This window comes from Helianthus annuus, chromosome 17 (assembly GCF_002127325.2).
Source record: "Helianthus annuus cultivar XRQ/B chromosome 17, HanXRQr2.0-SUNRISE, whole genome shotgun sequence".
In the NCBI taxonomy this organism is placed as follows: domain Eukaryota; kingdom Viridiplantae; phylum Streptophyta; class Magnoliopsida; order Asterales; family Asteraceae; genus Helianthus; species Helianthus annuus.
In genome coordinates, this window is record NC_035449.2 from 50,902,416 (window position 1) to 50,974,504 (window position 72,089).

At 35.8% G+C, this 72,089-nt stretch overlaps 2 protein-coding genes and 3 long non-coding RNA genes across 7 annotated transcripts; 3 read left to right on the forward strand and 2 right to left on the reverse strand.

The window, feature by feature from the left end:
- Nucleotides 1-9,812: 9,812 nt before the first annotated feature.
- LOC110921526 (protein arginine N-methyltransferase 7) lies at nt 9,813-13,511 on the reverse strand. Its single transcript, XM_022165864.2, has 13 exons — nt 13,158-13,511; nt 12,718-12,946; nt 12,333-12,623; nt 12,135-12,253; nt 11,951-12,054; nt 11,591-11,850; nt 11,275-11,511; nt 11,055-11,128; nt 10,894-10,987; nt 10,658-10,798; nt 10,489-10,563; nt 10,294-10,390; nt 9,813-10,200 (listed from the first exon to the last, which is right to left on the reverse strand). Exons 1-13 carry the CDS (start codon nt 13,475-13,477, stop codon nt 10,070-10,072), a joined length of 2,172 nt encoding a protein of 723 aa, XP_022021556.1. The 5' UTR covers nt 13,478-13,511; the 3' UTR covers nt 9,813-10,069.
- A 1,810-nt stretch (nt 13,512-15,321) lies between these two features.
- LOC110923032 lies at nt 15,322-33,808 on the forward strand. 3 transcript variants are annotated; one of them, XR_002583655.2, is made up of 3 exons: nt 15,322-15,486; nt 15,576-15,622; nt 33,560-33,808. It is a non-coding gene; the product is annotated as an uncharacterized LOC110923032 (long non-coding RNA). The 3 variants fall into 3 exon arrangements; XR_002583656.2 differs by lacking the exon at nt 33,560-33,808 and adding an exon at nt 26,495-26,743; XR_002583654.2 differs by lacking the exon at nt 33,560-33,808 and having other exon boundaries at nt 15,576-15,864.
- Nucleotides 33,809-44,529: 10,721 nt separating this feature from the next.
- Nucleotides 44,530-45,279, forward strand: LOC118489286. The gene is made up of 3 exons (XR_004887020.1): nt 44,530-44,578; nt 44,939-44,977; nt 45,053-45,279. It is a non-coding gene; the product is annotated as an uncharacterized LOC118489286 (long non-coding RNA).
- A 12,604-nt stretch (nt 45,280-57,883) lies between these two features.
- LOC110920755 lies at nt 57,884-58,671 on the forward strand. Its single transcript, XR_002581881.1, has 4 exons — nt 57,884-57,962; nt 58,303-58,383; nt 58,474-58,538; nt 58,636-58,671. It is a non-coding gene; the product is annotated as an uncharacterized LOC110920755 (long non-coding RNA).
- Nucleotides 58,672-63,672: 5,001 nt separating this feature from the next.
- On the reverse strand, nt 63,673-64,260 carry LOC110924209. Its single transcript, XM_022168244.1, has one exon. It carries the CDS (start codon nt 64,258-64,260, stop codon nt 63,673-63,675), a length of 588 nt encoding a protein of 195 aa, XP_022023936.1.
- Nucleotides 64,261-72,089: the final 7,829 nt, after the last annotated feature.

The window sequence follows — 72,089 nt, forward strand, 5'->3', positions numbered from 1 at the left end:
TTATTTGTGAAAGTGTTGGTATTATTTTGGAGTCGTTACTTTTCAGTGTATTCCAGTAATATTATTTTTACTCTAAAAATAATATGTACGTAGTTCACAAAATAATCATAAATCGCACAAGCGTCTTACTATGAAATATATATTTTAAATATATATTCAACAAGTTTTATTTACAAAAATCCACCTCCGACACTTGGAAATTTTATGATAAAAATCATGGCGAATTTTATTTGGAAAAACAAGTTAAAAATATATTCATAACACTTGTCACAAAATATTTCTAAGTGTTATTTTCTGGAAAAATTTCGCCAGAGTTTCCCTTGTAACTGGAGGTGGCCACGCTTACAAGCGTATCATTTTCTTTTCAAAATTCAATCAACAATTTTCCAATCACCAATATACAATATTCAAGCATCCAACTTCAAACTAGTAAAAAATAAGCATAAATCGCAAACACATGAACTTGTAAGTTGTGTAAAAGTATGTAGTAACTTTATAACATATTTCGTAGATCTTTCCATCTTTAAAAATAAAATTAGTTTCTTGGAAATTTATTTTTAAAGAAAATGTAACTTTACAACTTCTTAGTCAAAAATTACGAAAATATTTCTTTGTTAAATCCTTTTGTCACACAAGTGTTCACACACTTGTTTGTTCACAAAAATGCTTTTAGTTCATGAAAGATCCTTCTTTTAAACATGATTTGCATCTTACACTTGGTTCTTCGAAAATACCACGTGTAGATCTTTAGATCTACTAGTTTGGAACTCCATTTTACAAGAAAAATCATTTTTACACAAGTTCATGTTTATGTGTGGAAAGGTTCATCATCTTGTATTTTTCATACTTAACATATTGCTAGTTCATGTTCCATGAACATGATCTAGCGTGGTTAGATGACGATCCGTTCCACTACTAGCCACTAACAACATAAAATAATCACAACAAAACAAGATTCATAGGATTTACACCATTAGTTTCTTTTTATCCATCAAGTTTATCATTCTTTCAAGTCCTTTAGCTTTGATCTTTAGTGTTCTTGATTTTTATCCGTTGAACCTCTTATTAACCACTTTAAACATGAACAAGAGAGTGTTTAGAAGCACTTACTACTAGCTAAAGGCTAGGGAAGAATCAAAGCGAAAACAAGGTGGATAAAAGCAACGTAGCGAGGTTCTTGAGATTCCGAAAGCACCGGGTCTCCTCGTATGTCACCTTGCACACTTGTATGTATGTGGAATGTCTTGATCAAAGCTTGATGATGGTGAGATGGTTGGCTATGGTTTTGGCCGAACTCAAAGAGAGGGAAAGAGAGAGATGCAATTTTGTTAAGTGTTGATGTGTATGCAAGTGTGGTCTCTTGGTCTTATTTATAAACCATCCAACTTAATTAACCATGGTGTAATATGTAATCTTGATATGGGACAAACTTGATTAAAATAATCAAAAGGGTTTGTGGAGGGTGTCCCACATGGGGACCGATCGGTTGGGGGGGGGGTTATATGGTTAGGTTTTAACCAAATGGTTAAGTGATAGTTATGTTTAGTTGGGGACTTAAGTTAGTTATTAGTGTGTTATGTAATATAACGGGGGTTAGGGTGTTCGGGGACCCTAACTAGCTCAGAAAAGGAAAAACAATGTCATTGACATTATTTTTATGTTCCAGGTAAAGTCCGGTTGTTCGGTTGGACATTGATCCGTTAAAGTGCTAAATAAGCATTTAGAGTGTCTTTAATATTATTTTTAGTGACACAAAGAATTCCCGACACTTTGGAAAGTGCCTAGTATTATTTTCCCATGTTTTTGCACTTTACTAGTTAACTTAAATGCTGAATTTTGTAATAAAGTGCAGAATTTTGTAGTTAGAGCATGTTTTAGGCACATCCGGTCACTATAACTATCACCTAGTGACGCAGTTTTACAATCCTCACCTCCCTACACTCCCTACTAGTGTAGTAATCTATTCCTGGCTCATACTGGCCTTAGAGACAGTGTCTGTCTAGTGCTGGCTATGTCAGCATGTTACTGGGTTATCTGTTCTTGTGCTACTGTGCTTTTGTGCATCAAGTTTGTCACTATAATTCTGTGTGTAATAAATGGAGTGACAGCAATAAAGTATGATGCATGTATGTGTATGTATCAGAAATCAAGTAGCAGTTTAATCACAATTGTAAGCAAGCACAAAAATTAAGCATTAAGTAAATATTAATTAATTCGTACGGATACATGTTTTGGTGAGGGTTGTCACACCAAAGTCAACAGATGTATCAACCACTGTGCTATTTTCAAACATCTGTTCACAATAACAGAGCTTTGATCATTTAAACAGACCTTTGCCAATATTACAAGCTTTTACACTCTCAAACCTAAATATTCATTTAGTTAATTTAAATAACAAACATGGTTAATAATTTTAACACAACTAATTATATAAAAACTACAAGTGTCAAACAGAGGTAACTATATAATAAACAAAGTCTAAAACAGCAAACAACATTCAGTAAAATACAGCATACTAATTTCTAATCAATGGGCGAAACAGTAGTCTCGATAAATAAATCTCCTTTCAGATCACTGTAGTTGTCAACATGTTGGAGGTATTTCAAAACTTCATTGCTCAAATCAAATTCAACCATATCTCCCCAACTTCAACTTCAACCTTAAATACTTAAAGTTTAGAATATAAAAAATACAAAAATATACAATTTATTAATCTTTTATAAACAAAATAACGTTTGCATTCAAGCATGTTCCTTCTCCAAAAAACAATATTTTAACCCAACAGTCGTTTCAATCACCTTCAACCTCCACAAAACACTATTTTAACCCAATAGTGGTTTTAAACCACCGTTTTAACCAACCAGCGGTTTCAACCACAGTTTTCTCCACAACACTTTGCTTTATCCCAACAGTGGTTCCAAACATCTGTTTTCATCCATCTGTTGACCAAAGTCAACAGATGTATCAACCACTGTTTTGTTTTCAAACGTCTATTCACAATAACAGAGCTTTGATCATTTAAACAGACCTTTGCCAATATTACAAGCTTTTACACTCTCAAACCAAAATATTCATTTAATTAATTTAAATAACAAACATGGTTAATAATTTTAACACAACTAATTATATAAAAATTACAAGTGTCAAACAGAGGTAACTATATAATAAACAAAGTTCAAAACAGCAAACAACATTCAGTAAAATACAGCATACTAATTTCTAATCAATGGGCGAAACAGTAGTCTCGATAAATAAAGCTCCTTTCGGATCACTGTAGTTGTCAACATGTTGGAGGTATTTCAAAACTTCATTGCTCAAATCAAATTCAACCATATCTCCCCAACTTCAACTTCAACCTTAAATACTTAAAGTTTAGAGTATAAAAAATACAAAAATATACAATTTATTAATCTTTTGTAAACAAAATAACATTTGCATTCAAGCATGTTCCTTCTCCAAAAAAAATATTTTAACCCAACAGCCGTTTCAATCCCCTTCAACCTCCACAAAACACTATTTTAACCCAACAGTGGTTTTAAACCACCGTTTTAACCAAACAGCGGCTTCAACCACATTATTCTCCACAACACTCTGCTTTATCCCAACAGTAGTTCCAAACATCTGTTTTCATCCATCTGTTGACCAAAGTCAACAGATGTATCAACCACTGTTTATATTTTCAAACATCTGTTCACAATAATAGAGCTTTGATCCTTTAAACAGACCTTTGCCAATATTACAAGCTTTTACACTCACAAACCTAAATATTCATTTACTTAATTTAAATAACAAACATGGTTAATAATTTTAACACAACTAATTATATAAAAACTACAAGTGTCAAATAGAGGTAGCTATATAATAAACAAAGTTCAAAACAGCAAACAACATTTAATAAAATACAGCATACTAATTCCTAATCAATGGGCGAAACAGTAGTCTCGAAAAATAAAGCTCCTTTCGGACCATTGTAGTTGTCAACATGTTGGAGGTATTTTAGAAGTTCGTTGCTCAGATCAACTTCAACCATATCCCCCCAGATGCTTATTATCAGCCACTTGTTGTTTTCAATTATATTAGCCCTTCGGCGCCTATCTACATAATCAACTACACGAGGATTATTGAAAACAAACACCTTCATCCAGCCTTCTTCTTCATATCTGAGCAAATCAACAGTTAGCTCAGCAGACTTTCCAATAACAATCAAATGCAGCCTCTTTGCGATGGTCAAAAAATGCCCTTGGCAAGGATTGACTACAATACTCTCTGAAAAACGAAGCATTTTGAAAGTCTCAAAAAAAACATCAAAAGCAACGATGTTCCTCTCACCTAGTGGATACCAATAATTTGAAACCATGAAATATATGGTTTTATCAGCATAAACTCCTGTAGACCATGAATAACCACTTGAACCATAATTTTTTACGCTACCAAAATTTATTGTTCTCCATGACTCACGACGTTGTGAGTAAACACGAGCAGTAGCTACATTACGGTAACATCTGATGTTCAGCACTTTCAGATCATTGAATTGATCAAAATAAATTCCACCAGTATCAGAGTTTCGATCATGATTGTAATTTAAGTAGTCGTCACACAAAACCTTATAGCGCCTGGTAGTTGGATTCCAAAGAATCAGCTCACAGCAAATCCCTTCATTGCAAACTAACAACAATCCATTAAATGACGATAGAATACATAAGAAGCTTGGGTGGACATTGTTAGGAAAACTTAAGGTTTTGCTTCTAACAACATCCAAATTACCAGCAACTACGTCGTCAACGACAATTGACATGTCTTTAAAGCAGAGTAGTTTAATTCTTTTGTAGTGAATCTCCACTTCGGAGACCATGCATCATCTGAAATCCATGACTTGACAGTTTCCTATAAAAATTCTTGGAAAGACATTTCAAACGACCAATATCTTCTGCAGAGAGCCTTATGAAAATTCCGTCAACAATCACTTGAAACCCAATGTTTTCCATTTTGCAGTGAACCAATGCGTCTTGAAAGTAAAAGAAATTGTAGTGATATTGATAAACAAAAACTTTTGAAGATGATTGAGTAGATGATGAAAACCTCTGCCCAATGTATTTTATATACCCAATGAAAGCGGTTATGACTAAATACATCGTCAGACGAAAGAATATGATGCGACACTCGTTAGGCTTTTAATGCATTTCCATGGGAAAAGTATAAATTAAACACGTTATTATAATTACAATTAACCTCTTCATTTACCATAAGACGCCTTTACCATAAGACAGAACTGAGTGAGTGACATGCATTAATTGCAAAGTACATATCCCCAGGCATTTTGAATTTGAAATTACCGGCAATTTCAAAACATCTGCTAAGATATATGTTTGCCAAAGGAAACATCTGCTAAGTTATACTTTCTTGGCGATGGGTAGTTGTTTGCCCTCTTGAATGTGGGCCAGACCTTTGACATTTGAATATAGAGCAGTGATTTGAAATTAAATGTATTTTAACTCAGATAAAAAATCGCTTCATTTGCAATCATCATTTAGTCATAACTCAGATAAAAAATCTATTCATTTAAAGACCAGCAATACTCTACATAGTAAACAAATGCTTCTGCAACTCCAGCAGACAGAGATATTGCGAACATCTGTTAGCCAACAACAGATATTGCCAACAGTAGCAAGTCAAACAACCGTTAGATTATCAAAAGATCACCACTAAACAAATGTTCTCTTTGGCAGACTTTACCTTTGACAGAGAGTTAAAGTAACAAATGCATCAGTATTTACAATTGAGATGAGGAAATTCTTCGAAAAGCTCTATTAGGCAACAACAGATCTTGGCAACAGTAGCAAGTCAAACTGCCGCTAGATAAGCAGATGATGATTTAGAGCAGATGTTCTCTTTTGGCAAACTTTAACTTTGACAGATCTATACACTAACAGAAATTGACACAACATCAACATAATCTAATTAAACTCAGAGACAATTTCACTTCTACATCAAAAGTACCGATCTGCAATAATCAGATGCTATTAAAAATTACATAATAATACTTATTCACCTTAAAATTAGTAAAAATAAAATGCTCCACAAACATTAATAGGATTAAAATTTAATTATGAGGATTAAAAGATCAACAATTACATCGAGGACTGAACAACGAAACTTTAAAATCTAACAACAACACCAAGAAATTTATGAATATAACAGCAAAAATTTAGTGCTTTTAGCTTCAACTCCATCGAGTACCGAACTTCTCAATGTATATCTTCGACAATCGCCATGAACTCCACGGAAGTACTGAACGCATCACCATCAGGTTTCTGGAAACCTGGTCTCTCGTGAACAGACCAAGATGCAGTACATGAAAACACTTCTTCAGATGTTGAAGAGTAGCCATATCCTCATATACTTAATCCTCAACTTGCTTCATAAAGAGCTGCTTTAAACCAAACTTTATGCTTCTTTTAATAAAAAAAGGCATGAAAGAACAAATCTCTAGTAAAATAAAATCTTATCTTACAGCAGTAGCAGATCCTTTCTTGCGTTTAGTAGGAACTACTGTGGGTTCTACATCATCATCTGCCCAAGTCATATACAATCATCATTTAGTCATAAGCAAAAATTATTTTAAATGTACATTTAATAATCTTTCATTGTGTTTAATTTAACTTTATGTTTCTTTTAATACAAACCTAAAATAACCCGCAGATGATTGTATGAATTTCAAACAACTGTGATTAGACTGAAATATAAAGCGAGAATTAGAGTATATCACTTCAAAATTAAAAATTAAAAATTTCAAAATTAAAGTAGCAAAAAAACATACTTTAAACGATGTTGGAACAATGATGCTGGAAACAACCGTAGAACAATCAAAACTGATTACAGACTCTTAAACCATAACTCGGTTTCTCTCTAGTATTGTTTCTCTTCTCTTGACTCTTATCTTAATAATGCCTATGCCTAACCCTACCTTGGTTTATATAGACTTACCCTAACTTGGTGACCAAGATATTACCATAAAACCCTAACTTGGTGACCAAGACATTACCAAATATAATTATAATGTAATTAAGAAACTTAACCAATTATAACCAACTTGTGAACATTGATCCCTCAAGTTCACCGACTTGTGACTTGAACTCCTTTGTTACCCTTTTACATCACCGACTTGTGGTGAGTCGGGAATTACCGCCAACACAATCACCATTTAGTCATAACTCAGATAAAAAAAAAACTTTAGTAAAAATCAAAAACCAAAACAAACATAATCATATATATCACATTACCATCATCAAGACAAACCACATATCCCCAAAATTTGTTGTGAAAGTGGGTCAGAGAGAGCTTCCGTTTTCTCTTATCCTTTATGAACAAATATCGAGTATTGAGAAAAAGGGATTTGAGGGAGAGATACATTAGAAATGTGGTTTGAAAATACAAAAGAGGAGAACACGAGAATGTAAATATGAAGAGTGAAATGAGAATATAAATCAGTTTATATAACAAGATGATTGACAGAAGTGAGTGAGTGACATGCATTAATTGCAAATTACATATCCCCATGCATTTTGAATTTGAAATTACCCGCAATTTCAAAACATTTGCTAAGGTATACGTTTACCAAAGGAACCATCTGCTAAGTTAGATGGGCAGTGCTTTGCCCTTTGGAATGTGGGTCAGACCTTTAACATTTGTATACACAAGGCAGTGCTTTGAAATTAAATTAAATTAAATGTATTTTAAAGTGATTAATATATTCCGGTTTATGATGTAGTAATGACATAAGAAAAGCCTTGTTGGACAGCCTATCTGGCTGACACATCAGCTTTTCCTATGTCACTCAGATTTCTTCTTTTATAGAAAGTATAGATAGATAGATTATCTAAATGTCTTGAAATATACAGATCTATACATTCATAGCAATAAAGTGTGTTAAATATTTCAGAGTATAGTGTATCATCTAAACACCGTTAGGGTTCTATTAGTCAGGGTCCATTGGTGGCCAATATGTTAATGGTTGAGACTGCCAGTGGTTATTTTTGAAGTTGAGATCGTTGGCGGCCAGTATTTCGTTTTATTTTTTTGAACGGCAAATTTGGATCACTGACGGACCACTGGAGTATCATCGTGCCACCAGCGGAACCACCCGATCATATCCATCTCCACTAGGCCTAATGCCTATACACCAATTCAGGAGGAAACCCAATAAATATGGGAAAACCCCCCTTGTGAGAATCGAACCCAGGACCTATTGGTTCAAAGTCTTATCTCACCCCCAAGATACCACTAGGCTATAAAGCCATGGGTAATATTTCGTTTTATTTTATATTAGCGTTATGCTAAGGTCAGTATCCTAACAATTATCTGGCCTGTTCGTTTAATTTACACTGTTTAATCATGCAAAACGGCAAAAAATTGAAAATGATTTTAAACATCCTCATCCTTTCCGAATTTGATTTATCTCAATAAACTGTAATTGAGCAATGAAAGTTATTACATTTTGATTGGACAAAGACGATAAGTTTTGTTTCAACGAGTGATAAGATTATTGGAATACTGACAATCTTTTGTTTGTCGATACCTAATAACCGATAATGTTCTTTATTGGTTGATTTTGACTAGTCATTATTTGGCTACACCTCATGGCTTATTCTGTTTCCTACAAGACATATATTACAGTACATATATGGATTTGCGTAACTTATCATGTCTACGTCTACGCATTGGGTATCTTGTGGTTAACCCTTGTTTTAATATATTGGGATATTACCAGAAATCTGATATTGAACTCATCTTTTAAGCATATTTGAAATATATTAAACACACTATTGATATTTTGTTTAAGATTACAAAATCTAATCTAAATATTAATAAAAGACTACAATTAATGCCACATGGCAATTTCTCCTTCAATTTCACAATTATATTTTTATTTTTATTTAAAAATTATTTTATTATCCTTATCCTTATTATTACTATTATTATTATCTATAAATCTCTTAATTTCATTTTTAATATTATATATAAAAAATATTTTATTATCCTTATCCTTATTATTATTATTATTATTATTATTATTATTATTATTATTAAATCTCTCAATTTTAATTTTAATAACATATAAGGGAATAGTATATTTTTTGTCTTTTTGTCTTCCTTCTTTTCTTTTCTTCTTTTTGGCATTATGATTTTTCATTTTGTAACAATGCTTTAGTTTTTATAATTTGTGTTACAAAGGTTAAATAATTTTAGTTTTTTTATTTTGTTTTACGTTTTTCTCGGATTTGTTCGTCGTTCGTTGCTATTTAGCACGGTGTTTGATGGTCACATTTGGCCCTTCAGGGTTTTTTTTTCATTCGTATTTGGTGGTCACATTTGGTCTTTTAAGTTTTTTACCGCCTCCACTTTCTAATACGCATCGTTATAAATTCAGACTCTTTCTACGTTTTACGTCACGTAAGTCACTTTGTGTTGGAAATTCGTGTTTTTTTACGCTTTACCCGGTTTTGGTCTTCGTTCGATGCTACTTAGCATGGTTTTACGTCCCCATCTTCTCAACGTTGGTAGCACGTTTTTATGCCCACTGACCCGCAACGCGGGTAGCTTAAGACTAGTACATTAATAAACTCAGGTAAACGTGTTCAGATAATCAGGTAGGTGTCACCTAATCCCAAATCCGTCTCAAACCCATAAAATAATTTAAATTAATATCATACACCGTCTCATACCCAAATACCAGTCCCAAATTGTGTTCGGATCCATCCCTATATATGGTCTATCCTTCCTGACTTTTCTTGTTTTAATACTTCACCCAAATATTTTGATTGTTAATTTGTCATTTATCTTAAGCATAAATCATTCTTATACGTATTCATACAAGAATTTCCAGCATACAATTCCAACTGCTCTCAGTTTTCACTAGCGATTTCCAGATTTTCCGTTCATAAGCTTTCTGCTGTATTTTACTTGTGTATCACCAACAGGGAGCTGAAGGAGGTATGAACCATGGACATGAAATTCCGGTGTGCCAGGTTGTTGTGAACCAGAGTGACGGTGAACAGTATCCTACGATAGTCTATCTGTTGTTGACAGAAAGCTCACCACTTGATGAATCAAAATGTGCTTCAATAACTGTTGAACATATTCCAGGTCCTATTTTTAACGGCTCTGCCAGAAGCTTCACACCTTGCTTCCAGTACCGTTGATCTAATCAAAACGCCACAAATCATATATAAAAATATGTTTTATATTTGCTAAACATTATTCATATTCATCAAAAGGATTGTTTAGTTGGACAACCTAGTCCCGTTGACATCACAATGTCGTTAGTTGAATCCATAACCCAATCAATCCAAAGCGCAAAACCATGACACACTCCTGCTTCAATGAACTCAACCTGTAATAACAATCTTTTCGTATTACAATTACAATCGTCAATGTTGATGTTGATGTTAATGTGCATGTGTCGAGAGCTAAATAGAGAGAATTTGCTACCTTGGCTTTCCCGTGACATGAACTCAACGGTTTCAAGAAGTCAAACTCCATAATGGTGTACGTATCACTGAGTTTCTGAAATATAATTCAACTCAAAAAAAGATGAAAGAATGATTGATTAAGTTTTAGGTATAAAAGTAGCATATGCTTAATGAAGAAGATGAATAACCTGAGTCTCTCCACATTGCCAAATAAAAAAGGGTAAACATGGGCTTTCACTTGACGGTCCGCACGCTCCTAAGGTAGTGTTGACCATCGTGTGGTCAAAGCCTTCAATATTCTCTAAGGCACAACGACTTCTCCAAAGATCCTATACTTTCACTTTCATCAAATAATGAAGCTCAAAAGTACAAATTATTTATAATTACTTTATAAAGATACGAACTACATTTTGTACTCGCTTACCGGGAGAGACATTGCACAAGCTTTTAAAATTCCTTTGCAAGGCATTATGCACACATCTTCCGCTAACATGGAATCAATCATTGTTCTTTTGCTCCTATAGCCATTTGAAAATAATGTTAAATCCTTTTAATATATAAGTACGTATAATATTAATCCATTACCAAAACTGCAGGCCTTGCCAAGGAAGCATCCCCTCGGCACCAAAGTAAAATGGCTCTGCTATCAACAGATCAACCTGTACATGAGACAAGATATAAAAAGGTACTGTTAAATTGTTCTTTGAAGAGTAAAGAAATACTAACAAGTGTAAACTATTGATGAGCTGGACGCTCAACAGAAGCACAATTTATGAAAGTGAAGAAGCAAAAGCAAAAAAGCAACCTTGTTTTGATGAGTATCATTCATGGTCAGTTGTTGTTTCCTTGTGTTTATAACTTGTATTCGATCCATAGAGTAACCATTTTCATCAGCGACAGCTTGCAAGTATTGGCGACCCTTATCCCCGAGACCAGGAAACATCGCTATTATGTGTGACGACTTAGATATATGAGCAACGGCAACTGATAAGAAAACACTATCATCTGCAATAACACACAAAGGAGACTCTTTCCCTTTCAACTGCAATGACATAAAATCTAATTAGCATACCCATGCGTACACACACAGACACATATATATATATAGAGAGAGAGAGTACAGCATAGTTTATGGCTTTTAACATGAATTGTCTCCAGTTGTTATCTCCATAGATTGCAATTCTTTCAGGAGAGAGAGTTAAGTGCGAGTCTTGACTGTGATCTACCTCCGACGTTTGTGACTGAGCGTTAAATTTATATGAGATGCTAATATCCGTGTGAGTAGCATCCATACGAACATCCTCATCTTTACGCACTGGTAAACCTTTTCCTTTTGTAAACCACACACACTGTTTCCAATGATCACACCAATCCCGGGTTCCTACAAAGGTACCACTACAACTAATATAGACTCCAAATATAGGAAAAAGATGATCTATTTGATTGTCGTGTACAATAATTTAAAAAATAAGTAAAGTTACCAGTATACATAGAGGATAATCCGTTATTTGTGGATGGACTATTTATCCATTTAGGGGACGTAGAATAAAAGATATTTCCTTCCTCATCAAGCTGAAGTACCCACCTAAAACATAATGATAAGTAAAAAAGAAAGAATAAAAAAGAGAACAAAGAAACAAGTGTCTACTCGCAAATTTAACATACCATGAGATAACAGCATGAACCGTACCATTATTAGTCGCCTTTGTATGTACTTGAGTTTCTCCATGACTGTCTGGACGTTTCCAGAAGTCAAATTCGAAAATTTTGAAAGGTTCTGAAAGCTGGATAAATAAACTACACTAAGCAGAGAAACAAACTTCACCGAAAAAAGTTAATGAAAAAAACATGTTTACAAGATACCAGTCGAAGTTCTTCACCCATCGCATCACAATGCATCGCAAACTGTTGTGGTTTGACTCGTAAAATACTCTCCTTTCCTTTTGGAACGAGATGAATCCCGTCTGCTACATTTGCTTCATTGCTGTATAGATCATGCAGCTCCCATAGATATGTGCTTTCCACTAACTGGCCATAAGTAGTCGCTCTGTAAGGAACCGTCTTGTAATTTTCGACCAGTAGCTTATCATGTGCATGCTGAAGACTAGGGATCAGACCTTCACCCAGTAATTCCGAATCCAGTATTTCGCTAACCTACATTTGAAATAAATTAATCAATTATTCTTACTTTCATTTACCAAACTAGAAGCAAGATTCTACTAAACTAGAGGCTACAAACTAAACTCACAAGAACATCAGCACGAGAAGCAACGTCAACGCCAACTTCTACTTCGTCTGATCTCTTATTTAACACACGTATCTTACTATTCATATCATTAGCACGCAAAACCTTCTTCATCAGTTTCACCATAGGCAGGTACGATTCACACGCTGTCACCACCCCTTTAGACGGTGATGAGTCGTCGTCAACGCCCATAGCCCTAGCCGCCATCATGGACAACAAACCAGTTCCAGCTCTACACAAACCAACTTAACTAACTATTAACAGCTAAACAAACTTTGTACACGTGGCATGTAATACTTAACAATGAATGCCTTATGATAAAATATCCTGTTCTGTTCTAAAATTTCACAAAACAGAACACTAAATTAGGGTTCACAAACAGATAGTGGCCATATATTATTATATAAAAGTGGTGTAATTTACAATCTAATGAGATTACGTACCCAATATCCAGCACATGACATTGTTTCGAAACAGTTTTATCAATTGCGGTACGATAAACTCTGTTTCTCGGTGAATCGTTGAGCATATCGAGGTAAGATGTGGTCGCTAACATTGGTTTAGGTGATGCGTCATCGAGTTCCTCTTCGATAACTATCCACTCGGAGTTACCGGTGATCGGATTGAGCTTGAGTTGGAACATAAGACCGGTAGAGTTGGAGCTCATTGTGCGAGTTATGGCTTTTGGTGACGGACGGAAGCCGCCGGTGAGTGTACGGACGACGGAGACGGTGCGAGTTAGGGTTTGGAGGTGACTGCGCATTCCTACCGGCGGGTTTTTTCTGCACCGAGGGTTTTACTAGTTTTGAACTCGGGTTTAGGGCGGGTTTATGGATCCGGGTTCATGCTGACCCGTTTTGTGGGTAAAGTTGGAAATTTGCATTTGACCCTTGAACCTTATGACTTTTTACACTTTAGAAAGTTTGAGCTTCCACAAATAGGGCTGTTCACGAGCCGAGCCGAACCGAGCGGACCTTTGCTCGTGCTTGGCTCGTTTACAAACCGAACCGAGCAGAGCGGCTCATTTAAAACCGAGCATCAAATCAAGCGAGCATTTTTCGAGCAGTAAAAATTCCGAGCGAGCGGCGAGCGAAGTTCGAGCGATTTGGCCAACCGTGTCGCCCAATTTAAATTTGCAGAGAGAGATAGTGACAATGTTGGGTCTTAGGTTTTTATGTCTTTAAAAACATGCACATTTCATTGCATAAGATTTTTCTTATGAATAACAATGTTGTGGCTGACGAGGCGATGATCATATTGCACGAACAATTACGTTGAGAGCAGGAGACAGTCGACTTTAGGTAACGACATGAAACATTGAGGCGATGAACAGATTGTCGTTTATCGGTTTAGGGTTTAACTTTTAGTTTTGATTTTAATTTTTTATTAGAGTGGTTGGGCTAGTACGTATAGATATAGTTGTAAATTTGTATATAGTTGACCAAAATCTAATAGATTGGTACATATAAAACTATAAATTTAATTTATATTTAACTATATATGTATGTGTAAGTGTGTCTATATATATATAGGTGTATGTGTGTATATATACGTATAATTTATATTTGTGTATATATATGTGTATATACATGTTTATAGATGTATGTGTATATGTATATGTATATGTATATATATATACTAATTAAAATAATAATTCGAGCCGAACCGATCCGAGCGGACCTTTGCTCATGCTTGGCTCGTTTACAAACCGAACCGAGCAGAGCGGCTCGTTTACAACCGAGCGTTAAATCGAACGAGCATTTTCCGAGCAATTTCCGAACGAACGTCGAGCGAGCGACGAGCGGCGAGCGATTTGAACGGCCCTATCCACAAATGGATGAATCTAATCTATTTTTATGTACTTTTTAGTTTTACACTATTATTTATTGTGGGATTTGAAGGAGTGACCCTTTTTACACAACTAAATAATGTTAGGCCAAATACCCTTTTAAGAATTGGACTGGATTGGACACTAATGATTAAACCATACAGTTTCTCGTTTTCTTATTTAAACCAAAAGACCGTATTTCATCTTAACTTTTTTATATTCTTTAATTTTTATTTATTTTATTACCTTAACAATTAAAATAGTAAACTCTAATACCACCTTGTTTATGTATCGTTCTCATTTCTTTCCTGATTTTTCACATCGACGAATACTATTGGCATCCTTTCCACGAGTATGGATTCAATTTCTAGCACTGCTTCCTCCATTTTCCACCTCTAGCCTCAGTCGCTTTCGCCAATTTTATTGGTGTTCGTGAACCGCTCATGAACACATTCATTTCATTAACGAACGAACACAAACATAAAATCTCGTTCAGTAACTGTTCATGAACACACTAAATCATGTATTTTTTTAATGTTTTAATTAAAATTTTTAAAAGAAAGAGTAATTTAGTCATTTTACACTCACTTAACTGAACAAACTAACATCGACCAGTCCAAGGACTATCCTTATAACAACTCTAAGCAAATCACAAGGAACAGACATAAAAAAAAAATTATGAGCTAATAGGTGAAATATTGACAAAATTATTCATTGGGAAAAAAAGTTGCTTTGAACGGTACAAGGTTAAAATTTGGTATATTTAAATTCATGGGGGGGTGATGTTGTACAAAGGTGATAGGAGGATCTGATTATTCGGTTATTCCGATCCGTGGGAAGAAGGAGTGGAGGGGAAGTGGCAGATTATGGCGGCAGCCTCCCCTTCTTCGTGCATCTTCTGTCAGATCGGTCGGTCTTCCACCACCACTACCCTCCTCCACACCGTCCGTCCTCTCTTAACTACCTCACAATTTTCAGTTTCGGAAATGCCCCCTATTTACTTCTACTTCTTCTTATTTAATTGATTTTGCAGGATGACAAGGTTGTTGCGTTTCGTGACATTAATCCTTCAGCCTTCAGGTACTCAACTCAATCCAATTCTAATTCTTCTCAATACTTTGAAATTTGATGTTGCTGATCAGATGATTCAAATCGCATGTTTGTTGCATTAATTTCTCAATTCTTTATATATTATTGTTAGCGATTTTGCTTCATTTGAAAGCTAGGTTTTGTAAGCACTTTTAATTTCTAACTACAGTACTGAGGTAAGGAGTTATGGTTATGAATGACTGACTGGCTATACTAAAGTTTCAGTTTTTTTTTTTTTTACTTTTAACAGCAATCTTGTAGTCATCTAGACTTTGAACTATGTTAGGCAGAACTTGATAGATAGATGCCCGCGCTTACGGTAACAAATAGGGTTTTTGAAATTAAATGAAACGGATAGGCAACGGTCAAATGGAATACAGAAAACCCACCCGAACGAATCTTTGAGCAAATTCCAAACTCAAATTGAGATACAGTTGCAACACTCAATCCAAATTTGTATTACTAAGAACACCATTCAAGCTTGCCACACTTGAACTAGCAATGGATAACAATCCAATGAGATAATTTAACCAAAATTTCATTCATAAACTCACTGCCCCTTTCCCATACATCCGAAACATAACAAGAGGATATTTCAAAGAAACAACCCAACCATTGCTAACATTTAGGAAAGTGGGAAAAACCAACTAAAAAGATGAAATAAATAAATAAAGATAGTAGTAGAAATAAATTTACACAAATAGATATAAAATGTGTTACATGTGTAGAACGTGGCTAGAAGTGTACGCTCATAGCCGGCCCTGAAGGTGGGCGGGGAGGACCACCGGCCAGGGCCCGATATTTCGAAGGGCACGTTATTTTTTAAAAAACTCCGATATGTATATGTAAAAATAAATAAATTAATAGGGATACTCATACAAACACCAACATAGGCCCATTTACAAAACTATTTTTATGGTTTTTTTAAGTGTAATTTTTTTTTACAAAGCAATGGCAGGTAGTCGGGCAACAAGTTGTGCCCGATTAGTTATTAGCCCATTGGCATTAGGATTAGACCTTTAGTGAGCCCAATACCCGATTTCGTAAAGGTCTAAGGGCACGTTTTTTCAAGCTCGAAGATGGTACATGAATTCTCAGGGCCGGCCCTGTGTACTCTCTTCAAGTCTGCATGGGATCCACTTGAATCAGCTATGGTCCGGCTATCAGAACTCTTCCAACATTAACTTCCTGTGATGTACCAGAGACCTTGTGATACTTTCGACTGACAGTGACAGGACTGAAAAGGTTGAGATGGAGTTTTGATTTGAACTTGGTATAAGTGTAAAGCATTAGACTGGTAAAAGCTCGTTGGCAGTTTGAATATATTTAGAAAGGGTGCTTTGATAGGACTTCAGTTAAACAATTACTTGTGAACCACTATGCATGAACCGGTCGTTGTGTCCGTTTTGCATGTCTCAACTGCTTTTCCCTCTGAAACAAAAGATGTGAGTTAGTTAAAGGTGTACATGTAAAGGGTAACTGACTTTTCGAGTAAGGTACTTCAATTAGTGTATATATATAGTGAAAGTGTAATGTACAATATGCCTTATCGTAGGGGGGGGGGGGGGGGTTATTGCACGGACCTCCCGGCCGCTGGAGTGATCCCACTCCACAAGCTAGCAACGTCCCAATGCTGCCTGGCGGTGAATACCCCATCCCGAGCTGAGTCCGTTTCCCTCTGGGAAGAAGGTGGCAGAATACCCCCTGCCTGGACTCGAACCCGGATCTCTGTAAAGAGTAGAGGTGGGACTGGCCAACTGGGACACCCCAGTTGGTTCAATATGCCTTATCGTATGAGCGTACGAGATTTGAAGTCCGCACGTTATAAACTCCAAAAAAAATCCCGCATGTTATAAAGTTCTAAATCCCGCAAGTTCAAAAAACAAACAAAAAAAAAACGCATGTTGAAAATGAAAAAAATCGCATGTTGTATAAAAAAATCGCATGTTATAAAAAAGCTGCATGTTATGAGCAAAAAGTCGCATGTTGTAACTCAATCTCGTACGCATCGTACGTTAACACAAATTGTACGTTAATCAACCCCTATATATATATATATATATATATATATATATATATATATATATATATGTATATATGATGTACATGGAAAGACAGAATGAATAACAGTTTTTGGAATCTTTTGCAGTTAAACTCACATACAAATATTACTTGGATATTCTCTGTGTTTTGCTCAAAGTTTGTGCCTACACTTGAATACTATTCCTTGAATCATCCCAAAGTTGAATTCTTGCAACCTAATGCAATAATGGGTCAAAATACTTGTTTTGGAAAGCGGACTTATACACAATTCAAGGAATTTATTCACAATTTTGTTGATTATCTTTACCATCTAATCCCAATTTCCTCAACACCTTGAACTTCGATGGTCATTCAGAATCAAATGAATCATTCTTTGTGAAAGTGGGTTAAGTTTTTTTTGAACGGCAAGAAGGTATTAAACACCACTTAACACATGATACAACGCACGACGAGGAGCTGGGACTCTGGGAGAAACCAAAGTAGAATACAAAATGATACAACCCCATAATCAAGCTAGAAACAAACTCAATCAAACTAGAATGGACCTGTTTAGATTAAAATTTAAATCGACCCCAAATACCCTAAAAGCCCATTGATGAGGAGCAGACAAGATCTGTGCCAAAAACAAACTCTTTCTCAGCAAGACTTTGAACCTGCTACTTTGATAAATTGAATCAAAACCAAAAGGAAGCACCCAATGAGCCATTATACCAATGCATGAGAAGGCAGTTATAAATGATGCCATGATATGAACTTCATCAGCTCTAGTCCTGCTTTAAGCCTGCCTGTGTGATCTATCATATACTATCACAAGAGAATATTAGAGAGCTGGCCCTGCAGAAGAGATGTGTCCCACCCCTGTGACTGTGATTCGGATAAACTGAGACTTGAATTAACGAGTACCAGATCTGAATGGAGCTGAGAGATGGCCTTTAAAGAACCAAGATACCCTATGCCTGATCAATGTGATTAGAGGGCGGAGAAAGGAGCCACGATTAGAAGCCTTTATGTTGTCTTAGAGCTTGATCATGAAGCCTAGCATACCAATTGAGCAGCAGAGAGTTGGCCTTTTTTATATAGAGAGATAAGATCCACTTATTCATGAAATTGTATGATAGCTGAATGGTAAGTGCGCCTCCTTCCAAGAGAAAGGTCACCAGTTCGACTCCTGTTGTTGGAGTTGTTTTTTGCGCAGTTTCTTTTAAATCTAAAAAAGGACTAGGGTTTTTTGAACTTTATACCCCCATACCCTTTTTGAAAATTGCTACTCTCCTGTTCACACATCAGACCCCAAATGCCCCCATTCTCTTTCTTTTGTGACTTCCAAATTCGAATCCCTTAGACCCTCACTAAATTTCATCCTAAATCCTTCATGAAACTCGCTGCTTGCACATTGGTTCTAAAACAAGGAGACAGTTTGACTTCAATTTCTAACCCTTCTTAAAGAATGAACGGTAAACTGATATTTCTTGCAATTTGTTTACTTTCTTTCGTTTTCTTGATAACTTTAATTGAATGTGATGTTAAATCTTAATATGTTGTTGACCCTGAATGATTATGTGAACTTAAATGATTTTGTGAAGATTCTTGAACTTGAATCAATGATTTTAAATTGTTGAACTTAAATGATTATGTGAATTTGAATGATTATGTGAAGATTATTGAGCTTGAATGATTTCAAATTGTTGAATTTGGATGCTTATGTGAAGATATGAATACGAATTAGACATTTAGTGATGTCGATTTGTAATTTGTTGAAACTTGAATTCGATATTTAAGTATGAAGAAAATTGACAAGTTTTTACAATGAAAACCATCAAACCTTGAATCAAATGATATTCAAGTAGTAAACCCTCGAAAATAAATTTAAATGATATTCTATTGGGATCCTTTCGAAAAAAAACCAAACTGTCGAACGAACCCGAATTTTACCCGACCCAAACTCTCGAACGGGCCCGAATTTTACCCGACCCAAACCGTCGAACGGGCCCGAATTTTACCCGACCCAAACCGTCGAACCGACCCAATTTTTTTTACATATGGTCCTATGACATTAGAGTATCTAAAAACAATGAACCCCCTGAAAAAATTTTCTGGATCCGCCACTGTCGGTTCCCCACTATTTCCCACTTTTTTAGTGTTCTCCAATGAACCTCACACTATTATACTATTGTATATATCATATTGCTAACCATATAAAATGCAATTTAGAAAAAGGATTGACGTATTGTATTTTGTGGTAGGTGAAGAATGATTAGGAGGAAGGTTGAGGATAGAAAAAAATATAGATTTAGAGAAGGGCGTGTATGTACCACCAAATGATTGACTAGTTCGGGTGGTTTTGCCAGCAGGGCATGAAAAGGATCGGTGTTAATGCATGGAGACCCCCCCCCCCCCCCCCCCCCCCCCCAACAACTTTCAGATATATGCCCCACCCCACCCCATTTTTTGGATTCAATCAATCCCTTACACCATACCAATCGAATTTTGATACCAATTCAATATCCATTTTTGGAATTTGTTGGGATCGGTACTCGGTATCGGTTTAGACCTTAGGGGTGTGTACGGTTCGATTCGGTTCAGTTTTTTGGCAAAATTAAAACTGAAACCGAAATGTCGGTTTTCGGTTTTTCAAAACCATTCGGTTTTGGTTTTTTTTGGTTTTTACATCCGTTCGGTTCGGTTTTTCGGTTATTTCGGTTTTTGAAACAAAAGTAAGTAAGATTCAAAAATAAAAAAAAAAAGTATAATTCAAAATTTAAGAATCTTTCTTATACGGTTATATTTAAGTTATTATACTTAATACTTTTAACTAAAAATGTTTACATAAACCTAACCTTTTAATCTATTTTTATGTTTCTTCAAAATTTTTATTAAGACTTTTTCTTTTATAATACTTTCAAGATTGTTTAATTTTTATATTAAATTTTGTTATTTGTTATAGGCAATAAATAAATTATCTATAAATAATAAACATCTTAATGTTTTTATTATAAGTATATACTTAATATTCAAGAATAAAATTAATAATTTCTAATAGCACGGGTTAAACTTAAACATAAAAATATATGTTTTTTTTTCATTTCAGTTCGGTTCGGTTTTTTTCGGTTATTGAAAATGGTTATCCGAAAACCGAACCGAAATTTTCGGTTATTAAAAATCTGAAAACCGAATCGTCGGTTTTTGTTTCGGTTCGGTTTTGTCGGTTATTTCGGTTACGATTCGGTTATTTCGGTTTTCTGCTCACCCCTAGGTTTGGTACTGTACGGTAGTTTACACATTTTTTACCTTCAGATACTGTACCGATAACGGTACCGTACCTTACCGAGCACTTTGGTACCAGTATCATTTTTGGACGATATTATCGGTACTTTCAGTACCGATTCAATACCAGGCTCATCCCTAACTGAAGCTTGAAGGATTTGAACCCTGCACCTGTTAGATGGAGGAGACACATTTTACTGGTGACTACACCATGTCCCTTAGGACTCTTAAAACTTATTTGGCATATAGTTACCAAAGCGTACATTAGAGGAGTTAAATGCATGTCGCTAAAAGCATTATTGATCAAGTTTTTGGGTGGAGCTTGTGAAAAAAGAAAGGCTTTCCCTCATTCAAGTGTGATCAACTTTTCCAATAGTTCATTGCATTCGTCTAAGTAGTATAGACATTAAATACCCATGGGATTATAGCTTAGTGGTATCTTGGGGTGAGATAAGCCTTATGACCATTTGCTCTTGGGTTCGATTCCGACAAAGGGGGTTTTTCCCAGATTTATTGGGTTTCCTCCTGAATTAGTGTATAGGCATTATTGCCTTGTGGAGATGGATATGATCGGGTGGTTCCGCTGGTGGCACGATGATATTCCAGTGGTCCGTCAGTGATCCAAATTTGCCGTTCAAAAAAAAAGTATAGACATTAAATGAAAGGATAGATTTTTCTTTAAAGGTAAATTTCATTAAAACACAAGCTACCTCAAACCGAGGCAACCGAAAGCAATATTACAAATTTACATCAATATGCCCAAGAAGTAGGCGTTCCTTTAGATCTAGATATGTACCACAAAAAAAAACCAATCTTTTTAACCTCACCGATGATTATAATCTAATTTAACCGTTTTATTCTTGAACCGAGACTCATTTCTTGTTCTCCAAATCGTCCAGCACCCGATCCTAATAAGGCCCTTTAGCACCTCTTTTGTCTGCCCATTCAAGCCCCACATGATCATGGACTTCAATGAGGTCTCTAAACGAGAACACCACCAAATTCTGACATTTGCACAAGTTACCGACGAATGACTAAGCATCGAAGCAAAGTAGCAGGACGTGAACATATGATCAACACTCTCCTCTCCTTCTTCACATAACCCGCATGTCGTGTTACCATCCCCAATGTTTCTTTTTTTAGCGCAACCAGAGTTGCAATCTTTCCCATTTCCGCCCTCCATATGAAAATATTACATTTGCTTGGAATCCACTTACACCCATCTGGAACATACACATCCGAACTGATCCTACTTTTGTCGAGAAGCCTCTTAATCACGTTCGTACTGAATTCTCTATCATATGCGCCAATCCACTTCCACTCGTCACAGTTTTGGTTCAAGTGAACCTGTAACAGCATCGTGCACATATTCACAAGTTCATTAATTTCCACTTCAGCCGATAGCGGCTTCATCCACCTCTAGTTATATCGATAATCGTTGTTCCGGTTGCTCAAGCGAACACTAACCCTACATCCTTTATCCTCCTCAAGTTTAAACAAGTTTGGAAAAATCTCTTTAAGAGGCCTGTTGCAGATCCACGGGTCCAACCAGAATGCAGTGTTCTCATTACTGCCAACCAAAGCTTTAAAAAAAATTCCTTAATTGAATCCCGCCAATCGTGGTTTTATTTAAAACTTGCACAATGCTGTACCAAACACCACCTAAGAGTCTTTTTTACTGGAATAAATTCCCCATGTTTCTATTAGTATGTAAAGCCTCGATCGTTTTATTCCACAACTTGTTTTTGTTCGTTAAAAATCTCCAACCCCACTTGGTCAGCAAAGAAGTATTAATGCTTTTTAACTTACTTAAACCGAGCCCTCCGTTTTTTTAAGAAGCGACACCCCCTCCCAAGCGACCCAATGGAGCTTTTTCACTGAACTGTCCCTACCCCATAAGAAATTCCTCATTTTCGCTTCCAATTCCTTAATCACTTAAGCCGGCGCCTTATATAAGGAGAAATAATAGTTGGGAGTCTTTCCAAAACAGCTTTGATTAACGTTATTCTACCACCGATTGATAGTAAAGTCACCTTCCATTTAGCAAGACGAGCATCGAATATATTGTACACCGGTTTCAAATTAATCACCCGATTCATGTTAGCCCCCACCATAAGACCAAGATATTTGAAGGGAAAACTATCTGCTTGACATCCAACATCCACAGCCATATTGGTAAGCTCAACCGATCGCACCCCAATAGCATAAATGTTAGACTTATCAATATTTATTTTAAGACCCGAACATATATGGAACACTCGGAGAATACGAACCACATTTTTAATATTAGAAGGAGACCATTCCCTAAGTATGAGGGCATCGTCCGCATACAATAGGTGAGACACACAGAGACCGTCCGGAATTTGTACTGCCGAAAAAGCATCAACGCTACTGGCTTTATCGATCATACACGAGAGCATCTCCATCACATGATAAAGAGGAATGGCGGGATGGGGTCCCCCTACCGAATACCTTTTTGGCACTGGAATTCAAAGGTCGGGGATAGATCATCATCATCATACTCAGTAAATCTCACCAATAGCTAAGCTAAGGTAGGGTCTGAGGAGGGTATATGTAGACAGTCTTACCTCTACCCCTTAGGAATAAAGAGACTGCTTCCGGTGAGACCCCGACTCGATTGTAGTTTTGTATCAAGCCTTTGACCTAAGGCACATAACAATCAGGACTGAGACCAATTGGCGCATCTACCCTCGTGTCGTTTAGCTATCAACGCTACAACATGATACATGATTAACCATCCACCGCTTTAAAACATTATTTTCACGAAATTAGCAAAATAACGTTAAAGTTAGTACCATTTCACTCCCCCCCACTCGAGTACCCACACATATGTACATTATATGTGCGCATATATATATACATTGCATAGATGACTATACAATATGTTAGAACTATTAAATGAAAGGATATACGACTGTAATTTAAGTTTTAGTTAAAAACTTGATATATTATATTTAAGAGGTTGTAAAAGAAAGAGGAAACATATTTTAAGAAAGAGCATATATATTATTACTAGTATTAAGCCACTGCATTGCAGCGTGTAACACCCCGTGTTACCGAATGTCAAAGTCAAAGTCAAAGTCAAGATTGACTTCTTTGACTATAGTTAGTCTATTCTATGTTGGTGTTTCTGTTAGTTTTATTATGTGGAGTAAGTGTTATTAATCAAAGTGATCGTATGTTCAAATCGATGTGAAACGCTAAACGACTATGAATGGTAGGAAGTAACAATGCGATAAAGTCAATCAATCAATAATCAAGCTAATCGAATCATCATCGAACTCGAAACTCGAATTACGCGAATTCTGGTGTTAGTATACGTGTGTGTGTGCCTTATGTGTTACTTGTGCATGTTTACTTTATGAGATGTGTGGTAATCAGTCGAAACTCGAATCGAAACTCGGAACTCAATCGAAATCGAACTATGATAAATGGTGGCGAAAAGATAGTGTGAAATATAGATGCTTGTATGTAGATATAGTGGTTGGGATTAAAAGTAATTTGAATAGGAAACTCTATCGTATTCGTATCATCTTCAATCGAAATCGAAATGTCAGAAATCGTCACACCGAACGCTCGAAATAGGCTGTTGATCGATCAGGCTCCTAGCTGATCGAACAGCCCAGCCGATCGGACGGACTGTCCGATCGAGCAGGCTGTCCGATCGGGATGCCTGGCCGATCGGCCAGCCCTTTCCTCTTTGGGAAGCCTATAAATAGCCCTGTCATTGTCATTCTTTCCACTTTTGGAAACTCTCTGACCGACCAGCTCGTGTTCTTCACTATTTCTCAGATTTCTCTCAATCCCGGTAAGATTTCATCCTGAATCTTGTACTTTCTTGATCAATGCACGCTCCTACACCTTTCTATCTTTCACATCTTGATTTCTAACCGTGAAATCATCAAGATCTAAGTGTTCTAGGATGATGTCATCATGGTGTTCTTGAAGAACTTCATGTTTTGGCCTCAATCCACCAAGAATCACTTGGATCTAACCGATTTCCACATAAACAAACAAAGATCTACTACAGATCTAAACATATTCACGGTGGAAAAGATTGAAAGATGGATTTTCCAACTTTCTTTCAACTCTTTTACACTCAATGCCTTCAAACCGGTAGAAACGGAGCTTGAACCCACTCACTAATCACTCTAGTAGTTGTGCGGTTTGAGATTCGGGATTCTATCCACGAGGTTCACCGATTTCGGGTTAAACGTCAAACTACCGTTCCGAACAGTTCATCGGCCGGACTTGGGTGATTCGTGTCTGAGCAGGGGAAACAAGTAAGAACGAAGGTTCCGTGGTTCAGCTCGTTGTCAAAATACCTCGACATAACGTCAAGCGATCAGAACAGCCAAGTGTTAGGTGAACAGGCCGACCAGGTCTGGATGCTGACCGATCGGACAGGCTGTTCGAACGAACAGCCCAACCGATCGGACATGTCAGCCGATCGATCAGGCCAGCCGATTGGCTAGCACATGGTCCCACACTTTAACAATTTCATGAAGGCTAGTATTGAACGAAGTGCTGTTCGATCGAACTACGGTTTGATTTTAAATAGTCTTTGGATCATGAGATACCATGTTTCAACACTTAATCGATTTTCAACTCGTTCAGCGTATAGGAGTGCCACCCGATCGAACATGCCGTCTGATCAGGTGACATCCTACTGAGGACTTATTACTGAAGTACCTAACCGATCGGTTAAGCCGACCGATCGAAAGGCGCGTTCGATCGATCGACCTGAAAGGTAAGGACACTTCAATGTTCTCGAATACTATAACGAAAACTTCAAAAAGACAAACCATCATACACAAACACATTCTACACAAAGGAAGAAACAATCTACTCGAACAGCCCAACCGATCGAGCCCACCGGCCGACCGAACAGGCTGTCCGAACGGACTGTCAAACCGAACGAATAACCCGTCCGATCGAACCTACCGTTCGATCGACCAGGCTGTTTGACCCATCAACACTTGTATTCGTTTTACGCGTTGCTTATCGTCATGCTATCGAACTATTCAGGCTAACCCTACTCAAGCGCTCCCTTCAATCCATCCATCGCTGTGAGTATACTCGATCCGTTTTTGCTTTTAGCACTTTTGGGTGTTACATACGTTACTTATACGAAATCACAACGAACACACTACTCAATCATTTCAAACGCTAACCGTTACCGCATGTATTACGTGACTAAATGAATGCTTGTTGTTATGTTTACATGTGGATTGCTGTCTACCTGCCTTAACGACGATAGTACTATAGTTTGGACTCAGCACCCGTTCACTCGGGGGTTGTTAAGGACAATTACTTGCATGGATTACGGTGGTAATCATGTATTACGAACTGCCTCGGGCAGTCAACCCGCAGTCATTGGTATCGATAGATCCATGTCGATAATTAACATGCTTCGTTTTCCTCTGTGTACGTGCTGGTTACGCGTAAACTATTTTCGAACTCTATATGCTATATTAAACTTGTATGCTCACCTTTACATTATATGTATTGACTTTATTTTAACGTATGTGGCAGGCAATTAGGATGCTTATTTGCTAGGAAGGCGAGCTTAGAATAAGCGTCTAGAGCATAGTTGTCTGTAGATCTTGCAGATCGAGTCTCTAGAAGCATTTGAACAATTTTTATATTTAAAATCTGAGTTGTTGGAACAGAATATTTGACTTGATGTTATCTGTAATAATTTGTTTGCTATTTGAGGTACGGTATGGGATGTATTATATAAATTGAATAGTGATAATAATTGTTATGGAAACTTCTAGACAATCTGTTTCGCTCAGTGCCATGCCCCGATGATTCCGCCATCGGTTGGGGTGTGACAGATTGGTATCAGAGCCGTAACTATAGGGAATTAGGCTAGAGACGACCTAGTCCGGGTCGCTGTCTTTGAGACTTAGACTATAGTTAGGAACCAACAGACCAAACTTATGTGCTATACCCAGCTATTTCTCGCTATCACTGCACTCGGATTTTCAAATAGAGTCAAGCGATTTAGTCGGGATTAGGTGTGTAAACCGCAAACTCTCGACTAAATTGCTTGGTCAATGCCGATTTTATCAATTTATCAATGATTTCCTCATTATTTTCAATAACGAACGAGGAGAATTATACCAAATCAGGAGTGAAATCCATATTTTGATGAATAATCTCCTCAATTTTGCTAAAGCAAGGAAAAAGTTACTAAGCTAGTGGTGAAACCCTAATCTTGACAACTTGCTCCGAATTTTTATATTATCTCACCAAAGCCTTGACGGACTCCAACGACCTGAACTCACTAGTATGACCTAGGGAATGCGTGCTGAATGCCCAAGAAACGAGGCAGAGACACGATCCTGAAAGTCAAAATGTGACGACAAGTCTATTGCGAATAGTCGAATCGCTTTGGGTAGTCAACGTCTAATAGCCGCAGACAATCTATTTCTCGATTTTGTGTGTTTCGATTCTGAGCCCGCAATTGCTTACTCTGATCATTCGTCGATTTTATATGTTTTATGTGTGTATATATCTGTTTATGTGTTAAAATTTTTGGAGAATTATTCGATTTTTGCTATCACTTCGATCGACACGCACGAGTTGCATTGTTCTTCTATCTCAATACGCTAACAAGTCGCTACAAATCTAAACAACATTATGCTACGATATACGCTTATACTATACTTGACTTGCTATACGATTATACTATACCACTCGATATGCTATACGCAATCACTATACACGAACGACACGCGAACTTGAATGATAGGTTTCTGTATTCTGACTGCCTCGGTGATCAAATAGGAATGTGCTTCTATGTTTATGTGTCTCTGTGCTCTATGTGCTTATGTGCTTCTGTGACTACATGAATCTGTGACTATGTGCTTACGTGTTTATGTGATACATGTTTCGACGAGTTCCTGAGCTTTAGTAAGTAGTAGACGTGTGAGGTGAGATTCGATTTTGATGTGTCTGAGACCTACGACGATGTCTGTTGCAGACCATGTCGTCATCCGGACACCGAACCCCACTTACCCGCCAAGAGAAGAGAGACACACGTCTTGCTGCTATCATCGCCAAGCGAGTGGCAAAAGCTGTGAGCGATGTCTATGTAAACGTCAGCAAATCTTCTGAGGAGTCGAGAACCGAAGCTCCTAAAGATGCTAACAAGACTGTTTTCAGCTTCAAACAGTTTAAGGCATGCGGACCAAAAGAATTCACCGGAGAAGATGGCCCAACGGCTATGTTTCAATGGTTCGATTCTATCGAAGTCACTCTGCGCCAAAGCGGCTGTCCTGCAAATCTCCGTACCCTAAATGCGACTGGCGTTTTCCAGTCCCGAGCTCTAGACTGGTGGACGGCCGAACGAAACAAACGCGGGAATGATGCAGCTTATGAGCTGACTTGGGAAGAGCTGAAAGCCATCATGATGGACGAATTCTGCCCTCTCCATGAACGCCAAAAGCTGGAGGACGAGTTTTGGAACATTGAGCAGAAGGATGGAGATAACGCTGCCCTGACTGCTCACTTTAAACAGCTCAGCATCATCTGTCCCGATCAAGTCAAGACGTCAGACATGGCCATCAAGAAGTACATTCGAGCTCTATCCGATTGCGTTGCCGATTTTGTTCACGCCGCGAAGACCTCATCGATCGAGGAAACTTGCTTGCTTGCCGCCGAGATCAATGACAAGCGAGTAAAAGCTGGTTTCTGGGATAAGCCCTCCAAGTCTCTGCATCAAGCCACCACTTCATCGACCGCCGACACCACTTCTGCTCAACCATCCAAGTCATCACGCCGCAAGAAGAAGCACAACAACAACAACAACAACAGCTCCAGCAACAAGAGCTGTGCTGTCACTACCACTGCTGCTCCTCTGCAAGCCGTACCGGCTCAACAGCAGTCTCATCCTCGACCAACACCAGTTACTCAAGCGCCGCCCGCAAAGCGTGCTTACACAGGTCCCCACCCGCTCTACCCGACATGCTCATATCATCATCCGGTGGGACTTGCCTGTCGTTTCTGTGCTCATTGCAACCTCTACGGTCATTTCACTACCAATTGTCGCTATGGTCCTCGTCAAGCCCCAGTTTAAGCCACTTCTCATCAAGCTCTACTCCCAGCCCCTCAAGGCCAACACGCAGCTCAAGCGCCCGCGGTCAATGCTCGAGTCTGCTTTGCATGTGGTAACCCTAACCACTTTGCAAACATGTGCCCGAACAGGGTTGTGAAGCAAGAACCCCAGCAGCAGTAGCAGCAGCACCAAGCAGCACGCGCTAGAACCTTCAACATCAATGCTCGTCAAGCCCAGGCTGACAACAACGTGGTTAATGGTACGTTCCTTGTGAATGGTATTTATGTATCATGTTTGTTTGATATTGGAGCTGATAACAGCTTTGTGTCATTTGAATTCGAGAAGCTCCTTAGTCGTAAGCGTTCTTATCTCCCCTCGTCATTCGAAGTTGAAGTCGCTACTGGAAGAACTGTCGTCGTTAATTCACTTCTTCGTGATTGTACTCTCGAGCTCAACAATCACGTCTTCCCAATAGACCTTATTCCGATGCAGCTCAGAAGTTTTGACATCATAGTAGGCATGGACTTTCTTCGCGAAAACCATGCTGAAGTTATGTGCTTCGACAAGATGATTCAATTCTCGCTCGCGAATGGTGATTTATTATGTGTGTACGGTGAAACTGCTTCGAAAGGTCTCAAGATCATGTCGTGTGTCCAAGCTAGCATGTATCTCCGCAAGGAATACAGAGCTTTCTTGGCTAACATCATAGTAGCGGAGAAGGAAAAGAAAAGGAAGACAAAAATCAGAGAAGTTCCAGTGGTCCGTGAATTTCTTCAGGTGTTCCCTGATAATCTTCCCGGATTACCGCCCAATCGTGATATCGACTTCCGCATCGACCTCATTCCTGGAGCTAACCTGGTAGCCAAAGCTCCTTATCGACTCGCTCCATCCGAAATGCGGGAACTCTTGAACCAACTCCAGGAATTACTTGAAAAAGGCTTTATTCGCCCGAGCACCTCTCCATGGGGCGCGCCAGTCCTTTTCGTCAAAAAGAAGGATGGTTCGTTCAGGATGTGCATCAACTATTGGGAGTTGAATAAGTTAACCATCAAGAACCGATACCCTCTGCCTCGAATCGATGACCTATTTGATCAGCTACAAGGTGCTAAGTGTTTCTCGAAGATCGATCTACGTTCAGGCTATCATCAATTGCGCATTCAAGAGGAAGATATACCCAAAACTGCTTTTCGCACTCGATACGGCCACTATGAGTTCGTTGTTATGCCTTTTGGTTTAATCAACACACCCGCGGTTTTCATGGATCTGATGAATCGCGTGTGTAAGCCTTATCTTGACCGTTTCGTCATCGTGTTCATCGATGATGTCTTGATTTATTCCAAATCGAAAGCCGAACACGCGCAACATCTACGTTTGGTTCTCGAGCTACTCCAGGGGGATCAACTCTATGCCAAGTTCTCCAAGTGCGAATTCTGGCTGGAGGAGGTTCAGTTTCTGGGTCACATCGTTAATAGTCAATGTATTCATGTCGATCCCGCGAAGATTGAAGCAGTTTAGAGCTGGATTACGCCTAAGAACCCGTCTGAAGTCCGTTCTTTTCTCGGACTAGCGGGATATTATCGACGATTTATCGAAGGATTCTCTAAAATCGCTATGCCGCTTACCGCCCTTACTCATAAAGACAAGCCTTTTGTTTGGGGAACTGAACAAGAGTCTGCGTTCCAAACCCTCAAGCATATGCTTTGCAATGCTCCTGTTCTCACGTTGCCCGATGGAAACAACGATTTCATTGTCTATTGTGATGCTTCCAACCTTGGTCTTGGTTGCGTTCTCATGCAGCGGGACAAGGTTATAGCTTACGCATCTCGTCAGCTCAAAATCCACGAGAAGAACTATACAACCCATGATCTCGAGCTAGGCGCAGTTGTTTTTGCATTGAAGATTTGGCGACACTACCTGTATGGTACCAAGTGTACGATCTTCACCGATCACAGGAGTTTACAACACATCTATAATCAGAAAGAACTTAACATGCGTCAACGCCGATGGGTAGAACTTCTTAACGATTACGACTGTGAGATTCGTTATCACCTAGGCAAGGCAAATGTCGTTGCCGACACGCTCAGCAGACGGAGTTATTTGCTCAGCATTCATAATACCCAAGCCCAGCATGACCTCGCAACCCTCATCCGCGAAGCCCAACATGCTTGCTTTAATGAACGCACCTTGAAGAAGGAGAGAATCTATCACGATGGAGCTCAGCTTGTAAGCAAATCAAATGGGATCTTCTATTATCTAGACCGAATATGGATCCCTAAGCGGACCGAATTGCAAAATATTTTAATGGATGAAGCTCACAAATCTCGGTATTCTATTCATCCCGGTGCTGACAAAATGTACCAGGATCTTCGTTACAAGTACTGGTGGCCGGGAATGAAAAGGGATATCGCCCTCTATGTCGGAAGATGCCTGACTTGTGCTAGGGTCAAGGCTGAACATCAACGACCTTCTGGCTTACTCGAACAACCGCCAATCCCTATATGGAAGTAGGAGAGTATAGCTATGGATTTCATAACCAAGCTTCCACCCACGTCATCAGGTCACGACAGCATTTGGGTTGTCATTGATCGTTTGACCAAATCCGCCCACTTTCTGCCAATACGGGAAGACTACAAGGTAGAACAATTAGCCCGAATCTACCGACGAGATCATCTGTAATCATGGTACGCCTCGCGACATCATCTCTGACCGTGATGCTCGGTTTACGTCACGATTGTGGGAAACGTTTCAAGCAGCGCTCGGTACGTCGCCTAACTTGAGTACTGCATTCCATCCTCAAACCGACGGGCAGACTGAAAGAACGATCCGTACTCTTGAATACATGCTCCGTGCATGTGTCATAGACTTCGGTGGTAGTTGGAACAAATACCTACCGTTAGTCGAATTCTCGTACAACAACAGTTATCATACCAGCATCCAAATGGCACCATTCGAGGCCCTATATGGAAGAAGATGTCGATCGCCTATTGTATGGCACGAGATCGGTCACTCGCAATTAACCGGTCCGGTGCTATTACAAGAAACGACTGACAAAGTCCTCCAGATTCGAGACAACTTTTCGAAAGCCCGGGATAGACAGAAAAGTTACGCCGATAGAAGACGCAAGCCCCTTGAATTTGACGTTGGCGACTACGTACTCCTAAAGGTATCACCTTGGAAGGGTGTGGTCAAATTCGGCAAGAAAGGGAAACTAGCACCTGGATATGTTGGACCTTTTAAGATTCTGGAAAGGATCGGAAAAGTCACCTACAGACTCGAACTACCGGAGGAACTCAGTAACATCCACCCGACTTTCCATGTGTCGAACCTCCGAAAGTGTCTAGCTGACCATGATCTGATAGTACCTCTCGATGACCTTCAAGTAAACGAAACGCTACACTTCGTGGAGAAGCCTGTCGAAATCATAGACCGCCAAACCAAGCAACTCAGGCGCTCACGCATACCTATCGTGAAAGTCCGATGGGACTACGGTTTAACAATTTCATGAAGGCTAGTATTGAACGAAGTGCTGTTCGATCGAACTATGGTTTGATTTGAAATACTCTTCGGATCATGAGATACTATGCTTCAACACTTAATCAATTTTCAACTCGTTCGACGTATAGGAGTGCCACCCGATCGAACATGTCGTCCGATCAGGTGACATCCTGCTGAGGACTTAATACTGAAGTACCTAACCGATCGGTTAAGCCGACCGATCGAACGACCCGTTCGATCGATCGACCTGAAAGGTAAGGACACTTCAATTTTCTCGAATACTATAACGAAACTTCAAAAGGACAAATCATCATACACAAACACATTCTACACAAAGGAAGAAACAATCCACTCGAACAGCCCAACCGATCGAGCCCACCGGCCGACCGAACAGGCTGTCCGAACGGACTGTTAAACCAAACGAACAACCCGTCCGATCGAGCCTACCGTTCGATCGACCAGGCTATTCGACCCACCAACACTTGTATTCGTTTTACGCGTTGGTTATCGTCATGCTATCGAACTATTCAGGCTAACCCTACTCTCAAGCTCTCCCTTCAATCCATCCATCGCTGTGAGTATACTCGATCCCTTTTTGCTTTTAGCACTTTTGGGTGTTACATACGTTACTTATACGAAATCACATCGAACACACTACTCAATCATTTCAAACGCTAACCGTTACCGCATGTATTACGTGACTAAATGAATGCTTGTTGTTATGTTTACACGTGGAATGCTGTCTACCTGCCTTAACGATGATAGTACTATAGTTTGGACTCAGCACCCGTTCACACGGGGGTTGTTTAGGATAATTACTTGCATGGATTACGGTGGTAATCATGTATTGCAAACTGCCTCGGGCAGTCAACCCACAGTCATTGGTATCAATAGATCCATGTCGATAATTAACATGCTTCGTTTTCCTCTGTGTACATGCTGGTTATGCGTAAACTATTTTCAAACTCTATATGCTATATTAAACTTGTATGCTCACCTTTACATTATATGTATTGACTTTATTTTAATGTATGTGGCAGGCAATTAGGATGCTTATCTGCTAGGAAGGCGAGCTTAGAATAAGCGTCTAGAGCATAGTTGTCTGTAGATCTTGCAGATCGAGTCTCTAGAAGCATTTGAACAATTTTTATATTTAAAATATGAGTTGTCGGAACAGAATATTTGACTTGATGTTATCTGTAATAATTTGTTTGCTATTTGAGGTACGGTATGGGACGTATTATATAAATTGAATAGTGATAATAATTGTTATGGAAACTTCTGGACAATCTGTTTCGCTCGGTGCCATGCCCCGATGATTCCACCATCGGTTGGGTGTGACACAACGGTTGTCATAAAACTATATCATTGTCAGCAACCATCAACACCGGAAAAGCTTGTAAAAGGAAAATAAATAAAAACGGGAAAAAAATAACGTTGAGCGAAAAACAGATGTTAAATCTTTGAATCAGGCACGCTTGTTACTGAGAAATTAAACCAAAACGTAAAAGATAGAAAAAAATAACTAAGTTCATCCAGGACCTGCGTGTTGGACGAACTTGTCAAATGCAGAAAAATAGATGTGACGCGACGGGCCAGTCAAACGGGAAAAAAATATACGAAAAAATGTTGAACCCCACACGCACGTTGCGATGCGTTAACTCACAAATTTTAGAACGAAACGAAAAACTTGGGAAAGATGAAAAGTATGGTGGACCAAATTGAAAATAAAAAATAGTTGGGATTAAATTGTAAAAGATGAAAAACTTTGGGTTAAAAGTAAAAAAACAAAGGGTCTAAATTGAAAAATTGAAGTTATTTATTAATTTTAGATAAAAATAAGAATAAAAATAAGTGATATCTACATATTGGATATTAATCTATACTATCTATTAAGACCATGTGTAGTGGTAAATTGTTATAATGCCCCCACCATGGGGCATTATTCGACACGTGTCATCTCAGTTAGCATGGGGCATTATAGCATAAAGTGGTGTAGTGGGGCGTTATTCCAATAACGCCCATGCAATCATTTCTCAATTATTTTTTTTTAAATTAATTCATTAAATTAAAAAAATACAATACTTGAAATAAAAAAAACCGAAAAAAAACAGAAAATAAAAAAACAGGAAAAAAAAAACCGAAAAAAAACTTAAAATAATTCATTAAATTAAAAAAATACAATACTAAAAATTTACTTTGGGGCCTAATGTGTGAAAACAGAAAATAATAAAGTTTAAAACTATAGGGGCCTAAGTGTCAATATCAAAGTTTTAAAACAAAGCCCTTCTTCTTCTTCGTGCATACGACCTGCAAACCCATTTGGAATTCCGGCCAAAAATCCGGCCAAATCAAACCCCACATTCCATCTCTCTCTCTAAACCCACATGTCCTCATTTGATTGGCCATTCAAACACCCTTGAAGCGTTTTAAATAAAACGCCGGATCCATTTTTTTCGAAAAAAACACCCCAAAACGCCTAGCGTAGTCGGGGGCCGGGCGTTTTCCGGCGTTTCCGGGCGGTATCAGGGGGGGAACACGCCCCAGTACGCTTGGTCAAAGGGAGATTAGATGATGACCTAGATTTGCCTACGTGTCAAGTTCTCAGCTATGTCACATAGCCCTTGCTGATGTCATAATTCAGATTTATTTATATATATGAAAATCTATACTATCTAAATATTATCTATATAATAATCAGATTTTTATTTATTGTATTGTTTTTTTAGGAGGCAAAATTTGAAATGCATAGGGAGTTGTTTTGGCCATTTAATGCACTCAGAAGTAATCATATCTCCATCCAACTCTCTCTTTCTTCTCTATTCAATATCACAGACGATATATCTCCATGAAGATTCTGACCTCCTGCTTCCGAGAACAACCTGTAGCCGCTCCAAATCAAGGTATAAATCTTGAATCCAAGTCGACAATCGCCGTTGAATTTGAATATGATGTTTTTTTTTGATAACGTGCTTGGAAATAATCTGGGTTTAGGTTTTGGTAATATGGTGTTTCTTGTAGGATCGTTTTCGGCCCTGATTGAGTCGATCAGAAGAATTCCTATCCAAAACAAGAGGCGGAAACTAATGCTTTGGTGCAATTTCAGCTGGATTCACTTTTAACTGTTGTTGTATTGATCTTGATAACGATTACAAGCTCTGACAACACTTCGGCAGCACTTCGTGGCTTACCGTAAGACAACCCCTACAACTATCTGAATGATTTCGCTCTTACAACCTTTATATAGGTGAACAGATTTCGTTCATACAGACATGTACATATGAGCGAAACCTCACAGTTACCATATAAGCGAAATCACCTCTTGACACAAGAGCGAAATCAGGTCAAGGACACATAAGCGAAACCCTATCTAACACATGTTTCTTGATTTTCGTGTCCTATTTAATCCTATTCAACACTAGACTCGATATAAGACGTAGTCGACAGACGGATGTACCAACAAACTCCCCCTCGGATGTTGACGGAGTCTTCAGTGTCGAGTCTTCGATTGTCAACCTACAGTCTTTATCAGTCTTCGATCTTCCTCTGAAGTATTTGTCATTGCGAGAATCCTTCTTCTCTAACTTCATCATCAACAAACTCCTCTCTCTAGGATATTGAATCTCAGCATCAGCAAATCCAGAATCAATACTGGCTTTCTTTGCTTTATCATGGTGTCTTCAGACTCCCCCGTTCAATCTGCTGGGATCGTAGTCTGGAATTCTTTCATTCATTCTAAGATCGTGATCAGGCTCTCATCTGGTTCAGGATTGTCACCTGGCACTCATTTACCTGCACAATCTCCACCCACACATAAGTTTCTTCAAAGATTAGACCTTTAAGCTTTTGATACTTTTGCAAGAAACTTACAGTAATGATTTTACATTCAGGATCTTTTCTTGGCTCTTATCATGCAAACTTAACAACTTCACATACTCTATCCCAAACCTTGTTCTTCATGTTTAGCACTTGGAATTTTGAAAATCAGCTTCTCAATACCAGTTGTTGAAAATCTTTTTGAATTTTTCAAAATTTATGCTAAAACACACTAGAATCGTTTTGGATTTTCTGAAAGAAAGTAAATGCAGAAACTGAATATTTACAGATAATATTTTTGTGAGTTCGTGCAAGAGGATCATATCAGTTTCTGAGACATATCACTAACACCGTTAAGCTTGATTACATTTTAAGTTCTAAACAATTCACCTAGATTGTCAGTATGTTTGTCCACTTAAATTTTCACACAAAGTTCAACTGTTTCGAGATACGCAATTAGAGTCTTAATTACTTAAACTCATTCGTGTGTCCCACCACTTGAATATACTCCCGTATCCAGATCCCAATATTCAGTCTTACAGGTGAGTATACCACAGATGATATCTGTAAAGGGGTTAAATGCGAGGGCCGTGAGAGCTCAGGTCGATACTTCCGTATACGCAAAGAGATGGCTTCGACTTTCGGTGTGTCCCCTTTAGAGGATCTTTTTATTACAACAGCAGCGACTATCAATTTTATTGTTTCATCAGCTTGCTGAGGGCGAGCTTATATTTCAAAGCTTTTGCAGAAAGTATTATCCGGAGACTAGGTCAGTATTTCCATACAGCAGAAGTCCCGGAATAATTCCCCAGATATCACTGAGCATAAAGACCTAGTATCTCAGAATATGGGACCTTTCAGACAAGATTTCAACGGTTACCTATATATTCAAGAAATTGTTAACCCACAGAATAAGCAAGTTTGAATTTAGGTTTATATCTCGTTATAGTCTACTAAATGTGTAAAAACCTACCGACATATCCGCAGTGAGATTGTTTATCACATTTTATCTTTACATTTCTTTAGCATGCTGTGATAGTTCACTGATGTACTATCATTTCCTCTTTTATGCAACAAAAACTCATTTTTAGTTTTATCATGTTTTTGGCTTTTTTTAATTATCTAATGTTTTTGGATTTTCAAAAAATTTCTTACTCCCCCTAAAATTCAAAAAACATTTAAAGAAATTGAAAAACAAACTATACAGAACATGACAACTGATATCGAATTGCCTCAATTCTCCATCCGCTTGGCATAAACAATCAGAACTCCCCCTCACAACAAACTATTTTCCATAATGATTTCAAAACACTTAAGTTTGTTTTAATCAGAATGGTTTTTCCGGAAAATAAGTTTTGTTGATTTTTCCATTTGTAAAGTTTGGGGATCAAATCATCACTTTGTTTGCCAATATTTTGAATGATAGTTAATTCAAGTTTAATCTAATGACCTTGATTAACCACTGGTAGAGTCAACCTTAACCAAATTCTGAACCACTTGTATCAATCATAAACATGCAACTCAAACCTGTTTTTCAACCAATTACCATCTGTTGGTTGAATTCTCAAGGTGCCGATTCCTACTCCACTCTTACAAACCTGGGAGTTCCGGCAAGTCCTGCTTTTCAAAAACACATTTTATAAGTATTTTAAAGAATGATGCCGATTCATGATCCACGATTACCAACTTGGGATCTCCGGCAAGTCAGGTTTTTATTCTTTGAAAAATATATCCACCCAAGCCTGACCTTCCTAGGGTGTATCATCCTCATCTTCTTGATCTTTGCTTTCAACGAACTTGTGAACACGTCTTTTAGAAGCATAAAAGTCTTTGACACTTTTGGCCTTACCATTGGCCATTTGTCCAAAGATACATTTCACATTTCCGTTGAAAGTCTTTTCAACATCAAATTTCTTCTTGTCAGAATAAAATTGATTTGAAATTTCAACTTTTCCAACCTTTTTCATAAAATTTTCAGCACGCAACGGTGGAAAATTTTCATCGTTCATAGTTGGAACTGATTTTTCAACCTTTTTCTCAACACGTGGCTCCTCTGATTTTGTGGAATCAGATTCATCACCAGAAATGTTACCTAAACCCTTCACAACCTATTTTTGATTTTTCAAATCTTCTTTTCTTTTCAAAACATTTTTTGAACATTCTCCTTTTTCAAAAGTTGAATTTTCAAAGCCTGTAAACTTTCGGGTTTTCAGTTCAGTGTTATCCACAACTTTCTCTTTCAATTTATCAGAAACTTCCTGTTTTGGTTTGAACGTCTTCGGACAGTTCCTAGCAATATGACCAACAGTTTTACACTGTAAACAGGTTCTCTTTTCAATCCTTTTCTGAACATCATTCTTCTCTACTCTTGTTGCTTCTTGGCAAGGAATTCTCGATTTGTCTGCTTTCTGAACATTTGTTCTTTCTCAGCCTCTCATGTTTTCCCTGAAACAAACACAGTTTTTGGTTTATAAACTTTTTCATTTTTATAGTTTTTCGGTTGATTAAAACCTAATCCTTTCTTTTTGAAATTACGATTATGGTTTGGTTTCTTTTGGAAACTATAACCACAATTGTAACCCATTTTCTTGTTAATTCTATGTTGTTCTCTTGAAGTGTATTGTTTAGGTTTTCCAATAAGATTTAAATCTTTTATTTCAGAAATATTAATTTCTGTTATTTTGAAAACCTTTTGAATCATTTCAAATCTGACACTTCTTATTGGAAAAGCTTCATCAGAATATAATGTGTCAGAATCTTTCAAAGTATATGCCATTTTGAATGATTCATCATTCAAGTTAGATTTTGATAGCAAAAACTCATTATCATAAACCCGTTTGTCCTTTTTGAATGTTGACTTTGACGTATCGGACTCAGACTTTGACTTGGATTTGGACTCCGGTTTTAACTCCTCTATGTCATCTTTATCTAACACCTGATCGACCACACTTTTTATCAACTTTGACTCATGATCAGTGTCGGATGACGTGTATGTGACATCAATATTTTCTGGCAAGTTATCCGATGGCCCAGACTCCCATTGTAAGTTTATTGCCTTTTCGACTCTTGCGGAATTTGGATTTCGAGGTGAATATCCATTTTCGACCGGGGGCGGACATCGATTGTAGACCGCACTTGGTTTCTTACCAGAAATCTTCACTTTATCTTCGTCTTTTGTCACATATTTCTTCTCTTCTGAAATCTTTACTTCTTCAAAAGTCTTCAAATTCTCCACAGCCGGATAAATCTTGTCAACAACAAAAGTAGAACATGAGTAACTTTCTAATAACTTGTTGACTCTTTCAGTTTCGATTCTTTGTGTTTCCAGCTTTAATTCCAGCTCAGCACACTTCTTTATGTGAAAATTGACATCATCAAGTTGTCTCAGGTACGCTCTCTTCAGTGTATTCATTGCCACAACTTGTTCTCCGTTTGAATCAGTATACTTGTTGATTTCTCTGTTCATTGTATCATAGGATTCTTTCAATCTGTTTATGTTATGCAGCAACTCATTGTTCTGCTTGATTAAAGAATCACAGTTCATGCACTTTTCAGGAACTTTGACAGGTTCTGGATCAATTTTGACTTCAAACTCAGGAACATCCTTGACTGTTCTGTTTGATCTTAAAAATTCAGCTCTTCTCTTTTTCTCGGCTTCAGTTTCAGCTTTTAACCTCTCTTCCTCTTCTTCCTCTTCTTCAAGCTTTCTCCGTCTTGCTTCTGCAGCTTCCATTACTTTTCTGCATTTTTCGGCACATTTCAAATCGTAGGCATTTTCAATGAAAGCGTTAACATTTGAAATGTTTTTAGACATCTCTTTGGCCATGAGTTCTTGATCTGGGCAAAAATTGTCCCAACAGAAACCTTCAGCTAACTTTTCATCATCTTGTTCTGCCAAACACACTTTGCTGTTTGTTGGAAGATATTTTTCCCAGCTAAAATTATCATATTTGCCCTGATTAACTAAACATGCTCTTTTTGATCCTTCAATCACATCTCTCCCATGTGCAGTTTGTGCCTGATGCGGTGTTGGTGGTGTAACTTGATGATAAATCGCCTTTTTGTGATAATCGTTGTTTCCAAAAGGATTCTGGGCTCCACTAACTTCACGATTTTTGCACTCCCTCTTGAAATGCCCCTTTTCCCTGCAACGAAAACATGTAACTTTATATTTAACAAAGCCTAAAGTTGAAACATTTACATCACGGAAATCATCTCTTCCCGTAATTTGTTTAAACTTCTCAGCTCGTCTCAACACACTAGCCATGCACCATTTAATGTCCATCAATTCCATTTCCTCAGCATCGATTTGATCGTAATCTTCTTTCGTGAGCATTGGATTACCGATCTTTCCGGCCACAAAACTACTATAGGATTCCAACACCATTCCCAACAAAGACATTTGGTTTTTAGCTACTTCTTCAGAATAATCTTGATCACTTTCAAGATTTAATACAATATTGCATTGAAGTTTTCTTCCATTTTTTGTTGCAGAAATGTTTGGATCGAATGATGAAAATCTTGTGCTGCTTGATCCCTGGGATGATTTCTTTTCAGAAGAGTCTTTCACACTGAAAGCAGTTTCAATTTTTGGAGAATGATTTGTTGTTCCAGTAACACCACTCTTGTAATACAAGCTGATATCCTGTTCTCCATCGTAGTTCTTCATCCTAGCAATCTTCCTCTGCTCCATCTCTTGAGCTTCCAGGTGTTTGATGAAGTCTCCCAGTGTCATCTTTTTAAAATCCTTTTTGTTTGATTTCAGCATCATCAGAAAAGTTCCCCATGTTTCATGTGGTAGCGCATCTGCAAGTTTTTCAATCAATTCATCAGTATCCTTTTTAATTCCAAGTTTTGTCATATTTCTCACCAAGTTACAATATCTATCAATTATTTGCTTGGTGTTTTCAGATTTCAAACCACGGAATAAATCAAATTCTTTCTTCATGAGAGACATTTTGTTTTTGAGCATATCATCACTTCCAACAAATTTTGCTTCCAATTCTGTCCAAATTGAATAAGCAGTTCCATCATGTCGAAGCAGTATCAAAATGTCTTCTTTTATCGCTTGCTGAAGCAAACTCACCATCAGTTTCTCATCCCTATATTTCTTTTTATCTTCCGTACTCATTTCTCTAATTGTCTGCTACACACCATTTGTTGTGGGTCTAACATATGGTTCTTCAGTATGTTCCCACACATCCAAATGGTAAGCGTCAACCCAATTCCCAAACCGTTCGGACCATGCATTGTAATCATCAATATCCATGTGTTTAGGCGGTTTCTGAGACATCCCGGTTTCACTTTCAAGTAAAGCATTCTGAGTGATTGTGATCGGGCTAGCAAAGGCATTATAGAATTCGTTGTCCATTGTTCAAAGTTCACAAGTTCACAAATTTCCAAGCTTATGTAAAATCAGGTTCTTGAAGCGAAATCCCAAGTGTCACAATAAGCGAAATCACAAGTGTCACAATAAGCGAAATCTCAAGTTGTCCACAAGAGCGAAATCCCAAGTTGTCACTAAAAGCGAAATCACCTAATGGTCTTATGAGCGAAATCACACTTGAATGTTCTCAAAAGCGAAATTAGATAACTGGTTCACAAGAGCGAAATCAACCAGTGTCCTATGAGCGAAATCAATTGATGACGTCTTTTTGCACGAGAAACTAAAAGCGAAACCCTAAAAATACTGAGTTTTAAGTCGATTTTAATTGTGAAACTTTCAAGGGTTTATTAATACTTGATAACGAGTGCTGTGTGTGAAATTGAGCTGGTTTTATCGTGAAAAATTTTCAAAAATGACAAAGAAGGTGTAGAAAATCAGAATATGCAGCTGAAATGGCAAGAACTCTTCCTCCTGAGCTCTGATACCACTTGTAGGATCGTTTTCGGCCCTGATTGAGTCGATCAGAAGAATTCCTATCCAAAACAAGAGGCGGAAACTAATGCTTTGGTGCAATTTCAGCTGGATTCACTTTTAACTGTTGTTGTATTGATCTTGATAATGATTACAAGCTCTGACAACACTTCGGCAGCACTTCGTGGCTTACCGGAAGACAACCCCTACAACTCTATGAATGATTTCGCTCTTACAACCTTTATATAGGTGAACAGATTTTGCTCATACAGACATGTACATATGAGCGAAACCTCATAGTTACCATATAAGCGAAATCACCTCTTGACACAAGAGCGAAATCAGGTCAAGGACACATAAGCAAAACCCTATCTAACACATGTTTCTTGATTTTCGTGCCCTGTTTAATCCTATTCAACACTAGACTCGATATAAGACGTAGTCGACAGACGGATGCACCAACATTTCTAGGGTTTATAAGCACTAGCGTTTGTCTGGGTTGTTAAAGATTCTATATGTGTTTAAGATTTGATATAAAAATGGGTTGTTAATTTTGTTATAAAAATGATGAATTAGATCTGGGTTTTTGATCCGTAACTTTGTGTTATTTTTACGGCCAAGCTAGGGTTTATGCCACACTCTGGCAAGATCTCTGGCCAACAAAGTATCCGAACATTCTATTTCATATCTTGCTAATTTCATATAGATGGCCGATTCTGAAAAAAATATCTGAAATCTCTACTTAATGTTGTGTGTTGCAGATTTACTCTGTCAGAAATGTTGTTGCTAATAAGTTGAAGTCACTTGCAGAGGAATTTAGTCCTCATTGAGGAATAGAGCACATCGTTCCACAGGTTTGTCTCATTATTTTGAAATTCCAGTTATCAATTTTGGCTATTCTGTTTTTTTTTTTTTTGTAATTAGATTTCTTAATATTTGCATCACTTGTGTTGGTTGCATAGATATTCGTTTAATAGGATAGTAATGATGAAGGTAAATTTGCATCACTTATGTTGGTTGCATCACTTAATATTTGCATCACTTATGTAAGTCTTCTGTCACTTTCCGTTTATATTAATATTTGAATTGGTGAAAATATCACACGTAACTGGAGTGTATCAAATGTTGTTGTTGCAAATTGGCATGTTTTGACTACTTTGCCGCTGTTTAACAATGCAATTGGAGAATTACAGGTGGCGCTACTGATTCTGACATGTTGGATTGCCCAATTAGTTGCTCTGAAATCAGTTCTTGGCTATGGCTATGCGCTCTTGATCCTGACATGTTGGAATGCCCAATTTCCTCACTTTTGCACCAGATCCAGCTAATGTAAGGCTTAATATTTGCATCACTTATGTAAGTCTTCTGTCACTTTCCGTTTATATCAAAATTTGATTGGTGAAAATATCACACGTAAGTGGAGTGTATCAAATGTTGTTGTTGCAAATTGGCATGTTTTGACTACTTTGCCGGTGTTTAACAATGCAATTGGAGAATTACAGGTGGCGCTACTAATTCTGACACGTTGGATTGCCCAATTAGTTGCTCTGAAATCAGTTCTTGGCTATGTGCTCTTGATCCTGACATGTTGGAATGCCCAATTTCCTCACTTTTGCACCAGATCCAGCTAATGTAAGGCTACTGTCACTTTCCGTTTATATTAACATTTCAATTGGTATTTCAATAAGGGGTTGTTTCGATTGACCCTTTCAACAAGGGGTTGTTTCGATTGACCCTTTGAAAAAGTCTTTACGATGTTCGATTAATCAAACAGAAAATACTTTTTTGGGGTTCAGTTGTTGGTTTTATTTTTGTTTTAGGTTCTTTGTTACATAGATTTGTTTTCTTTGCTTTATGCTAATGTCAAAATATTATTAGAATATTTTGTAGCAGAGTAGAAGACCGAATAAATAAATCAACTTTGTTTAAACAGTCATACAATTCTTAAGCAAGAAGTAAGTGAACATATCTATAAGCTATTCCTGTCCAATATATGTTTATTGATTTATCACTTTATCTTTGTTCTAGGCCTACTTTTTTCCTTTGTTTTTTTTGGTTGGGTATGATTCATAAGTAGTTGCTAAAATCGTTTTCCCTCATGTTTTGGTATGATTATGTTCTATATAAAAGATGTAGGGTCATTCTTTCAAAACTGTTATTAATTCTATTAAAACTCTCGTGTGCTATTAATTCTATTAAAACTGTTAAGAGGAGTTGTAAATCCAGATTGGTTTAGTTTTACTACTATGATATGTTAAAAGTTTTCATCTTTTCATTCTTTATTGTGGGCATGAAACCGACTTTTTTCATGAAAAAGATTATTATGTGATTTGTAGGAATGGGGTGACCGTTCAATGCTTGCAACCATAGCTCTTGGGCAGGTCAGGTAAAAGTGGTTGACTTTTACTATACAAAAAAAGCGCATTTCAATCCCAGCCCGTTTTCACTGCATAAAAATGGTCGCTTTTAACATCATTTGGAAGTTTAAATCATTTAGTAAAGAATGCATCAGTTTTGGTTTTGCTTTATCTCAAATCAATTAAATTTATCAAATTTTATTATGTAACGGTTTGAACTCAGGATTCTGTAATTTTGTTGTGATTTGTTTGATTTTGGTTGAAATTTATTGGATGCATGTGGTGTTTTATCTTACTTTGAAGTTTGCTTTATTTAAAAGCTTTATTTGTGGTAATTTGCTTAATTTTAGAAATTAGGGTTCTAATTTGGGGATTTTGATTACATGTAGTGTTTTCAAAGAGCTCTGCGGTCAACTGTCTTCTATTAGGTACAAGATCTCTGTTTTAAAATTGCTTATGAAAATTGTTGATAGTTAAATATGATTGATTTGTTTATGTATCAGGTGCAGATGTTAACCGTCAAGCTGTTGAAGTTCAGCTATGTTTATTACCGGATTTTGTAATGGATGTATAGGTTTGTTTAATTAGGTTTTGTGTTTATGATCATTAACCTAAATGGATTCTCAATCGTTCTAAAAATTGAAGATGCACCAGACGCTCTGTACCGTTGCCGAGATCTCGACAGGTATATGTTTCGTATTTGGCCGACTAATAAAAATGTTCAGGGTAATTTTCAAATTGTCTACTACTTAATATAAATTTAGTTTTTTTCTGTTATGGTGATTTCCGATGACTACAAAGTAACTGAGCGATGACTCGATTGCTATTTGCGGTACAATTTGAATGAATTTAATGTTTTATCTAATTAGAAGTGTCCACTTTTATATAAATTAATTACCTTTTTGTAGTAATTTGCTTAATTTTAGAAATTAGAGTTCTAATTCGGGGATTTTGATTACATATAGTGTTTTCACAATCTATACTATCTATTAAGGGAGATTAGAGGATGACCTCGATTTGCCTACGTGTCACGTTCTTAGCTATTAAGGAAGAGAGGAAGACACAAAGGATGTATCAAACACAGTTCAATGATACAGGTTCAAGATAATAAGAAGAAACCCTCTGGTGAAGAAGCAACCAGTGATAGTGTTTTGGTGGAAAACGTGGAGGGGTCGGTGATGTTGTCGAGGGTTGTCAGGAAATGCTACATACCTAGAATGGTAATTACTAAGGGAATGCTATATCCGTTTTGCTTTCTAATCTCAAACCGTTTTTAAATAACTGTTTTAGGTTGCACTAAATGGTTGTTTGAATACAAGGGCTTGCACCATAGCCCTCTGCTTTTAAACGGTTGTTTGAGGATTTAATGTTGGAAGGCTGTTTGAAGGTTAGGGCGCGTTGAGTTTTCGTCGAACAACCGTTTGAAAGTTGGGGCGTGGGGTGGGGTGGGAATAGTATGCCTCAAATCAACACTCAATTAAATTTCCAATCCCGATCTGGTTTTAAAGAAACCAGTTTTAACTTCTGATGACTGATACTTAAACCGATTGGATTAACTAGAGCTACAGAAACTAAACAAACAAACAAACTACTGATATGAAAACAAAAAAGATCCCATTGGTTATATAAACAGTTCCATTAGTTTGAGTAATTCTCAACAATTTATTTAATCATATGTTGTTATCCTAGAAGTTAAAGGTGATCATTTATCGAGTTGGATTTATTGCAGCCGCTGACGTTTGATTTCGTGAACGCTGCTGGAATTGATGACTACGGTCTCCTCAGATGGCATGCAATTTAGAGAAGGTACTCATAACGATTATTAGTTGTGTTCGGCTGTTCAATATTCCTGATACTAAAAATACAAACATGGTTTTTTTTCTTAATTTTTGCGTGTTTTTGAAACAGGGGTTCATATTAACAAGCTGCCTTCTTGCCGCGTAGCATTTCCTGACAACCCTCGACAAAGTCACCGACCCCTCCACGTTTTCCATCAAAACCCTATCACTGGTTGCTTCTTATCACTGGTTGCTTCTTCAAATTGATCGGTTCAGTTTTGATCACCTTAGATGGTTTTGTCACCTGAGGCTATGATGGCGAGATCTGGTGTGTTGTTGCAACATGCCCTTATCGTTGCCGGCTGCCGTTCGCGGTTGTTCTAGGTAGCGTTGGGTGTAATCGATGTTTGGTTGATGATAAATAGATCGATGTCACCTAAGGGATATTCAGTCAATGATATTGATGAGATGTGACACGACCCCAGACCCACCCAGGACGGAATCGGGAGTCGCGAGCAGCCAAGCGATACCGGTGGTTATTTTTGAAAACATTGCAGCGGAAATTTCATCAGGACCGTAAGTTAGGAAAAATATCAGAGTTTTAAAACACCGGATTTTATTTATTAAATAGATGGGATAAACCCATGTTTTACAAAGGTAGCTTTCATAAAAATGATATTTCTTAATTTGATTTAATTAATAAAATAAGCCACTTCTTGATGCCTTCGGTGCCGGATCCAATTCTTACTCCAATATACTGTAATTATCTGAAACACGTTTTAAAAAGGTTTTTGTCAGCGGGAAATACTGAGTGAGTTCATTCAGGTTTTATATAAAACAGATTTGTTATAATTCACAGTATTAAGAGCGATTACAATGTTTCTGATATCAATCCAACTACCCACAGTACTTGTCACTCGAACATCCATCGGTAGCCTCTTTGCCGATGGTGTCTGTGACTATGGTCATATCACTCATTGGCTAACTCGTTGTCCAATAGTGACGGTTATCAAGTAATGTATACAAAACCCCACATACCGGCTGTAATTTGGTGATTACAAAGACTTAATCCCTGTAACTATAACTTTGAAAAATAACTTGGAGTTTTGTAAAATAGTTGATAAAAAGAGAATGACTCACTTTATAAGCATGCAGGATTGAGTTAACAAGCTTCTTGATTCTACTTCTTCCGATAAATTTAAGCATGCACTTTATTATTCTGGATCTTCTGATGATTTAATAGTTTGTTTGATTGTAAGTGTGTAGTTAGGAGTATTCTTGGTAGTTAAACATATAGTTTAACATAATGGAATACGTATTTGTGTAAAACCCAAATCAAACCTTAACGGTAGTCACGAGATTCGAACCTTAACGAATTTCACAAAGTGTAGCACTTTGGATTCCGTTTACCGAAATCACAAAGTATAGTACTTTGGCATCCATTTGACGAACTCTCAAAGTATAGCACTTTGGCATCCGTTAGTTGGTTCCTGAACCGATCGGACAGAACATCGCATCGGTGATTTTTGGTTAGAACACCAACGTATAGAGAGAAGAATAGAAGAAATGAACAAAGGAAAATGAATTCCTAAGCTTCCTATTTATAGGTAAGAAGTATGAAAGTTCTAGGAAGTTTCCTATAGCTTTTCTAGGAAGTTAGCTATACATCTTCTAGGAAGCTTCCTATCCACAGATATCTATCCTCTTACACCTTCCTAGCACCTTCCTTTGACATTATCTACTTCATATTTATATATTTCTATTTAGGTGATTAGTAGATCTTACTTAGCTTAATTAATCTTGCTTAACTTAATTAATCGTTCTTAGCTTAATTAATCTAGTTTAGCTTAATTAATTCCACTTAATTAATTAATTAATCACACTTAACTTGATTAATAGATTATTTAATCTACTTAGTTAACTTAACTGCTATGTTTATTTAAGTTTACTTAACTTATTAAGTATTCAAGCAGTTTCCTGATTACGGGTTCTAATTTCTAGACACAATGGAACTCGTATTGGTGTATTAACTCAATTCAACTTTAACGATAATCACGAGATAGAAATCCTCACAACGAATGACAAAGTGTAATCACTTAAACATCCATCGGATTCACAACGAATGACAGAGTATTCCCCGAGTTCGGGTGATACTTAAACATCCTGTCGGAATCACGACTAATGACAAAGGATAGCACTTAAACATCCTGTCGGATAGTTTCAATCGATCGGATAGAGTATCGTACCAGAGATTAGAGTTATTACCCTAATAACGGGCAGAGTTTAGGGATTCAGAGGGTAAAATCCCGAGCTATTATTTACAAAAATAAAAGCTGACGGAAAGAAAAGAATTGAACAGCAATCGAGTTAATACCCGACATCGTAGCAGCACCACGCTACACTAATTAGTGATTTGTGTGTTGTAAAGTGAATAACTCGACGTCAATTTAGAAATTGAGCGTCATTTGAACAGTAGAAATCGAATGCCAATGTCGGCTATTATACACGAAAATTGACATGCTTACGGACCGTAAGCAGTATCCCTTACGGTCTGTAAGGGACACCTAATCACTATAGACTTGCCGCGTGTGGGACTAGCCTGGATGAGTCAACACTTTCGAAAATTTAGATTTTGACAACGTTTATTAGGGATAATCGTCAACTAGGGTTTACCCCCCCCCCCCCCCCCTGAGATTTAGGGGCCTTGATCCTGATTCCTATTGTTCTGAAATTTTTAGGGTTTGTGCAGAATCATTTGGGTGTCTGAATTAGGGTTTCCTATTGGATGAATAAAATAATAATTTATAGTTTCGGGTGAGGGTTGTTACATCCTCCCCACCTTAAAAAAAATCTCGTCCTCGAGATTTGGTTTATGATATTTCTTTTTGACTTATGTTATATTTTGGTCAATAAAACAATACAGAGTCAAAATATTTAATTTTGTGAATACGAGTTGTACCATAAGTAGGATTCAAAGATTCAACGGAATTAGTTCAAGAAATTGATGACAAACGAATGTGATGAAATGATATAATTTCTAAGATGACGATGTTCAATCCAAAAGATATATGATGAATAGATATTTAGAATGAATGTGAAGGACTTTTAGAATCAATAAAATTTCTTGTCAAAAGAAAGCTTACTTTGATTGGCAACTGAGTAAGATTTTTAGAATTGCCAAGTTCCAATTGAAATAAAGGCATAATAAATATTGAATTATGATATGAGAAAATCGATGTACTGACATGAGCGAGTTGTAAAGATATACGGAAAGAAAATAGAGTTAATGTATCATTGTTTAAAGTTACAAATTTGAAACAATGTGATAGTATATTATTAGTGACCATAGTTTTTCATACTATGTTCTATAGATAATAAGAACAAGTTGTTTTGGAATGACCAATTTATATTATATTTGTAAAGCAAATGTATATATATTATTTATTACACACTTTTACTATATGTAAATGGTCACTACTTTTTAAATAAATATTATAGTATTTTACTATATTATATAAAATAACTTATATTTATTATGTAATATATATTACAAAACACTGCAATGGAGTTATTACATTACAAAATATTTTAGTATTATTATGTTGTAAAAGAATTCACTTTTATTTATAATGTTAATGAAAGCGGTAAATAAAGGTGTAAAAATATTTATTGCACAAAAGTATTTGTGAAATACTTTGTAAATATATATAATACTTAATGTGATTACTTATTTTTATTTTGAAATCATATAATGTTGTGACTGTATTTACAAATGTTGTAAATAAGTGAAAACGGGGACTATTCTTATATATTACCATGTTCCCTTAACCCAACGTAGTAGGTGACTACCATATTATTTTTATATGGTCATTTTCTTGCCAGAGTGTTACTGTACATCGTACCACAAAACATGTGATAGATTATTATTTTATTTGTCCCTCTAATTCTTGTTTTTTTTTATGAAAATATGTTTCTCTTTATAGTACAAAATATTTTATATATAATTGAAATTTATTAATTAAGTATGATGACTTAGTTTATTAACTAGTCATTATCATGGTCAGATATTGGTTAGTGCTGCCTTGTTTAAGCATAGGTGGCCAGTCCATGCCTAACTAAGGCTAGGCTACTCAATACATGCCCTTGATAATAACTCTAGTATCTAAAAATAATACTGATACTATTACTATTAATATATTATACGAAAAATTTTATACGAAAAAAAAATATAAATTCTTTACCTTAATGGTTTTATCAGAAATTTTAAATACAGGAATACTATATTGTAAGTTTCTATATATAATCAATTAAATTTATATAATGTTTTTCGATCAATGATGATAAAGTAAGAATTATCACGAAAGGCTCAATTGAGGTTATAAGGACTATGGAATTAGGACATGAAATGGTGGATCATTATCTTAGCACATAATTGTGTTAAGATTGCTTTTATAAATAAACAAAGCGGATTCAATATAAATAAATAAATAATTAAATCCTAGATTAGCGCAATCTTCAAAGTTGTAAAAATGTCATCATAAGGTGATCGTGATCAAAAAAATAATTCAGTGAAGTCGAAGGCCAAGAAAGCATGTTATGGTTCAAGAGAATCGAAGTGCTTGTTGGGATTCTTTCGACTTCGAATATGATGGCTTAAAATATCATATGGGACTTTGAATTGAATACGGATTGCGAGCAAGTTAACTTGGGTTGAATAGAACGAGTTTAAATAAGGAAGTTCGGACATGATTATAACAGAAACCATGTATACCCTTCAAAAGAAAATCGAGTTTTTCAAGAAATTCATTGATTCGATATTAAAGAGTCGTCGCTTTTTAAAAACGCAGTTTACAATGAAAAGATCAAGTATAGCGAAATGATATTTGAACTTTTGATAAAACAATGAATCGGAATGAATTCCTCCAATGGTCTTTATAAATAAACGAACCATATGCACAACAAACAGTGCGTGTGTAACGTGTGGATTTATCAAGAAATGAAATGGATCAATATTTGCTACTATGAAAGAAATCCTTATGGTATGATGACCATTAGGGGAAGTAGCAAGGCCAAAGTCTATTTACAGAGGTCAAAATTTTAACGAAAGAAATATAAGAACTTTATCTGGACTTTCGTGTGATAACTGTTGTTAAGTGACATTTCCAGGGAATGTTGAATAAAATGAAATAGGGGATTTGCGAAGGTAGGTGATTCCTTTTTGCAGTGCTAATAATTATGACTCAGATTGGATTCTTGTTCTAACGTACCTTAGTGATACTCAGATCGTTTGTAGGATCATGTGGCAAAGTGCCGCTTTTTGATTAGTAGTACTTCTACTGACGGAATTAGTATTGGTGTCATCATGCCTAATTTATATTTTTCAAAGGTCTTGCCTTGGAAGTCGTGTGTGATAAACTTCGACGTCTGTGGACATATAATTTAAGTTTCATGTGTTTTCTTGTGCATTAGCACAACTTTACATGTTTCTTACTTGCGTTAATAGTTTATGGTAACGTGTTGGAAATTCTTATACTTTTGATGATATCCCAACTTAAAAGGGTTCTCATTGTACGAGTTACGAGGTAAATGATCAAACAAAATAATGTTTGACATTGGAAAAGAGATTCCTGATAAAGAAATCTAGACACAGATGCTTGTGCTTTATTTCAACTTGTCAATCCTTATGGTTTTTGGATTTCCTTATAGATATATCTATCTATATAATCACATATTTTACATGCTGTAATATACATACCCTCTATAAGGTCAATGTATTTAACAGATTCATATTTCCAAAAACAAGTCAGATATCAGGTCATGATATTATTTAGGGAAATCTTGTCACTTGTTTGACATACTTGTACCCTGTCTTATCCGGTTCGCGCCGGAGCGGTAATCTCAGTATATCCGGACAAGCTGGAGAGTCTGTTACTCTATACCCAGTTTTGCCGGAGAAAATTTTCTATTTCCCATAAATAGTATCTTTTCAAGATTTTAAAAGTGCCTCTTTTATTAGGGCTTTTATCCAGAATCAATGAAATTTGTATTTCCATAACATATCTTTATTCTAGACCAAGTAATGTTAATAGACAAGAATAAATAGCAATTAAGTGGTATTGTCTGCTAATCGTCGTTCTTATGGCATACCAGTATCCATTACATGATACTTATATAAGAAATTTTATCTTGAAGCTTATATTGAGGCAAAATTCTTAAGTTCAAGTCTAAATATCATCCGGAGTGCTATCAGATAATATTAAGTTCCTAACTCTCCATTTAAACTTAGGTATTATTACAACACCTAATTGTTTAAACAAGTGGCTTAGCTTATACTAAGGCATCTTTTCTTATGTTCAAGTCTAAATGCTATCAGAGGTGCTACCAGTTAATAGCAATCTCCTAACTCTTTTATTTAAGCTTAAGTATTATTATCACAACACTTACAGGCTTAAAGCAGCGGCTCTGATACCACCTTCTGACATGACCCCAGACCCACCCTGGACGGAATCGGGAGTCGCGAGCAGCCAAGCGGTACCGGTGGTTATTTTTGAAAACATTGCAGCGGAAATTTCATCAGGACCGTGAGTTAGGAAAAATATCAGAGTTTTAAAACACCGGATTTTATTTATTAAATAGACGGGATAAACCCATGTTTTACAAAGGTAGCTTTAATAAAAATGATATTTCTTAATTTGATTTAATTAATAAAATAAGCCACTTCTTGATGCCTTCGGTGCCGGATCCAATTCTTACTCCAATATACTGTAATTACCTAAAACGCGTTTTAAAAAGGTTTTTGTCAGCGGGAAATACTGAGTGAGTTCATTCAGGTTTTATATAAAACAGATTTGTTATAACTCACAGTATTAAGAGCGATTACAATGTTTCTGATATCAATCCAACTACCCACAGTACTTGTCACTCGAACATCCATCGGTAGCCTCTTTGCCCGATGGTGTCTGTGACTATGGTCATATCACTCATTGGCTAACTCGTTGTCCAATAGTGACGGTTATCAAGTAATGTATACAAAACCCCACATACCGGCTGTAATTTGGTGATTACAAAGACTTAATCCCTGTAATTATAACTTTGAAAAATAACTTGGAGTTTTTTAAAATAGTTGATAAAAAGAGAATGACTCACTTTATAAGCATGCAGGATTGAGTTAACAAGCTTCTTGATTCTACTTCTTCCGATAAATTTAAGCATGCACTTTATTATTCTGGATCTTCTGATGATTTAATAGTGTGTTTGATTGTAAGTGTGTAGTTAGGAGTATTCTTGGTAGTTAAACATATAGTTTAACAGAATGGAATACGTATTTGTGTAAAACCCAAATCAAACCTTAACGGTAGTCACGAGATTCGAACCTTAACGAATTTCACAAAGTGTAGCACTTTGGATTCCGTTTACCGAAATCACAAAGTATAGTACTTTGGCATTCGTTTAACGAACTCTCAAAGTATAGCACTTTGGCATCCGTTAGTTGATTCCTGAACCGATCGGACAGAACATCGCATCGGTGATTTTTGGTTAGAACACCAACGTATAGAGAGAAGAATAGAAGAAATGAACAAAGGAAAATGAATTCCTAAGCTTCCTATTTATAGGTAAGAAGTATGAAAGTTCTAGGAAGTTTCCTATAGCTTTTCTAGGAAGTTAGCTATACATCTTCTAGGAAGCTTCCTATCCATAGATATCTATCCTCTTACACCTTCCTAGCACCTTCCTTTGACATTATCTACTTCATATTTATATATTTCTATTTAGGTGATTAGTAGATCTTACTTAGCTTAATTAATCTTGCTTAACTTAATTAATCGTTCTTAGCTTAATTAATCTAGTTTAGCTTAATTAATTCCACTTAATTAATTAACTAATCACACTTAACTTGATTAATAGATTAGTTAATCTACTTAGTTAACTTAACTGCTAAGTTTATTTATGTTTACTTAACTTATTAAGTATTCTAGCAGTTTCCTGATTACGGGTTCTAATTTCTAGACACAATGGAACTCGTATTAGTGTATTAACTCAATTCAACTTTAACGATAATCACGAGATAGAAATCCTCACAACGAATGACAAAGTGTAATCACTTAAACATCCATCGGATTCAAAACGAATGACAGAGTATTCCCCGAGTTCGGGTGATACTTAAACATCCTGTCGGAATCACGACTAATGACAAAGGATAGCACTTAAACATCCTGTCGGATAGTTTCAATCGATCGGATAGAGTATCGTACCAGTGATTAGAGTTATTACCCTAATAACGGGCAGAGTTTAGGGATTCAGAGGGGTAAAATCCCGAGCTATTATTTACAAAAATAAAAGCTGACGGAAAGAAAAGAATTGAACAACAATCGAGTTAATACCCGGCATCGTAGCAGCACCCCGCTACACTAATTAGTGATTTGTGTGTTGTAAAGTGAATAACTCGACGTCAATTTAGAAATTGAGCGTCGTTTGAACAGCAAAAATCGAATGCCAATGTCGGCTATTTATACACGAAAATTGACATGCTTACGGACCGTAAGCAGTATCCCTTACGGTCCGTAAGGGACACCTAATCACTATAGACTTGCCGCGTGTGGGACTAGCCTGGATGAGACAACACTTTCGAAAATTTAGATTTTGACAACGTTTAATAGGGATAATCGTCAACTAGGGTTTACCCCCCCTGAGTTTTAGGGGCCCTGATCCTGATTCCTATTGTTCTGAAATTTTTAGGGTTTGTGCAGAATCATTTGGGTGTCTGAATTAGGGTTTCATTCGGGTGAGGGTTGTTACAAGATGCTTCTCACCTGAGACTAAAACTATGATGAAGCAAACGTCTGTCCGAATATACGCGAGGTCTGACATTTTCAAATCTATACTATCTAAATATTATCTATATAATAATCTGATTTTTATTTATTGTATTGTTTTTTTAGGAGGCAAAATTTGAAATGCATAGGGAGTTGTTTTGGCCATTTAATGCACTCATAAGTAATCATATCTCCATCCAACTCTCTCTTTCTTATATATTTAATATCACAGGCGATATTTCTCCCTTTCTTCTATTATCAAATCATTTGTATTACTTTAGCAAATCATTTAGTGTTGACTGTGATGATGAGTAAAAATGAATGCAAAGTGCATTTTTCTTGTCCTTTCAACATGAGGCTATGATGATTTTGTAGATCTGAGTAAAATTTGAATGAAGATAGCATTATGGTATGGCAAGGTCGTAGGATGGCAGTTGTTCATGCTTTTATGCACAATCTGAGCCTAGCATTCTGACAATATAAATATTTTGCAACTTCACCATAAATGACCTTCGCCGACGCTGTGTTGGTGATTAAGGTTTTGAAAAGGGATCGTGTATAATTGTTGTCACATCTATACAAGAAAAGGGAGTTTGCAAAATGTTAGAGATGCCTATTTAGCTGTATGTGAGGACGCCGGTAAGTTTTCCAATTTTTCGTTTGTAGATTGGTCATATAAATTGACGTTTGGACCTGATTCCTGTGTTTTGTTTTACATGTGGTCGTGTGGCTGTGGTGGTTTTATCAACAGATCTTAGTGAATTAGATCCACTGCATGTAATGTTGCTACCGAGGTACTGTTATTATATACAATATTATTTTGATTAAATTGTAATTATAATATGATCAACATGGACAATGTGGCATATCTTAGAGGTTGACCCGTAAGTAAAGTGAGGTCATCTTTTGAGAGATGACCTCATTTTGCTTACGTGTCAACTTCTTAGCTATGCCACATAGTCCTTGCTGATGTCATAATTCTGATTTAATCAAAATAATATTGTATATAATGATTTTGTAGATTAAAGTGTCCTTTCAAGATGAGTCTGTGATGATTTTGTAGATTAAAGTGTCAAGAAGAAAGAGAGAGATGGATATTTGATTACTACTCACAGGTACATTTAATGCACAAAACAACTTGAACGTCTCTACTCAGACCGATGAAGATGATTTTATCATCTGAGGTTACGATGGTGAGATCTGGCCTACTGTTGCAACATATAAAGCATCATTGCCGGCTGCCGTTCGCGGCTGTGCTAGGTAGCGTTGGCTGTAATCCATGTTCGCTGTCACATAAGACAACGTTTTTTAGATTGTAAGCGATATTCAGTCAATGATGTTGATGTGATGGTTCTCACCTGAGACTAAAACTATGGTGTTTTCCAAGAATTCTATGGTTGACGGTGCTCCCAGAGTGTTTTGGTAGTAAGCTAGGGTTCCGGGCACTTTCCGGTAACTTAGATGCGTTTCCGATGAAGCAAATGTCGGCCTGAATATACGCGAGGTCTGACATTTTGCAATCATTCGTATAGTTTAGTAAATCATTTAGTGTTGACTGTGATGGTGAATAAAAATGAATGCAAAGTGCACTTTTCTTGTCCTTTCAAGATGAGGCTATGATGGTTTTGTAGATCTGAGTAAAAATTGGATGAATATAGCATTATGGTATGACAAGGTTGTAGGATGGCAGTTGTTCATGCAACCTCTCTTGCAGCCATGGTGTTGTCATCTTTATTCATAATCTGAGCCTTGCATTCCGAAAATCCAAATGTTTTGTAAGTTCACTATGAATGACCTTCGCTGACGATGTGTTGGTGATTAAGGTTTTGAAAAGGGATCGTGTATAATCGTTGTTACATCTATACAAGAAAATGGAGTTTGGTTGGTCTGAGATGCCTATTTAGGTGTATGTGATGACGCCGGTAAGTTTTCCAATTTTTCGTTTGTAGATCGGTCATATAAATTGACGTTTGTAACCAATTCCTGTGTTTTGTTTTACAGGTGTTTGTGTGGCTAGTTTAATGTGAATTTGGTTGAATCATCATTGCCATTGATACAGAGTAACTGTGAAGATGTTAAGGTTGAAGCAACTGTCTCCTACAGATCAGGTGGTTACTCTCAATTCTCGATTGTTGTTCAATCAGAAAGATAAGGTACTTTTTCCATCCCTGCAAGAGAGGTTCTTGGTCTGTTTGTTCTTAGTCATGATTGGTAATTTCAAGAATTTGTAGTTTGATAAAGGTTTCATCTTTTTTGATTCGTTTTGTTTGTGGTGATGATTTTTGTTTTGTTGTAGTGTTTGATTTGTTTGGATGGGTTGTTTATAGATTCAATGATCTTTGTTTTTTTTTCATTCAGTTTATTTTTCACTTAAACGTGTTTTGATAATAATAGCAATTTGCTGATTACGATGACGGTTAGTTTGATAAGCAGCAAACCGGTGTACACATGTGGAGGCTGCGGTGCAACACTTCAAGTTTGGTAGCATATAACTAACTACTTGTGTTTTGTTTTTTTTGACATTTTGTTTGCTTTTATGTTTTAAGATTTTAATGTGTTAATACAGCCAAGAAGCGGAATAACAGTACAATTGACACCACATCACACAGACCAAACAACAATTCTTCAGGAAAAACCGGTTAGTGCATTCAGAAGTTAATCTGAATTATGGATTGGTATTAAGATGTTTGTAAATTGGTTCTTTGTTGTCAGCTGATGTTGAGATTCTTGAATCAGTAAAAATCCGGTGCCATATAATTAAGTACAGGTTATACTTCAAGCTTTCTCGATCTGTTTGCAGGCGAATAGGTTGACTCGATGAGGTATGAAAAACGGAATTGATAAATTTAGTGAAAATGTGATTGAAAGATGATAATTCAGTATTTGAGGATCTCATTCTATAGCCTCGATAAATTCAGGGGTGTTTTCAAATAATGCTTCCTAGATGTTTCAAGACCGACAAATGTCCACAGAAGCAGTACTGTTGACATTTGTCGATCTTTGTTGGTTTTCAAACATCTAGGAACCATTATTTGAGAACACCCTTGCATTTATCGAAGCTGTAGAATGAGATCATCTACTGTTGGGTTATCATTTTTCAAACCCATGTTCCCTAAATTTATCCATTTTGTTTTTCATGCATGGATATAATCTGTTTTTTAGTATTTGATTTGGCCGATGACCCATGTTCAAGGATCACTTATGTTTCAGACTATACAAAGATTGCCTTTTGGTTATCACAAGGTTATAATTATACTTAAGCTTATAATTAATATGGTCTCATTCGTTAATAAGCTTATAACTATACTTAAGCCATCAAATTCTTTCTGTTAGGTCTCAATGCACCTAATGACAGCAACCAACATTGAGTCATCACATTCTTTCCGTTTACATCTCAGGTAACGGTTTTCCTTAATACATCTCGAAACTTAGGTTGTTATATATGATTTTTCAATGTGGTTTTGAAACTTACGAGATAATAATTGTCAATTTCAGGTAGGTTGGGTATTGAGACCAAGAAATTCAGCGCCACTTGCAGATATGGTTTCCAGGTCAATATTTGGCTTGAAACAGAGACAGAGGACTTTTGTTTCTGAATGTTTTGTAGCTTCACTTATGACTTATGCCTGATGTTGTTGTCAATTCATAACTATAATGTGAATGTGAATTCATTAAATAATTTCACATCATATTTTACATATAGATGTAGGAAAAAAACTCTGCACATGTACACTAACACATACTGTCTTTAACATTGTTTTATAAAGATATGTAACTAAACGCAAAGAATTTAAATGATATATTCAGGGCCGGCTCTATAGGCTTGGTAATCTAGGCACGGGCCTAGGGCCACCAAAAAACAAGGGCCTCCAAGTTTTTAGAAAATTTTTATATATAGTATATGTATTAGGCCCAAATAAATACGTTTCTTTCAAAACTAAACTGGTTTTTCATTGAAGGAGCCCAAAATAAATATTGTTTAGCAAACAAATGCCAAGTTTCAAAACTCATTTCGCCTTGATTTCCAACTATTAAAACATAACAACCATCGACCTAATCATCAATATTTAGTGGCATAAAGCCCCAAAATACAGCCGCAATCATCGTTCCCACTTCCCATCGCAAATTGCTTTCAATTTCTAGGCTATCGACTATCACTATACGAAAAAAGTAAGGGTAATCACCCATTGCGTCGGGATTGGAGGAGAGTTTATCGGCGAAATTAGGGCCCCTACTTCATAGTTCGCTTCGGGTCTCCAAAAACGTAGAAACGGCCCTGGATATATTATAATATGTTTTTTAGTATTTGATTTCGATCGTTATTAAACATACCCGTGTATTCACACGGGTCTTACAACTAGTATTAATATTAAAAGAAATTTATTAAACAAATATAAATAAAATTTATAAGGTTCAAGGAGAGAATGACATGTAACATTATTTAGAGTCTTTTATTATAAGTTAGATTATATGTAACTTATTTATTGATTATAATTTCAGATAGTCATTAAAAATTAAAAAGTATATAAAAAAATAACTTGTTTTCTTTATTTGTGTTCTTTAATATGTTTTTATATCAAGTTTCCATTTTGCATACTAAATTCTCCACATATACAAACACAACTTGATTACGTCATCAAGTAATAGTAGTCTCAAGTGGTTGGTCTTTTTGGGCGGCCACTTTCATTTTTTTTGTTTCATGTAATAGTTATCTATAGGTGATGTCAAATTATAATTTTATCACATGTGTAAAACTTCAATTCAAAATAAAATTTTACTTTTGCCCCTTGTTTAAATTTACGATTTTGCCCTCAATTAAAAAATACAATTTTGCGTCCAGTTCAAAATAAAATTATGCTTTTGCCCCCAGCTAGAGTCCTGCCAAGTTACGATTTGGTTCCCAGTTTAAAATTAGGATTTTGCCCCAGCTAAAAATTACGATTTCGCCCGCAGCTAAAATATTAAGATTTTGCCCCCATTTCAAAATAAAAAAATGGTTTTGCCCTCAGTTAAAAATATTATTTTACCTCCATTTTAAAATTACGATTTTACCTCCGATAAAAATTGCAATCTTGCCATCGGTTTTTTTCCTTTGGTAAAACCATGGTAGTGTTTTATTTTTCTTTGTTAACTTAATTTTGTACGCTTGTCATCGTTTTCGTTAAATTTTTTTTATCATAACTATGGTACTGTTTTCTTTAATTGGTTAACTTGATGTGTCTTTTTTTATATCGTGTTATAGGTAGCATGTACAACTAACCGACATAAAGGCGTACATGTTATTAGTCCTGAAAACATACAGTTTTGCCCTGAGCAAAAAACTACGGTCTTATCATCGTTTTTTTTTTTCGTAGCAAAATTATAGTAGTCTTTTTTTAATTGATTGAGAATTATTCGGCCATTGCCCCGCAACGCGGGCGGGGCATCTACTAGTTAGTAAAAATAAAGCAACGCTTCATTCGTTTTATGTGAAGGAAAATATTTCAAACTATCCATCCAATATATTTCACACAATAGCGGTTTTTCTTTTTTTCTTTTTGAAAAGTAAACTTCTACAGAAAAAAAAACGCCACCAACTCGAAAACCGAAAGGCCAAACACAATAACGACACTACATAATATATAGGTCGTATATCCTTTCATCTAATGAATGTATTTTGTTTCTTCTTTCTTTTGTTTTATTTGGGAGTTAGTTCATATACAGCTGTGTTTTTTTGGTATGACATGAAAATACGTGACATGCATTTCTTTGGTAGGTGTCCTTTCCAATATATTATATATTAGTTAGTCTATATAATATTATTCATTTCTATCAACTGTATTAAATCAAACATTATGTATAAAAAGAACTTAATTATAAGACTGATTAGTCCTAGTAATATAACAATTGTAAAATTGTATTCCATACCTGGCTTGATACGTATTAGTATTGATATATTTGATATGTCAGTTAATGTATTAAAATTACCCATGAGAATTTTTTCATACCATTTTAATTTCTATATAGTTCTATCATCCAGAAAAATCAGAAATATAGTTTTACCCATGCTATTTTTTTAAAGGAAGTTGTTACATGTATGGTTCAGGTAAATGGGTGTGTATGTTTCGGATAATCAAGTCATGTATCACTTAATATCATACACGACTAATATCCACGAATTATTTTAAAAACTAATCTCATACCTAAATACCCGTCCAACATATATTGAGTTTACCTAACGGGTTCGAATTCATTTCTCTTATTTAAGTGTATTATGTAATTCGCAATAAAGTTTACTAGCTAATTGCTATTGGGAAATTAAATTGTAATTTTCATGTTTTTGAAGGTGTTCATGTATTTGTAACCTTATCAACTTTGTTGGGTTACAAATGACGTGAAACACCGTCTCCATAGACGTGAAAGGCTCATGCGTTAGTGTGGTCACGACTGTTAATCCGGTACGTGTGAATATATATATTTATCTCAAATGTACTAAATCATTATTTGAACTTTACTATACTTAAATCAATCACTATGAATTTGGGGGCTGGAATCAGGGCCAGACTTATAGTACAGGTAATCGAGACTTGAATCTAGGGTCTTCGAAAAAATAGGGTCTTCACTTAAAAGAAAATTAATATGCTAATTAATCAATATTAGTGCAAAGATATTGTTTTAGATTTGTTTGATTTCATATATAAACAAATTATTCTCTATTATAGTTGTGTTAAATTTTTGCTTGGTTCCAAACACGGATAAAGGAGTATCGCTTCAACGAAGGACAAAGAGTCTCAAAATTTCATTTCGCTTGAGCCTCCAAAAAGTAGAAACGACCCCGACTGGAGCTATATTCAAGATAAAATGAGTTTCACTTCTATTGAACACTATGTTTTTAATATTCAACAACTACAGTTGTCACAAATAAGTGTTACTATGTAACATCAATGATGGATTGTATTTATTAAGTTGTATGATATGTCCTAGTTTGTTTCATTACCCGACATGTTTATCTTATTACCTCTAGTACTTTATGTTTCTACAAGTAAACTTTAAAGATCCGATAATGTTTTTTTTTTTTTTTTTGAATGGCAAAGATCCGATAATGTTAACCACTCACTATTCTTGATTACAATACATTTAATGATTCGTTTGTTAAGGAAAGTAGGTGTTAGAACTTTTAATGGTTAGCTTATTGCTAGATGTACTTTTGTTTTTATTTTTATATATAACATGTCATTTCCGCCGTTCAAGAATATATAAAATAAAAACTTTTAATGATTGGTTCTTACTTTGTTAAGGAGCAAATAACAACTCGTCTTTAGTAATTGTCTAACCAACCTACGTGTATAATAGCGTCGAGGATCGTTTTGTTGTTGTAAATTTATTTATTTATTTTCAGCAATTTTTTTTAATGTCAAATTTGAATTACTGACAGAGTACTAGAGTATCATCGTGCTATCAGCGGAATCACCTAATCTTATCCATCTTCATTATGCATATACACCAATTTAGGAGGAAACCCAATAAATATAGGAAAACCCCACTTGTGGGAATCAAACCAGGACTTATTGGTCCAAAGCATATCTCACCCAAAAATACCACAAGGCTATAAAACCATTCGCAATTAATCGTTTCTTTTATGTATTTATTTATCCTAATTAATCATGCACTTGAGGTAATCCTTTTGTTATTGCTCGTCATTGCAAAATATTGGTACAAACAATTTAGAAGTTGATGTTTTATAACATTTTTACTGTGAATCAAATAATATTAGCTTTTTTTTCTTCTAACAACAAAACACCCTACAAGTAAGATCATACGATGTGGAGAGGCTTAAAAATATGACGTTATGCGATACGTCGACGACACGTAAGCACGCGTCAGAAATAAGGCGTGGTGCAAAAACGGGAGGTGTGAGACGGGGCGTGGAAGAGCGACGTTATTCGACACGTGACACACACTTTTATTCTTAAAAATTATATAAAATCTATTATGTTAAATAAAAAAACATTAATATTAGTTACATCCAGTCACACACGGCCACGTTCTCTCCCAGACTCCCACTATACCCTCCACACGGTGGAATTCTCGCCGCCCCTTCAACAACACTGGCCTCCACGTCGTATCCGGGATGGTGTGCCCGGTGTGGAATGGCTTTTACGCCACTCTTCCACACCCACACCGTGTGCTCTAACCAGCTGGTAAGGACAAAACAACTAAAACAAGAAAACAGAAAAACTAGGACATTACACTAAGGGGAGTGGAACATCCTTTTGATGGGGCGTCTTGCGACACGTGGCGCCACGTCATATTAGAGGATTTTGACCAAAAAAGGGGGAGTGGGGCAACCTTGCTGGGTGGGGCGTCTTGCGATACGTGGATTGATTTATTTTGTCTTTTTTTATGTAAAAGATATAAAAAAAAGTCCTATTTTTTTATAAAAGTATTGATCAAAGTAAATAAAAACTAATACTTCAATAAAAAAAATTACTTCAATAAAATAAAAAATACATCAACTAAAAAAAATACATCAACAAAAATAAAAAAATACAATCAACAAAGGTTATATTTTTCTCGAATTTCTTGCTTCATTTGTTCGGCTAAAGCGAGCTCGGCTCCAGTAAGGTTTGTCGTGTCGGATGTTAATATTTGCAAATCAAGTGCTTTTTGACGACTTTCTTTCAGCTTTAGCTTTCGGTCCCCGTGTTCTTTTTTTAAGTTGATCCGTTGTTGGCTCGTTTGCAACAAGCCGTCTAACTTATTGGTCACTTTTTCGAACGTTTCGGTGTAGTCGATTCGTACACCGCTAGAAGACGGTTGGGCGGCTTTTTTGGCCCTATCTCGGCCAACCGGCCGTTGTGGTGGTTGAAACGCATCGGCCTCTTCATGTGGCTCTTCCAAATCTTCCTCAATGTCGTTGAGATTTATTTGGCACCGAGCGTCCGAACCGGTACTTTGATGGTCGTTTGAGGATGAGGTTTTTGACCGCTTAGCCGACGGTTGGCCACGAGTTTTAAATGGATCGAAGACGATGACTATGTGAAATTTCGAACTCGTTCTTAAAAATTGCCAAATAGCAAGATAAGGAAACGCCTTCTTGTGTTCGGCTCGGAATTCATTTTGGGCGTTTGCTTGGAGCATCGCATCGTCGGAACCACTTTGGCGCACACTCGAGTTACTTAGGCGAGTGATAAAAATGTGTTTGATATGTGGTATTATTTATAAAGGTGGGATGTATTTAAAAAAAAATAAAAACTTGGGCCAAAATGAAAAAGTTGGGGCGATCTGCTGGAGACGGGCTGGAGGAGGACGCCACCCAAGACGCCAAGGGGGGCGGTGTTCCAGGCGACTCCGGACGACTCGGGTGGGGGAGTCGCCCCACTCCGTTCAGTCTTATACATCAATTTCTCCATTTTGACCACTCTAGACTCAAAGTCTTTGAACAGTTATTGATCTAAAGGAAAAAGAAAATACCAATTTGACTTCACCAATAATACTCCTAATCTAAATCGGCGCCTTAGAGAAAACCAAGTTGAAACAATATTAGCTAACTTGTCAACTCCATCTTGTCTATGCATTATGTCACCTAACAAATTTATTTTGAAAATTAACATATGAGTTAATTGCTAAAATTGTTCCTGTGGTTTGGGCACGTTTGCCATTTTCGTCTAAAATGACACATTTGTACCAAATTGCCCCCAACGTTTGTAACTTTTTGCTATTTTCATCCAAACCACTAACTTAGTTTATTTTTTCTGTTAAGTTAAGGATACTTGGATGAAACTGGAAAATATAAAACCACAGGGACAGGGACGACTTTGGCAATTTACTCAAACCCTTTTTTAATTTCTTTTATATAATTATTTTTGTTACATATATAATAAAAAAGAATATACATGGAGTTTTTAGAAAAAAAATAATAGTTTTGTCACTTAATTTTTATAAATTTTCATCTAAATCACTAACTCAGTTTATTTTTTCTGTTAAGTTGAAAGATGTTTTAAATTTTATAAATTAAGATAGAAATTAATTTACAGCTTCTTTATATAAATCAGTTTTATAAAGAGAAAACGTCATTGGTATACAACACATAACAATCGATTACAACTTTTAGTATTTATCAGTTGTAGAGATAGAAAAAAATTGTAAAACGTTACATATTTTTTAAATGTGTTGAGCACCTAGGAAATATGTTGGTAGAAATAAAATATTTATTTAATTAAGATTATGAGGGTAACTAACTAATACGTATTCTGAGTGGTTTGAGTAAAGAAACTTTTGGTTCATAGCATTATAATTACAATTTGGTGGGCAATTTTAAGGTTTGGTAACAATAAGTTGTTTGATAGAGGGGGGGGGGGGGGGCACTGGCTTATGTTTTTTCTTAAGAGCTAATTTAAAAGAGTAGAAGATGAATTACAAACTTGGTACATATGATAAGATTTTTTTATTTGATCTTTTTCAATAAGGTCACCAGCATTTTAGTTTTATAAAATTTAGAGGTTTAAGTAGATTTTATTTTTATAAAACTGATCCATATAAAAAATTAGAAATTAATTTATGTCTTAGTATATAAACATCCTTCACCTTAATAGAAAAATTAACTGAGTTAGTGGTTGGATGAAAATTTATAAAAATTATGTGACAAAACTATTATTTTTTCATATAAAAATTGCAAGTATATTCCTTTTTATTATATATGTAACAAAGTTAATTAAATAAAAGAAATTTAAAAGAGTTTGAGTAAATTGCCAAAATCGTCCCTGTGCTTTTATATTTGCCAGTTTCATCTAAATATCCCCAACTTAACAGAAAAATAAACTAAGTTAGTGGTTTGGATGAAAATGACAAAAAGTTACAAACGTTGGAGGCAATTTGATACAAAAGTGTCATTTTGTACGAAAATAGTAAAACTGCCCAAAACTCAGGGACAATTTTGGCAATTAACTCTTAACATATTTATATATTGATCTATTGAACCAATAATCAAACAAAATCCCTTTTTTGTTTCTTAGGTACACCGAAAATGTCCTTTGGGTAAGAAATTGCAGAAATATAAGTTTGTCTTTTAATATTTCAAATTCTATCTATCTTAATTTGCAAAGTCGGTGCATTTTCCAATAGAACACCTCTAACCTTTCACCATATTGCAATTTAAATTTATTATTTTTTCTACCCTTAAAGTTTCATAAAATAACTAGTTTAGTCCTTAGACTACTACTTCATATTATAAGTTTTACAAATTAATCATTCAAGTTTCTAATGTTTCAGCTTTACCCTTATACCATCTATAATATACGTTTTTAAGCTATTATTTTCTTCAATAATTTTCATTTGATGATTTCTTTTTAAAAGACTAATTTGTCATTAACCTCCTTGAGTTTCTAAAGTTTCGAGTTTACCCCTTTCATTCCTTTACCCTAAAAAAACTAACTTTTTACGTGCGTAATTTTATGAACACGTTGTTATAAATTCGAGTTGGTTTACGCTTAGACGTAAACTTTTTTTTTTTAATGCGTCCGCTCAAATATAATATGTTTTCGTGCTTATTTTATGTACGTTTCCAGTTGGTCCACGTTTCGCGTAAATGTACCAAACCGAGCATGGTTAAATATGATACATTTTCAATCATTCGATAGTAAAAATTCGAGTTACTCTACATTTCGACCATTAGCAATGCAAGACAGGTAAAATTACAGCTATATTATTATTATATACCTATACTAAAACCATAGTCGCTGACGTTTACACCTCCCAACTTTGGTCTTTTCACTTTGCATAATACTTATAGTTGCCCCGTGATGTGAATGTGTTTTCTTTTTTTCTTTTGTGGTTTCTGTTTTTTGAAAGCTATAATAAGCCCTTTCTGATTACACATGTCAATTATTTCTCTATACATAATTTATGTTTTTTTTTTTTTTTTTTGGCACATTACGTTATAACTGTACAATATAATTTCTATAAATTCGATTATTATAACTGTACACTATAAATTCTAGAGTAAATTGCCAAAATCGTCCCTAAGGTTTAGGTATGTTTGTCATTTTCATCCAAAACAACTTTTTTGTACCATATAGTCCTTCACTTTTGGGATTTTTTTGCCATTTTCATCCAAATTTCTGACTTTTTTTGCCAAGATCATCCCTGAGTTTTTTTGTCATTTTCATCCAAATATTTGATAGTAAAAATAAACAAATTAGATTTTTGGAGGAAAATGACAAAAAATCTCAAACATGAAGGACTATATTGTACAAAAAAAGTTGTTTGAATGAAAATGACAAACATGCCCAAACCTCTAGGACGATTTTGGCAATTTACTCTAAATTCTATAAACTCGATTACTTAACGTTTTGATTCAATATATGTTACATTGAGCTGAACCGAGTACATAAAAACATGAATTTTCATATGGTTAACGCATTACATAAAGTTTAGGCTAATCCATTTTATGTTTGCAATAGGCCCACGACGTATCGCCTGCGGGTCATATTACTAGTTATATTGTAAAAATCAACGTCTGTTTTTTTTCTTTGAAATACCTTGAAGGTTTATCTATTATATATTTTTTATTTATTTAAGAAAACGGGTTAAACTATAATGGTAGTTTTCAAATATGTATATATCTCAAACTAGGTTATTTCCCGTGTGACACACGGGTGTAATAAATAAAACTTGTATAAACTTTAAAGCTATAAGTAACTGAGTTTACACATAAATTCAATAACCGAGATACATAAAATTTATTAAAATTAAGGCACGGACTCAATATGAATATAAATATATTAAGATAATATACAAAGAATTCATAAATTTATAAATATTGTTTTACTGGTAAATAGTGTTGCCCCGTGTTCTATTTTGTAGATCATATGTAACGGATTTCGAAAAACTTGATGATGATATCTTGTTAGAATTTGTTGTTTTAGGTATCATATATTAGATCTATGATAATCCAATAACAACTTTTTAAATTTAGTCATCTCGATAGCGTTGGTATAAGCATTGTCAGGGGTATAAACTGCAAGAAATAACTTTTTCTTTAGAAAAATAGTTATAATAACTATTTATTTAGGCAGGAAAAGACAATTGAGATCGCCCCATAAACCGTCATGTGTCTCAAATTGGTTTACTTTATTATATGTATAGATAGAAATGTAACTTGTTAATAGAATATTATATAATAGGTTATAACCCCGTGTATTACACGGGTCGAATAAATGAATTTTATATACTAAATAATAAAACAATAAATATAATTTTATATATTAAATAATAAAAAGTTATATTTATAAGAACCATATTGTACGGGTTGAATAAATATAATTTTATATACCAAATAAAAAAAGTTATATCTTTAAAACCACTTGTATTACACGAGTTGAATAAATAATCATTTATTTATAACTTGTAAATGTAACGAAGTCTCAATAAATTTAACCATTTATTTAAACTTGTAAATGTAGAAATGATAAATAATATTAGTTAATTTTATTTTAAGTTTCGTAAAATCTATTTGATACCAAACTAAACAAAACGTTCAAATATATAGTTAATATCAAGAGTAAATTATGATTTTGGCCCCTATGGTGATATCACTTTTACCCTTTTAGCCAAAAAAACGAATCTTTTAACATCTGAGAGGTTAGTGTTAGGGGCCAAAAGGGTTAGAAAAAAAGACGTTAGGGTCCAAAAGGGTTAGAAAAAAAGACGTTGAGGGCTCAGATGTTAAAAAATTCATTTTTGGGCTAAAAGGGTAAAAGTGATAACCACAGGGGCCAAAATCGTAATTTACTCTAATATCAAATTAGTTAACTAAGTTTGAATTTGAAGTAAATAGATAAATATAAAAGTAATAATTAAATTAAATAATATTTAGTAGGATGATTATCTATAATTAATTAGAAGAGATTAAATTAAAATTATAATTATCCATAAGACATGACCTAATATGATGACAAATGTCCTCAAAGTGGTTTATTTTATTATATAGTATAGATTCTTTCATCACATATACATCCGAATGTTCATTATGCCTTAATGCATTTAAAACCGATTAGGTTTCCAATGTCAAAGAAAAAAGTTATCAAGTCTTCTAAATGTTGAAATAAATAAAAATAATATGATATTATCGGTAAACTTAATTTCTAATAGAACATGAATATTAAGTCTTCTAAATGTTGAAATAAATAAAATAATATGATATTATCGGTAAACTTAATTTTTAATTGAACATGAATTTGATATGATACAATCAATGAGATTATATCCCTATTTAGTTAAAAAAAAATCATCCCAAATATCTTCTACAAATTTTCAATTTAATATTATCAATAATCGACATTCTCTTATAGAGCGTCATGTGTCCCTCAAGTGGTTTCATTTATTATATAGCATAGATTATATATAGCCTGATGTGAGTAAGAATCCCTATTTATTTAACGGGGATTCTTAATTACTTTTGAATCGACAATTTACAAGAAAAGCATTATTTCATATACCGACATTTATTTAACAGGGATTCTTTATAACTTCTGAATCAACAATTACAATTTACAAGAAAAGCATTATTTTATATACCGACATGAATTTTTGAATGGTTTTATTCAAAATTGATTATTGCGACGTATTTATTGTTATCAACGTGCTGACGTGAATTTATTAATGGTTTTATGTTTTATACTAAGTCTTGAATATTATCAACGCCGTAGTTGCAATGCATATGTTTACTTTAGGTTTTGTTTTTATAGAAATTTCGAATATTGTCAACATTCTCGTAGCAACACACGGCCTGCTATAGATAGTTATGTACAATTCTATGCAAGTTTCATTTGTTATATAGTGAAAAATGTCTCATATATGAAAATTGTAAACGTCTCGTATTCTAAAGTTGTCGGATATTTTCCATTTATTCTTGGGCTATTGGATTTTAACACCTCAAACTTTGAAGAATTGGCCGATAACACCCGCAACTAACACTTTGATCTGTGACACCCCAAACTTTTAATTTTGTTTGTCATTTCACCACTCAGTTAAAAAATGAGTAACTGAGTTAGTCTTCCATCCTAGCTGGCATCCTACGTGGACTATTTTTGACAATATTAAATCCTACATGGCATTTATGATGTGGCACAAGACAAAATCCCTTAATATCAAAGACTACCAGTGACACAGAAACAATTTCACACATCCTCATTCAACTTTTTCAGATCTGTAACTTCCAAATCAAACATCAAAATTCAAATCGAGAATCGTTAGGGTTCTACTCACAACAATGGGGATCAGATTCATATTAATGGTGAACAAGCAAGGTCAAACTCGTCTACATCTCTCTCTACCCTTCTACACCACCACCGTCAACCATCAAAAAACCGACACCACCAAGAGTATAAATAGAGGATTATTACCGACAATCTGTTGGAAAGCTGTTGCATCTGTATATCTGTGAAAGATCTATCCACCACCACCAAGAACCGACACCTTCAACCGTCAAGAACCACCGCCCCTTTCTCTACATCTCTCTCTACCCCTCTACACCACCACCGTCAACCATCAAAAACCACTCCATCAACTACCACCACCCACCACTGCCCCACCTTCCGCCATCGAAATAGACCCACTAACCATCATCATCTCCGGCGAACAACAACAGAACACGAAACCCTAAATCACAAATACGTTAATTCTTCAAAGTTTGAGGTGTTAAAATCCAATTGCCCTTTATTCTTTGGTCACCTTTTTATTCTCAGATATATGATGAAAATTGTAAAGGTGTCGTATTCTAAAGTTGTTGAATGTTTTCCATTTATTATATGGTTACCTTTCTTGGGTAATTCTAAATTCATACTTGATTATAAAATTGTGTTTCACACCCGGTTTTATACCCGTCGGTTATCTATTACTCATTGCTTATTAGGTTTGTGGGTAATAACCCCGAGTGTCAATTATACTAGTTTATTTGCTTACATGATTTAAATTACCATGGAGATGACTAATGTCGGAACTCTATCTTGAATACATTTCCAAGCCGACTTAAAGTATTAAGTAACATGTACAAGTTTTACAATCATCCAAGTTTTTTTTATTTTAAGTTTACAACAACATGCTACACATTTAATATTTTAAGATGGTATAGTAGATTGATATGTTCGGTTTCGAAGTGAGTCGAGTTTGAGTAATTAAACTAACATTACCTAATACTACCATCCAAATCTACAAAAGTTATAAAATTGATCCTTTGCCTAGTTATATATATAAATACTCATTCTAAATATTTTAACTTAGGTTGTTTTACCATTCTAGAGAGAGCTAATTATTCCATATATAAATAACCAACTTTTTAGTGCATCATCACTTGTAACTTGTGCTTTGTGAGTTTTTCAAAAAAAAAACTTGATTTTTACTTTTAACCCAAAGGTTTTTAGGGTTTTGTAATTTTAACCCTACATAATTTGTTTTTTTAACTTTAACCCAAAATTATTTTTACTTTTAGCACAAAGGTTTTAGCTTTTGCAATTTTAACCTTACATAATTTGTTTTTTTAACTTTAACCCAAAACTTTCCATTATTTGCAATTTAACTTCACAACTTTTGTCACTTATACTTTTCATCTTTGGCAAATTTTCGTTTTACGTATAGTTCTAAATTTTTCGACTTAATACAACGCAACGTACGTGTATGGTTCAACTTTTTTATGTTTGTTTCAAAATTTGCAAGTTAACACGACGTAACGTGCATGTGTGGTTCAACGTTTTTTACCTCTATTTTTTCATGTTTGACAGGTTCGTCGCAACACGCAGATCCTAGGTCGAGTCTGTGTTGGTGGTCGATGACGGTTGTATGACATTAGTATTATTTGACACCGTTTTATACCCCACCACAACGCGGGGTGTGCTTTGGGGGGTTTTCTAAAGAAAGCAAATCCTAGGTCGAGTCAGTGTTGGTGGTCGATGACGGTTGTATGACATTAGTAC

Excerpts from the sequence above, each read along its gene's own strand:
- LOC110921526 (XM_022165864.2), bottom strand. The coding sequence starts at position 13,477 with ATGCGCAGTCACCTCCAAACCCTAACTCGCACCGTCTCCGTCGTCCGT. Across the intron at positions 10,799-10,893 it reads CTTGTGCAATGTCTCTCCCG|GATCTTTGGAGAAGTCGTTG; the intron begins GTAAGCGAGTAC and ends GTGAAAGTATAG. Across the intron at positions 10,391-10,488 it reads CATGTCACGGGAAAGCCAAG|GTTGAGTTCATTGAAGCAGG; the intron begins GTAGCAAATTCT and ends TTGTTATTACAG.
- LOC110924209 (XM_022168244.1), bottom strand. The coding sequence starts at position 64,260 with ATGCTCCAAGCAAACGCCCAAAATGAATTCCGAGCCGAACACAAGAAG.